At 48.4% G+C, this 72,089-nt stretch overlaps 1 protein-coding gene across 4 annotated transcripts; it reads right to left on the minus strand.

Annotated features, from left to right (window-relative positions):
- Positions 1-3,400: 3,400 nt before the first annotated feature.
- On the minus strand, positions 3,401-52,153 carry LOC140390330 (uncharacterized). Of its 4 annotated transcripts, none has more exons than XM_072475396.1 (10): positions 51,915-52,153; positions 40,160-40,465; positions 38,729-38,992; positions 37,198-37,311; positions 36,910-36,993; positions 21,619-21,738; positions 16,179-16,277; positions 7,101-7,202; positions 5,463-5,539; positions 3,401-5,016 (listed from the first exon to the last, which is right to left on the minus strand). In XM_072475396.1, the coding sequence occupies exons 1-10, from the start codon at positions 52,000-52,002 to the stop codon at positions 4,966-4,968; spliced, it is 1,305 nt and encodes a 434-aa protein (XP_072331497.1). In that variant the 5' UTR covers positions 52,003-52,153; the 3' UTR covers positions 3,401-4,965. The 4 variants fall into 4 exon arrangements, with proteins under 4 accessions (XP_072331497.1, XP_072331496.1, XP_072331500.1 ...); XM_072475395.1 differs by having other exon boundaries at positions 3,401-5,019; XM_072475399.1 differs by lacking the exon at positions 7,101-7,202.
- Positions 52,154-72,089: the final 19,936 nt, after the last annotated feature.

The following is a 72,089-nucleotide window of genomic DNA, read 5'->3' on the forward strand; positions in this document are numbered from 1 at the left end:
CCTTGGGGCTGGGGAGGGGAACTTTTGGCCGTGGCAAACGCCTGCTGAACCCCCCCCCCCCCCCCGCCATCCCACCCACATGTGTCTATTTGCAATCCACTTTTTAGGCCAAATTTACGTATTAGCTTTTTTAAAGAATCTGCATCGCAACCGAATCTTCATGACAAAGGAAATTAGGAAAACAAAGATAAGGCATGAAAACTATGTTCTGATGGAATGTCAGGTTGACCCGAAACGTTCAGCTTCCAGTCTCGGGGTTTACCGGTACTGCCGCAAGTCAATGGACGTTTGGCTGGTTTGCTGCATCCACCATGATTCCCACCCCAGCGAGGTGGGAAAATCCAGGCCAAGGCCTCTGTTACCACACATTCTGCCTGTCGTTCCAGCAGTTTTTACTTTTAGTTCTGATTTCCAGCATCCGCTGTATTTTGCTTTTGTGAACTGGATCCAAAATTGGCTCAGTAAAGGGTAGTGTTTGGCGAATGACTTTGTGACTGGGAGGGTGTTATTAATTAGATTCTCAGCACTCATCACTGCTGTTCATGGTATATCAATCAATGATTTAAACTTCAATGCAAGGGGCACGATAATAAAGTTTACAGATGATACAAAAATTGGCCATGTGGTTGATACAAAGGAAACAATCTCTAAACTACAGGAAGCTAACAATATCAATGTTGTCAGGTGGGCAGAGAAGTATAAAATGGTATTCGATCTGGAGAAGTGAGAGATATCCATTTGGGGGAAATACAGAAGGAAGTGGGTTGAAAGAAGGCAACAGGGAAAGAACCAGAGCTGGCCTAGTCAATAATTACGACTGTGGGAGATGGTGAGGTTGAGGCGATGACCAGGATAAATGGGGTGGATAATTTTTACATGGAAGAGATAATATCGAACAGGAAGGAACATGAATTCACTTGGAGAGAAAGGGAGGAGAGATACAGGATCAAATCAAGAGGACAGGGGCACATCCAATGCAGAGACATAGGGAGCGTATGTACAGAAAAGACTTAGGATGGTGCTTGTGGGTAGCATAAAAGGGTGAGCTCCTTGAAAAGGGAGAAATGTGTTTGAGTGAAAAGGGCTATGCCACTAATGCAACAATTAAAACTACTAAGGGTGGCACGGTGGTTCGCACTGCTGCCTCACAGCGGCAGGAAACCGGGTTCTAATCTGACCTTGGGTGTCTGTGTGAGTTTCCTCCGGGTGCTCCGGTTTCCTCCCACCGTCCAAAGGTGTGGAGGTTAAGTGGATTGGCCATGATATATTGCCTTTAGTGTCCAAAGGTTAGGTGTGGTTGTGGGGATAGGGCAGGGGAGTGGGCATAGGTCGGGTGCAGACTCGATGGGCCGAATGGCCTCCTTCTGAACTGTAGGAATTCTATGATTCTACTCAACTGGTAGAAAGTACAGCCAGATAGGTTTAGGTATTTGGGGATTAAGGTAGCGAGAGAATGGACTGGGCTACATAAGTGAAACTTAGCAAAGCTGGTGGAGGAGGCTAAGGAGGATCTTAAGAGGTGGGAAACTCTGCACTTAATGCTGGCAGGGAGGGTCCAAGTGGCGGAAATGAATATTCTGCCGAGGTTCTTGTTTATCTTTCAAGCTCTCCCGATCTTTATACCAAAGGCCTTTTTTCAGAAAGAGAAAACAATAATTTCTGACTTTGTATGGGCAGGGGAGCTGCCGAGGGTGGGGTGGATTCTGCTACAGAGACAGAGGCAGCAGGGGGTTTGGCGTTGCTGAACTTGCTTCATTATTATTGGGCGGCGAATGTGGGCAATGTGTGGCGGTGGTGGGAAGAAGGGGTAGAGTGGGTTAGGATGGAGGAGGAATCTTGTAAGGGGTCTAGTTTGAGGGCTATGGTGACGGCAGCGTTGCCAATGGCTCCGAGAAGGTATTCAAGGAGCCCGGTGGTGCAGTCCACAGATGTGGAATCAGTTGAGGAGGCATTTTAGGGTGGAAGGGATGTCGGTGCTAACACCGCTGTGCGAGAATCATGAGTTTGAGGTGGGGGGGGGGGTGGATAGTGTATACAGGAGGTGGAGGGAAGTTGGGCTGGTCAAGGTGAGGGATTTGTATTTGGAGGAAGGGTTCGCCAGTCTGGACGAGCTAAGGGAAAGGGTAGAGCTGCCTAGGGGGGAGTGAGTTCAGGTATCTGCAGGTTAGGGACTTTCCACGAAAGGTCTGAAGGGGGTTCCCTAGGTTGCCAGGATACACCCTGCTGGAACGACTGCTGCTTCCACATGTGAAAGGGGAGGGAAGAATTAGGGATATTTACAAGTGGCTGGGGGTGCAGGGAGGCGAGCGGGTGGTGAAGATCAAGGAGAAATGGGAAGCGGAGTTGGGAGGGGAGATCAATTGGGGAGTATGGAGTGAGGCACTGCGTAAGGTAAACGGGACATCCTCTTGTGCAAGGATGAGCCTGATACAGTTTAAGGTGGTACACAGGGTACATATGACTCAGGCGAGAATGAGTGGGTTCTTTCAGGGAGTAGCAGATGAGTGTGAGAGGTGTGGGCGGGGGGCAGTGAATCAAGCGCACATGCTTTGGGGTTACGGAAAGTTGGGAAGATTCTGGGCGGGAGTGTTTGCACTCTTAGCCAGGATAGTGGAGGAGGAGGTGGACCCGGAAACTTTGGTGGTGATATTTGGGGTTTCAGAGAAGCCGGAGCTCATGGAGAGGAGGAAGGCCGATGTCTTGGCCTTCGCCTCTCTGATTGCACGGCGGTGAATTTTGCTGGAATGGCGGTCGGCATCGCCACCGGGGGTAGCGACTTGGTTGGGTGACCTGCACGACTTCCTGCGATTAAAGAAGATAAAGTACGAGTTAAGGGGCTCTTCAGAGGGGTTTGAGGAAAGGTGGGGGATGTTTGTGACCGTATTTGAGGAGCTGTTCGTCGTGGGGGAGGGGAGGGTGAAAAAGGGGAAAAATCTGTACAGACTGTATAGTTGATTGTTGGGAAGTATGTTTCCCGGGGTGTTTGTTCGCTGTAACCTGTTTTGATGCATGTTTGTAATGAAACACATTTTTTAAAAAAGAAAGTACAGCCAGATGGGGAAAGGTCAGGAAAGGGAGAGTTGTTGTCAACTGTGATCTGGTTTCCATCAAAGGTGGAGTGTAGATAGAATCATCCACACGAAACCTGTTCAGAACAAAGGCCTGACATTTTGGAGGGAAACACAATGTGGATTAGAAAGTGTTGATCTTCCAACAGAGTTTGTGGGGGGTTGGCGGGGCACGGTGATTGGATAACAGCACTGGAAAGAGGGTGCTATGAGCTCATGGCAGTAATAATGGCAACCGGTGGATTAGGCAGTGTTATATTATGATATTGTAATATTTATATATTACTCTTTTTGTCTTGCCGAGTTGTTGAAATATAGACGTAGTCTTCCAGTGATGATAAAGTAATTTAATGAGTAATATAAAATAATCTCGTGAGTTCTTTTTACTTCATACTGAACTAGTAAACAAACGACTAACTGTAGATTAAACTATTAAATATGATAATGCTATATACTAATAACTAATAACTTCTTCTCTCTAGCTGTCTCCCTTCTGTTCTCTCTGCAATCCTAACAAACTCTCCTCCAGGAAAGAGCGGGAAAACCTTTATATAGGTCCTGGTCGTGTGGCCATCTAGTGTTCAATTGCCTGTACTTACTTAACACAGTCTGATCATGTATTACTACATGCAGAGATCACTACAGGCACTACAGGCTGCTTGTTCAAAAAACGGCTGCAGTGACAGCTGTTGGAACAGTTCAAAATCTTAAATCCTAGCAGGGAAATGCAGGGGAACAACAATGTGCCAGGTAGAGAAAAAGGCAAAGAAAAGTAGCATGAAAAGAAGCAATTAAACATCATGCTCATCGATGCAAAATGTTAGGCAATGCACTTACTATTTTCTGGTAAGTTATCAGGCCCCACAGATGATGCAAATTCTGAGATAATTCTGCTTCATGAATGGAATGGCATAAAGCACAAACAGTTCCCCCCTTAACCATTGCTTACAATTCCAAAAGACAATAAGAAGCGAACACCTGAGATTGTTACATTCAGCATAAAACTATCAGAGTGAGAGTGTGAGTTTGTGTTTCTGCACTTGACAAAAACACACAAGTGTGACAATCGGAAGATGTTTGAAAAATTGGATTATAAATGTAGTGGGCAATTTAAGGGTTAAAAGCCTGGGGTTAGAATGTGTTTGTTTTAAAATAATTCTGTTCTGCAGGAACTGGGTGGTTTCAGCAGCCAGCAGATGAAATTGACAACAGAATGTGCTTTTCAGTCTGGGTTAATGCATGGGGAATTCCCTGGGGAGTTAATGTGCTTTGCAGCCTGCAGAACTAAGTTGTTTTTCAGCGTGGGGAGATGAAGCCACTTCTGGCTGAAGCCACGGAATGCAAAGAGACATTTTGAAAGCATTGGAGAGGCAGTTAGTGGAAAAACTTTGAAGAGAGGAATTGCTTTCTGATCTGCTTGACGCTGAGTCCGCAATTCTCCTACAGTAAGGTGGATTGAGATCTGCATGTTTCTTTTCTTGCTGTTTAATGGAAAATTGTGAGGTAGTGTTTCAGGTGTAAATTGTCAGCTCTTTTTGTGTGTGAAGTTAAAAAGTTTAATATTGTAGTTATAATAAAGTTTTGTTTAAAAAATAACCAAGCCCTTTTTCTTCATGCAATAACTCCTGGAGTGAATCATTCTTTCCCCACTGACTTCCAAATAAATTAAAATATTGGGGTCTTGGTCCAATATCGTAGTCACTGTCGGGGTTTGGGATCATAATACAAGGGACACTGGATAGTCTTCGTACTTTCACCCTTTAAACTTAAAGGGTGAAAAATAAGGAACAGGGTGCTCACAATTCCAAGGTTTCCAAATGATTGAAGATAGTTCTTCACTAGTAGCAGAGTTCCTTGAATTTAAGCCAGTTCTTCACTAATAGCTGTGCTCCTGGATTTAAGTTAGTGCTTCATTAGTAACTGTGGGTTTCAAGAAGGGTTCCTTCAGCTCCTCAGGAAACAAAAAGATAAAAATGTGAATTCAAATGTCTTCAACAACAGGGAAATGTTCATTTTTATTAAATGTGCAAAAATTAATAAACAAATCAATAACAATTGATCATCTGAATTTTATTTGCCTCTTTTTTGTAAATTTAGAATCCCCAATTAATTTTTTCTAATTAAGGGGCAATTTAGCATGGCCAATCCACGTAGCCTGCACATCTTTGGGATGTGGGGGCGGAACCCACCCAAACACCGTGCATGCATTTTGTTCAGTGGACACTGGAACCTCTCGTTCTCCACAGTAATTACTCTCAAATAGCAAAAAGATACAAAATCTTCAATTTCTGGCGACAATAATGTGTGACAACTCAAGGAATGTTCATTTAGAGCAAGTCTGAGAGCAAAGGCTGTGTTTCTAACATGTCACTTGTATATGGCCCAAATACTTACAAAATGAGGACCATCAGAATATTTTACACTGGGAGCTGTAGGTGGTGTTCCAGTTGTCCCTTGCTTCCATTTTCGATCTGTTGATGTGAATAAAGAATGAATTATATGGAATGAAAAATGAACAGAGCAAAGGGTTCATTGAATAAATGTAAGTATATCCAGTCTGTAACATCTTTCCCAAAAGCATTTTCTCCATCAAATTTTGCCATGCAGACTACCAAGGTTTAGCAGTTCATATGAAACTCCCTTGCCCGTTATATTATTGACTTGCTTATTTTAATTGAAATTATTTGATTGGAAATAGTCCATTTTACAGTGTGGGCAGCACGGTGAGCACAGTGGTTAGCACTGTTGCTTCACAGCACCAGGTTCCCAGGCTCAATTCCCGGCTTGGGTCACTGTCTGTGCGGAATCTGCACGTTCTCCCTGTCTCTGCGTGGGTTTCCTCTGGGGGCTCCAGTTTCCTCCCACAGTCCAATGATGGACTGGCCATGATAAATTGCCTTTAATGTCCAAAAAAGGTTACGTTGGGTTACTGGGCATAGGGTGGCCTTTTTAAAAATAAATTTAGAGTACCCTATTCATTTTTTCCAATTAAGTGGCAATTTAGCACGGCCAATCCACCTAGCCTGGGAGGAACCCACGCAAACACGGGGAGAACGTGCAAACTCCACACGGACAGTGACCCAGAGCCCGGATCGAACCTGGGACCTCGGCGTCTTAAAGCTGCAGGGCTAACCCACTGCGCCACCGTGCTGCCCTGAGGTGTGGGCTTAAGTATGGTGCTCTTTCCAAGAGCCAGTGAAAACTCAATGGACCCAATGGTCTCCTTCTGCACTGTAAATTTTATGATTCTATCATGTTCTATCATAGGGGCTGGTATAGCACAGGGCTAAATCGCTGGCTTTTAAAGCAGACCAAGGCAGGCCAGCAGTACGGTTCAATTCCCGTACCAGCCCCCCTGAACAGGCGCCGGAATGTGGCGACTAGGGGCTTTTCACAGTAACTTAATTTGAAGCCTACTTGTGACAATAAGCGATTTTCATTTACATTATTAAAAAAGTAAATCCTAGTGATCATGGGCTGGTTAGAAAGTCTGTCTCTGTTCCGTGGGACTTCATCCCAGTTACAATAAAACAGTTAAGGAATGTTAGCCCTTCAGGAATGTCAAAGGTATTGCATTAAGAGATCCTACACCAGCAGGCCTGTTAATTAAAGTAATTCAACAAAGGTAATTTTTAAATAGTCACTGACAGCTACAGCCAGGTTCTTAATACAGTTTAAAGAGTGGAGATTTAAAGAAACTTCAGATTATGATAGTTAAACAGACATTCTTGGCCTTAAGGAATGTTTAGGTCTACAACAATTTGTGACTCCCAAAATGGGGTCTGTTTGAACTCAGCACCGAGTTTAAATGGCCCTGCTGGTATTAGGTTTCCCTCCCATGTGAATCATGCCCTGATCTCTTCACCCTATCTGCAAAATGGAATCTGATGGAAATGGAGGAGGGGCTTCTCCATCCGATCCTGCCTACCATTTTTAAAGTCTCGTGGAGTCTTCCCAACTCTACTAAAATCCAGTTCTTTGTAACCATTACAATAGTTTGAAACAAACTCTAACTGCGCCAACATTACTTACATATGAGGTGAAGCGCAACGGATATTAAAACGGAAACTAACAGAATTCCCACAGCAGGAAGTATGGTTCTTTGTGGTTTGAACACAGTCTCCCATCCTCTACCTGCAATAGACAACATCATATAACTACATATGAACTGCAGTTATTAAAATTGTACAAATTCATAGAATCATAGAATTTGTAGTGCAGAAGGAGGCCATTCGACCCATCGAGTCTGCACCTGCCCTTGGAAAGAGCACACTACTTAAGCCCACACCTCCACTCTATCCCCATAACCCCACCCAATCTTTTTGGACAATTTAGCATAGCCAATCCACCTAACCTGCACATCTTTGGACAGTGGGAGGAAACCGGAGCACCCGGAGGGCATCCACGCAGGCACGGGGAGAATGAGCAAACTCCACACAGACAATGACCCGAGGCCGGATTTGAACCAGGGTTCCTGGAACTGTGAGGCAGCAGTGCTACCCACTGTGCTACCATGCTGCCCTTTAACTGAACTCTTGGTTGCGTCGCCACCACTAAAAATCCTTGGTTCCCAACTTTTGCTGCTTGGATTATTATCTCCAACACATTTGGTATGATCAGCATCTCATTCATTATAACAAAATGACTGGCCAGAACATTGTGCTTTAACACTCTAAGCACACCTGGAAGCATGCATCATGAATTCATGCATTTCCTGCCCTTGATCTTCAATTGTCAACTTTGATTATCTAAACAAAATGGGCACCTTTGAGGAATTTCCCAACCTTCACTTCCAAGGTGACAAGAAACACTGAAAATGCCACCGATCAGTGAGCATTTCTTTTTCGTCACATTTTAACAGGTTTTTGCACTTCAAAGAAAAAACCCGCATAAAAACTTTATTTTATCTCATCCTGGATTTTTAATTGCTCACAATCGTTGACCATTCCTTCAGCAGCCAAGGCCCTAAGCTCTGGGCTTCACGACCTAAATCCCTTTTGACTCGCCTTCTTTCTTTATGACACTCCTTAAAATCTACCTCTTTGGTCACCTAATAACTCCGTAGGTGGCTTTGTGACACATCTTCTTTCATAATGTCACTTCTAGAGAGAAAAGTGGAGGGCAGCAGGGAACGATCTAGGTGTCGCTGGATGATGGGCATCACAGAGTTGTTGCAGATGAACTACAGTGAATGTATGAGGACAACACAAGACATATCGTGACACCATCTCCTGGTAGAAGTGGCTACAAGCAGCAGCAGGAACAATGGGCGTGATTCTTTGACCCCCTCCGCCAGGACATTACCAGTGGGACCTGGATCTGCGGGCGGCCTGCAGAGTCCTCGGGGAGGCGTGGGGGGGGGGGGGGGGGGGGGGGGACCTGGCCCCGGGGGGTGCCCCCACGGTGGCCTGACCCGCGATCGGGGCCCACTGATCCGCGGGTGGGCCAGTGCCGTGGGGGCACTCCTTCCCTCCGCATCGGCCGCTGTAACGGTCCGCCATGGCAGGTGCGGAGAAGAACCCCCCTGCACATGCGCTGGGATCACACCAGCACACGCTGGCACTCCCGCGCATGCGCCAACTCGCGCCGGCCGGCGGAGGCCCTTCGACACCGGTAGGCGTGGCGCCAACCCCTCCGCCGCCTGCCTAGCCCCTCTCCATGAAGTGAAGTGCCATGAGATGTTTATTCTATTAAAGGCACTATATAAATATAAGTTGTATGTCGAAGGTGCTCTAGGGAGAAGTGCCAGAGTCAGATTGTCTGCAGCTTCTTTTATGGCTCACCGATTATTTATTTGCCAACGCCGGCATCTCCACATCATGATTATTTATTTGACAGCAATTACGATATCATGATCTCAAAACTTTAACTCGGTGCCGGAATGTGGCGACTAGGGGCTTTTCACAGTAACTTCATTGAAGCCTACTTGTGACAATAAGCGATTATTATAATAATAATAATATATGCTATCCTTCTTTTAAAAAAGCACAAGATCTGACTATACTGTGAGCAAAATAGCCACAGTCCCAGGCGACCATAGACTTCTTTCCACTTGGAGAGGGGAGAGCTGACTGGTGGTAATTTAACCTGAGGATCACCACACCTCAGGTGAGGGGTAAGGTTGAGCCTTCATGAATGACCTCAGCCGGTACAGTGATTGAACCTGCACTGCTGGCCTAGCTCTGCATTACAAAGCAATTGTCCAGCCAACTGAGCTATACTGTGAGCAACAACATGGAAGGAATATCTGCTTCAATTAATATGTATTTGACTCCTGGTGTCTGTGGTGTAACCTTGGAAACGATAGCTGCTAATTATTCAGGACTTTGTCCAAGTATCAATGCCCAAGTATCAATGCTTCACGCAATGGGAATGCCTTTGGTAAATCTAGGCAGATGCTGCCATAATTTACATCCATTAATGTTAACTGATTGAACCATGGACAGCACATATTTTAACTTTCCATTGATACTTTGCAAACCAAGTTTTAATACTCTGGTACTGAGAGAGACAATCTGTATCTTGTTTGCAGAGTATTCAATTTTCTGCTATTTTAATCATGTGGGGATTGTGGAGTGTACAATATAATTAGCTTTGCACAAGATTCCCTAAAGCACTTACAATCCAGACACTACTGATCGGATAAGTTAAAGTGCTCCATTTCCATTATTGGACGAATTTACACACTACATTTAATTAATTGAAATATCCATAATTTAAAAATTGCTAATTATTACTCTATATGGGAACAGAATGCATCATCCAAAACTCACTGCCTCAAAACGTGCACTATTAAACTGGTGCCAAAATAGAAAGTAACTTCATTCTGACAGGAATGAATTTACCTAAACCTTAAACTGCATGCTGGTCTGGTAAAGTAACAAATAAACAGAAACATCAAGCATGTTAAACAAGTTCTTGAACTACATTCAACTATTTTCCCTACTCAATGTCCTCCACACCATACATCAGCCATGACCTAAAACGGTGGTCAACTTCATATCAGGTGTCCACCAACAGAACTGAGCACAAAGAGGGGCCCCATGGTCCTTGCGGAGTACGAACTCCTCTGCCAGGGGCATGGGATCTCTATAAACAGTTGTATAAACTGTTGGCCTGTAAACACCAACCAGAACAGGAACCCGGTAGGGATCTACCAGGCAGTGTATACATCGTACTGTAAATCAATTTCCTTTCTTTATTTTACTCAGTGTAGACTTCCCGTGTCCGTATTAAACTGGCGACGAGAATGTGATTGGGTTCGTCTTCTCTCATCGGATGAGTGATGGCCATGAACGTCCAATAGCCTTTGCCTCTCGGGCACTGGCTGTGGCTGAGAGAAAATATGCTCAAATTGAAAAAGAAGGTCTGGCGGTCATGTTTGGTGTAAAGCGGTTTCACCAGTCTGTCTATGGCCACCATTTCTTTGTCATCAATGATCACAAGCCGTTGCTGGGCCTCTTCCATGAAGACAAGGCGACCAATTGTGTCTACAAGAATTCAGCGCTGGGCCTTGTTATTGGATGCTCATGAACACTCTTTTGAACGCCGCCCAGGGACCCGGACTGCGCATGCTGCTGCATTGAGCCATCTTCCTCTGCAGGACAAATCCGCAAAGTCTCCTATGGCAGACAAAGTGGTCGCTGTCCTAAATTATATGGACTCCTTGCCCGTCACTGCATTGTGTATTCGTGACTGGACCAAAACCATATCTGCCAATGTGCGGCATCTGGTGCTATATGGTGGCCAGCATCGATAGCTACCAGGGGAGTTGAAGACTTTCTCCTCACAGTTGTCAGAGCCGACCGTGGAAGATGGTATCCTCCTGTGGGGCACCAGGGTTATTCTTCTAGTGAGGAGCCAGGCAATAGTGTTGAAGGACCTTCACAACGGGCACCCCAGAGTGTCCAAAATGAAAACGCTGACGAGAAGCTATATTTGGTCGCTGGGTTTGAACATGGATATTGAGATGTTAGCCCAACAATGCTCCATCTGTCAAGAGCACCAGAAGCTCCAAGCGGTGGTATGCCTACACCTTTGAGTGGCCTTCGGCTTGTGTGCACAGCGATTTCGCCAGTCCATTCCTGGGTTTGATGTTTCTCGTCCTGGTGGATGCCCCCTCGAAGTGGCTGGAGGTCTACAAGATGGCGACGATCACCTTCCAGACAACCGTCGAGCGATTGTGCATTTCTTTCTCGACCCATGGAATCTCAGAGGTGCCCGTAACAGATAACGGGGCCTCTTTCCCAAGTGAAGAATTTGCCGCTTTTGTGAAAAGCAACAGGATTCAGCATTTCTGCACTGCCCCATACCATCCGAATTGGCAGAGAGGGCCTTGCAGACAGTTAAATGGGGGCTAATGAAACAGACTTTGGGCTTGACGGACACCAGGCTGGCAAGAGTTTTAGTCTCATGCAGGACCATGCCGCACGCAGTAACTGAGCTGGCCCTCACTGAGCTGTTCATGGGTCGTAGGCTTCTAACCCGACTCAGTTTGATTCTCCCAGACATTGGCCCAAAGGTACGCCGTAACCAAGGGCGTTGCCGCTCGGTTCGACACTGACCTCTTCGACACTTCGCACCTGATGATGTGGTGTTCATTCGTAACTTCAACGTTGGTGCTCGCTGGGATTGTCGCCCGTCGACCAGTCTCTTACCAAGTTCGGGTCTGGTAGCAACTGATGAGACGGCATTTGGATCACATTTGCTGACAGAGGTTGCTCCCTCGTGAAGCGCATTGAAAGAAACCCGTCCTGGATCCCTCAGTTCCATTGCTGGACAGCCTGCTGTACGTCCTATAGTCTCTCTCGATGCCGACACGCCCAACATTGTACCTTCTGACTCTGAACTGGAGGCACAGACATCCGAGGTCTTGGAAGCCGATTCCTGCCTCCCGCCGATCGTCCACCATGACATTCCTGCCGCAGGCGACGTTCACCAGCAAGGTATACGCTAACTGACCGGGCGAAACAGGTACACGGTGATTTATCAGAACCAAAGAGAGTTTGACGTCCTTCACCTGCTCCTCCTTCTCGAACCTCATTGGTCGTCAAGGGGGTCTTTGGAATTTGACGGGAGGAATGTAATATCCCGCACAGGACCTACGGGGTGGAAATGATTATCTTCCCCATAGTTCTTGCGAAGAACAAACCCCTCTGCTAGGGGCAGGGGATCTCTGTTAACCGTTGTATAAAAGGTTGGCCAACAAGGCCACCAACCAGAACAGCAACCCAGTAGAGATTGGCCGCACAGTGTATATGTCATGTTGCAAATAAATCCAAGTTCTTTATTGCACTCAGTGTGGACTCCCCATGTCCTTATTATTTAGCTCAGTTGGCTGGACAGCTGCTTTGTGATGCAGAGTGCAGCCAACAGCGTGGGTTCAATTCCGGTACTGGCTGAGGTTATTTGTGAAGGCCCCGCCTTCTCAACCCTGCCCCTTGCCTGAGCTGCGGTGATCCTCAGGTTAAATCACCACCAGTCAGCTCTCCCCCTCAAGGGGGAAAGCAGCCTATGGTCATCTGGGACTGTGGCGACGTTACCTTTACCTTAAAGGCTCACAATCAACAGCATTCCATGGCTTGGATTTTCATCTGGAGAGTCAGTGGGGAACACGTCCCCGCTGACTTCAGCTGCCCTGATGCCACGTTGTGCTCAATGAGCAGTAAGCGGCACAAGGCGGGACTTCTGCCCCTCACTCAAGAGGAAGCCCCACCTTGGAGAGTTGCAGGCCAACCAGATTGGCACAGCAGTGCAGTGGCTGGAAGTGGCACTGCAGCAATCTGTAGGTACGCGACGGCAAGGCAGGTGGCAGGGGTCACAGGGCAGAGAGGTTGGGGGAGTTGCAAGGGAGGCAAATGGGGTCTCAGGAGCTAGGGCAGTGGGGGAGGTCCAGTGGTTGCTGGGCTTTATGGGGAGGGCATTCCCAGTCAGAAGGAAGCTTCTGAGGGAGGTGAAACGCTCCCCCCCCCCCCCCACCCCCCGACATCCAGCAATCTTTACTTTTATATTTCTCCTGCACTGAATTGATAGCCGCAAGCCAGCCTAAATATGAGGCTGAGTGGCAAACAACCCTGAAGTGGCCACTTAAAGACCTTAATTGGGACAAAGTTAGGCTTCCTGGCCAAGACCCTGCCCACCCCATCCTAAAATCGCTACCGGGTCGGGGTGGGTCCAAAGGGAATCCCGTCCATGCAATCCATGCTCCCTCCCCCTCAAAATCTCCTGGGGGTTAGGGGCAGGGTGGGGGTGCAAAAAATCCTGGCCCATATCTCTTCTCTTATCCTGTGATGGACAGCAGCTCTCAGAATGAGGCATCTGTTCTCTGGTCTTGCTACTCTCAACGTCCTGCTTTCACCAAACCCAAATTATCCAATAATCTGAAGTGCAGCAGCTGAAACCTCAAACCCCAGGCAGCACAAGTGGACAGCACTGTGGCTTCACAGTGCCAGGGTCCCAGGTTCGATTCCCCGCTGGGTCACCATCTGTGCGGAGCCTGCACGCTCTCCCTGTATCTGCGTGGGTTTCCTCCGGGTGATCCGGTTTCCTCCCACAGTCCAAAGACGTGCAGGTTAGGTGGATTGGCCATGATAAATTGCCCTTAAGTGACCAAAAAGGTTAGGAGGGGTTATTGGGTTATGGGGATAGGGTGGAAGTGAGGGCTTAAGTGGGTCGGTGCAGACTCGATGGGCCGTATGGCCTCCTTCTGCTCTGTATGTTCTATGTAATCCCGTCGGAATTTCATTCGGAAAGTCACTAATGTTGATCTCTTTTCCCTTGAGAAGGAATTGTTGACAGGTTAACTAAAAATATATTGAAAATGATCGATTTTGATAGTGTAGACACCAAAATAAGTGCTTCTTCTTGAGGGAAATATTAAACTATAAGCCATCAATATGAGATAGTCACCAAAAAAATCAAACAAGGAACTCAAAAGCATCTTCATTACCTACAGAATGGGAAGAATGTAGGACATACTACTGTATGCTGCTGTTGAAGTATGGATACATTTTAAGCAATGTTAGTTCAACATAAGAGGGAGAAGGTAACAGAGGGTATTGCCAATCAGACATAGATTTTTTAAAATAAATTTAGGATCCAATTCATTTTTTTCCAATTAAGGGGCAATTTAGCGTGGCCAATCCACCTACCCTGCACATCTTTGGGTTGTGGGGGCGAAACCCACGCAGACACGGGGAGAATGTGCAAACTCCACACGGATAGTGACCCAGAGCCAGGCTTGAACCTGGGACCTCGGCGTCGTGAGGCAGCAGTGCTAACCACTGAGCCACCCTGCTGCCACACTAATAAGACTTAGATGAGGAAGAGACTTGAGTCAAGGCTAAACACCAGCATAGACTGCTTGGGCCGAATGGATTGATTCTGCTCAGTAAATTGGGTCATCGCTTTAAAAGTGTCACAAAAGAACATAGAAACAGGAATTAGGAGCAGACGTAGGCAATTCAGCCCTTCGAGCCTGCTCAGCCATTCAATTAGATCATCTTCCTGGTCTCAAATCCACCCTACCTGGTCACAATATCCCTTTGACCCATTTTTTAGCAGCAATATACGGTGGTGCTGTAGTTAGCACTACTGCCTTACGGCGCCGAGGACCCAGGTTTGATCCTGGACCCGGGTCACTGTCCGTATGAAGTTTGCACAATCTCCCCATGCCTGCTTGGTCCTCAACCCCTCCCCCCACCCCCAACCCAAAGATGTGCAGGGTAGGTGGATTGACCAGGCTAAATTGCCCCTTAATTGGGAAAAAATATACATATATATCTCCTTCTTGAAACCATTGAATGATTCAGACTCCAGCGCACTATGGGGCAGTAAGTTCCACAAATTAACTGCCCTCTGCGAGAAGTAGTTCCTCCTCATCTCAGTTTTAAATCTACCGCCTCTCAACTTATATCTGTGACATCTCGTTCCAGATTGTCCCACAAAGAGGAACATTTGAGGAAGTTTACTTTATCAATCCCTTTATGTACCTCAATCAGACCCTCCCCCCCCCCCCTCCCCTCATTCTTCTAGTGAGTATAAGCCACACTGCAAATCTCTCGTCACATGTCCACTCTTTCATCCCTGGAATCAATCTGGTGAACCTCCTCTGAACTGCGTCCAATGCCACCACAAACAAGGAGACCAAAAGTGGACACAATACTCCAGCAGATGTGGTCTGACCAACACCCTATGCAATTGCAACAACATTTCTCTACTTTTCTACTCCAGTCCTTTTGCAATAAACGCTAACATTCTATTATTACATGCTGTACCTGCATACCAACTTTCTGCAATTCGCGAACAAAGGCACCCAGATCCCACTGCCCAAATACATTTTGAATCTAAAGTAATCACGAGTAAAGGGCTATTTCAGGAGTGATTTCTTTGCATGAGAGGTTTTGAAGTATAAAATAGAAAATAGAAGCAGGAGTCGATAATTCGGCCCTTTGAGCCTGCTCCACCATTCATTATGATCATATAGCCTGTTCCCACCTTCCCCCCCATATCCTTTGATCCTTTTGAAGCCAAGTGCTATATTTAACTCCTTCTTAAAAACGTACAATATTTTGGCCTCAACTTCTTTCTGTGGTAACAAAATCCACTCTGCAGGTGAAGAGATTTCTCCTCATCTTAGTCCTAAATGGTCTACGCCGTATTGTCAGACTGTGACCCCTGATTCTATGCTCCCCCGCCATTGGGAACACATTCTTCCTGCATCCTGCCCGTCTCGTCCTGTTGGAATTTTATACATTTCTTTTGAACTCCAGCAAATATAATCCTAACTGACACAATCTCACCGAACCAACTTTACTGCAGGCAATCATTGAGATGAGAACCATTGCGTCTTTCCAGCAAAAAGTGAATAGATATTTGAAAGCGAAGGCAATACAGGGCAATGAGGAGAGCACAGGCAGTGGGATAAGATTTGGATTGGTCGAGCAAGGAGCAAATGGTCTTCTGCACCGTTAATATCAATAAGTCAATACATTGCGATGAAAACATTAGCAAAAATGACTACATAATTAGCTCTCCTGGTCAGACTGTTCATGACAGGATGTGACTTGTGGAATTAGTTTGTTGGCCAAAGTTTTATCATTGAACACTCACCAGCCTGTTTCACAATTTCTGTAATCAAGCGGCTTGACAGACATATCACAATGATTCCGCTCACTGGAGCTCCTGCAGCCACTGGGATCAGACGGCAAGCTGGCAACAAATAAAAACAGAATCACAGAGTGCACACGTACCAAAGACACATCCTGATCCATCTGCTGCACTTTGGAAAATGTAACTGGTCAAGAAAAGCACAGGGTTGATTTTCCTTGGGATTATTGGGACACCTGGCTACAGTGAATGCAGGGCAATTGGAAGAGGATGACGGCAGATCTTTAGCAGTCTGACATCTATACCCTCTATTTAAAATCAACAAATAGAAAATCAAGTAGCCTCGATTATACATGCATGCGCCTTTCTATCTGATTGTCCTGTATTTGCTGATCCCAGGTGTAAACTTCTTGGTGGATGGCCTGATTTATATTGTAGCTAAAGCTATAAATGATTTATTAATATTAACTGTGGGTCAAATATATACAAAACAACAGATGAATAATAGTATGAACTTGCACAAGCAACCTCTGTCATAGCTCCCTGGTCAGTCTGGGGTCACCTGACTCTAACATTCACTTATATACTATTGAGACTCCTAGTGGTCAGTCGGTGAATTACAACACAACCATGATATCACTACACCAGGTGGTCGAATAGCCCCAGGAACAGAAACATTTGTCCAATTATCTTCCTGCTTGTATTCCTTTCTGCTATCCAGATTTCTCTCATGGAGTTGGGGAGCAGGAGTGAGGGGGTCAAATTGTCCGATCCATGTGTTCGTATGCGTGAATGTGTGCGCATGTGTGTCACCCATGGTTCCGCTGACACTACTTCTGCAGAGTCAGAAGCCTGTGGGATAAAACCCATTACAAAGACTTGAACACATAATCTAGTCTAGCACTTCAGTGAGGTAGTGAAGGAGAGTGACGCTGTCAGTAGTGCTGTGCTTCGAATTACATTTTAAACTGAGATCCCTTACTCTCCATCAGCTCGATACAAAGGATCCCACAGCACTATTTTGAAAGAAGATCCAAGAGAGCTCCTGGGGTCCTGGCCAACATTCTTCCTTCAAACATCAAACAAAATTACCTGGTTGTTTATCTTATTGGTGTTTGTGGGACATTATTGTGCCCAAGCTAGCTGTTGCTTCCCACATTACAACTAACCTTTCAAACATTAATTCGTTGGCAGTGAACTGCTTGAGATCCTGAAACGTACAATGAGAATGCAAGTGTTTTTATACAATTTACAGTGCAGAGCATTTTCAGTCTCGTTCAACTTGTATAGAAGAAAATCAATAATACACCCATAACATTCACAAACCATGCTCCGGAGAGTTCCAATCTCCTGCAGTCCCGGCTCCCAGCACCTCGAGATAACTCCATTTAAATTTACAACAATAGGAAATAGCTTGAAAATTTTCGTGTTATTCCTGTCAGCCCTTGCCCCCAGTTTGTTCCTGTTCACTCAGATCGTGAAGTAATAAAAAGTGATTTATGCACTCGCAGAAGGATAAAGGATTCGAGGGCACAGATTTAAAGTGATTCGCCAAAAGGCGCCGACGCGAGGTGAGAAAAATCTTTTTCGCAGAACGAGTGGTTCAGGTCTGGAATGCGCTGTGTGGAAGTGTGGTGGATGCCGGTTCAATCGAGGCGTTCAACGGGGCGTTAAATGAATATTTGAATAGAAACAATGTGCAGGGGTACGGGGAATGGTGCCAAGTCATTGTGCTTGTTTGGAGAGCCAGTGTAGACATGATGGACATACTACTCTGTGGCCAGACCACGGGACCAAACCCAGAGTTGAAGCCATGTGTTACCCACAGACTTGAACTAACCGTATAGGTTAGTTGTCTCCTCTGGGGAATCATTGTTAAGGGAACATGGCCTAAACTAACTTCATGAAGGTCATTGTGGGATAGTAAAGGTGAAGGCAATAGCCAGAAACTTTTTTTGGGGGGTGGGGCCAGGGCTCGATAGCAAAATTGAGTAGAAGGCAGGCATGTGTTCGGCTTGTGCAAAGGTTCAAAACATTGCCTCCCAGAGGAATTGCCAGAAGGACCATGGCAGAGTTCGTGTAGATTATGCCAGGCCATTCGACAGACGAATATTTCTCATTGTGGTAGATGCGCACTTGAAGTGGCCGAAGTCACCATTGTGAAGATTACGCCCTCTGTGAGAGCAACAGAAAGGCTGAGATTTTTCCATTCTTTGGTTCCCCTGAACAATTCGTTATTGACAATGGGTCACAGTTCATTTTGCAAGAATTCACCAATTAGGTAAAAGAGAATAGAATCCAACACATCTTATCCACCCCTGATCATCCTACCAAAAATAGGCTGGCTGAAGGGTTTGCTCTGGCAATGAGGCATTCATTGAAGGTAACTTGTGAATAAGGATCATTGTCTGAACGACGGAACCAAATCCGGGTGACATACAGGAATACAACACATTCGACACGTTGATCAACTTTTAGCAACTTGAACTAGTGTGCCAGAGGCAAAGTCAATCGAGAGTCTGCAATAAACTGCGCCAAGTGAAGACCTAGACATTCCTGGGAACGTGACAACACCAGAAATTATGGTGGGAGACAGTACCCCAGTTAAGGACACTTCGGGCGGGACTCTCTCAGCCCAAGCCGGGCCGAAGAATCACCGGGACGGGCGCGACTCACGCAATGACGCTCGAAAGCCGGTCCGCCGATTCTCCGGAGAGCGGAGAAGCGGCGTCATCGCGGCGCCGGTCGGAGGCCGCTCTACACGGCTCCCCCGCTGATTCTCCGCCCGGGATGGGCCGAGCGGCCGTGCACAAAATCCGAGTCCCACCGGCGCCGTCCACGTGTGCTCTTACCCGGTGGGACTCGGATTTTGTGCACGGCCGCTGGTGTGCATGCATCTGGGGGCGGTCTGGTGGAGGGGGAAAGGGAGGGGGGTCCAACCCTGGGGGGGGGGGGGGGGGGCCTCCGCTGTGAAGGAGCTGGGGGACTCTTTTGTTCCATGCCGGCCCCTGTAGCCCTACGCCATGTTGCGTTGGGCTGGTGCGGAGAAGGGATCCACTGCCCATGCGTGCATTGGCCCCGGTCCCACTGCGCATGCGTGCATTGCCGCCGGTCCCACTGCGCATGCACGCGTTGCCGCCGGTCCCACTGCGCATGTGTGCATTGCCGCCGGTCCCACTGCGCATGCACGCGTTGCCGCCGGTCCCACTGCGCATGTGTGCATTGCCGCCGGTCCCACTGCGCATGCGTGCATTGCCGCCGGTCCCACTGCGCATGCGTGCATTGCCGCCGGTCCCACTGCGCATGCGTGCATTGGCCCCAGTCCCACTGTGCATGCGTGCATTGGTGCCGGTCCCACTGCCCATGCGTGCATTGGCCCCGGTCCCACTGCGCATGCGTGCATTGGCCCCGGTCCCACTGCGCATGCGTGCATTGGTGCCGGTCCCACTGCCCATGAGTGCATTGCCGCCGGTCCCACTGCGCATGCGTGCATTGGCCCCGGTCCCACTGCGCATGCGTGCATTGGTGCCGGTCCCACTGCCCATGCGTGCATTGCCGCCGGTCCCACTGCGCATGCGTGCATTGGTGCCGGTCCCACTGCCCATGCGTGCATTGGTGCCGGTCCCACTGCCCATGCGTGCATTGGCCCCGGTCCCACTGCGCATGCGTGCATTGGCCCCGGTCCCACTGCGCATGCGTGCATTGGTGCCGGTCCCACTGCCCATGCGTGCATTGCCGCCGGTCCCACTGCGCATGCGTGCATTGGCCCCGGTCCCACTGCGCATGCGTGCATTGGTGCCGGTCCCACTGCCCATGCGTGCATTGGCCCCGGTCCCACTGCCCATGTGAGCATTGCCGCCGGTCCCACTGCGCATGCGTGCATTGCCGCCGGTCCCACTGCGCATGCGTGCATTGGTGCCGGTCCCACTGCCCATGCGTGCATTGGCCCCGGTCCCACTGCGCATGCGTGCATTGGCCCCGGTCCCACTGCGCATGCGTGCATTGGTGCCGGTCCCACTGCCCATGCGTGCATTGCCGCCGGTCCCACTGCGCATGCGTGCATTGGCCCCGGTCCCACTGCGCATGCATGCATTGGTGCCGGTCCCACTGCCCATGCGTGCATTGGCCCCGGTCCCACTGCCCATGCGTGCATTGGCCCCGGCCCCACTGCGCATGCGTGCATTGGCCCCGGCCCCACTGCGCATGCGCAGACCCGCGCTACCCATCTGACGCTGGGATCGGCAGCTGGAGCGGCGTGCATCGAGAGAATCCCACCCGAAGTGTCCTTAACTGGGTCGCTCCAGTGCCGTGCTGGGCCCCTAAATGGGTCAGAATCGCTGCTCCTGAGGGCATGTTGACGGCGTTGAGAAACGTGACGGCGTCAACACTTAGCCTCAGGATCAGAGAATCCCACCCTTCGTCTCCGAACACTACATCGACTCCAGTTGAGCAACTAAAGACGACGTCCAAACTAAACCAAAAACACCAGACGTTACAGTCAACATGAAAAGTAAGAAGCCGGAGGTTCACCGACAACCACACAGACGTTGACATCCTCTGAAATGTCTAACTTATTGACTGTTGAGTTTATTCTGTTGTACATATTCTGCAGGGTTCTCTGTGGAATTCACCGGTAGTGCACCCACACCCGGGGGTTTCCCAACAATAGGAAACCCCATTGGCCGGCTGCGGGAAGGGAGAATCCCGCCCATTGTAAATTTTGATTGCAAACGTTATATTGTGTTTCATTACAGGAACCTCAAATGTAAAGGGGGAGGAAAGTGTTGTATATTCATGTTTATTCCACGTTGGAACAAGGTCACTTTCAGAGTCCGATCATGTGACATACTGATGACATCATCAGCGCGGGGAAATGAGCAGTCTATCCGAACAGCCTGTACAGTAAACATCTTTTCAATAAAGCTTTTGTTTGTTCCTTTCATAGAATTTACAGTGCAGAAGGAGGCCATTCGGCCCATCGAGTCTGCACCGGCTCTTGGAAAGAGCACCCGACCCAAGGTCCACACCTCCACTCTATCCCCATAACCCAGTAACCCCACCCAACACTAAGGGCAATTTTGGGCACCAAGGGCAATTTATCGTGGCCAATCCACCTAGCTTGCACATCTTTGGATTGTGGGAAGAAACCGGAGCAAACCCACGCACACTTGGGGAGGATGTGCAGACTCCGCACAGACAGTGACCCAAGCCGGAATCGAACCTGGGACCCTGGAGCTGTGAAGCAATTGTGCCATCCACAATGCTACCGTGCTGCCCAACCTTTGTGGTTGGCCAACCTAGCCTTTAAGTACACCAAACTCACCAATTTCTCCCCCTCATCCCCTTCCATTTTAAAACTAACCTCATCAATTCCCCACCCCACACCTTAACCATAAGGCTTTTGATAGTGTGATCTGAATATATAATCTGCATCTGAACTTACGCTTGGCAATCTCATTTAACTTTTTTGTGTCACAGGCCTTCATACGGCAAATCGAAAATAAGAGTACCATTATCAGGAAACACAAAAACACCAACGTGAACACGGTTACTTCAGAAGTTCCTGTTGAAAAAGCAAAAAAGGAACAGAATTAGATACATTCATGGATTGGAAAGTAAAAGTCACTGCTATTTCATCGACCACTGTGTCTTTTCCAATAGATTCTCTTGTATCGCTGGAGTGAATGGGAGATTTGGCTGAGCACCAAATTCTCCACCCTCGTTAGCAGCAGGACCCGGGTAGAATCGCAACAGAGAATCCTGGCCAATATACTTGATATATTTTGATGACATATTTTTATTTTTAAAATGCCTTTGAAAAGGCTCATGGTCCATGTAAAAGCCTGTGGAGTCAGGGAACAAGTAACAGAATGGTTGGAAAGTTGCTCAGATTTGGTAGGAAGCATAAGAAGGTCACATACTGTTTGGAAAATAGAAGTTAAATGGGACAGAGCAGCAAAGGAAGCCAGGGGTACAAATATAAAAATCACTCAAACTCACGACACTGATTAATAAGGCCTTTAGGGCAGCATGGTGGCGCAGTGGGTTAGCACTGCTGCCTCACGGCGCCGAGGTCCCAGGTTCGATCCCGGCTCTGGGTCACTGTTCGTGTGGGGTTTGCACATTCTCCCAGTGTTTGTGTGGGTTTCGCCCCCACAACCCAAAGATGTGCAGGCTAGGTCAATTGGCCACGCTGAATTGCCCCTTAATTGTAAAAAAATGAATTGGATACTCTAAATTTATTAAAAAAAGAAGGCCTTTAAAATAAAGTGTGCTGAGGGCCATTAGAAGAGGAATACAGTTGAAATGCTGAGACGTTATTTTGAACATGTATTAAATTTTGGGTCGACCATGCTTGGAGTGCTGGTCACCTCATTAAAAAAAAATGACAGAAAGGCTGTGAACGTACAAAATTAATTGGTAAGAATTATAACAGAACTGAAAGGTTTAAGCTGTGAGGAAAGGCTGGGGTTCTTCGATAGAGTAGATGCAATGAATGTTTCCCACTTATGGACAAAGTCTGGGATCATAAATATACAATTTAATAAGAATTCAAGTAAATATGGGTAACTACAAAGACATGAGGGAGGAGCTGGCCAGAGTTGATCAAAAGGAGCCGAGCAGGGAAGGCAGCGGAACAGCAATGGCAGGAGCTTTTTGGGGTTATTCGGGAGGCACAGCAGAAATTCATCCCCAGGAGGAGGAAACATACTAAGGGGAGGACAAGGCATCCATGGCTGATGAGGGAAGTCAAGGACAGCATAAAGCAAAAGAAAAAGCATAAAAAGTGGCGTTGATTAGTGGGAAGCCAGGCTCCATGGGAAGCCAGGCTTAGTGGGAAGCCAGAGGATTGGGAAGCCTTTAAAAGCGAGCAGAGGACAACTATAAATGCAATAAGGGGAGAGAAGAAGAAATATGAATGTAAGCTAGCTAGTAATATAAAAGACGTTAGGAAGAGTTTTTTTTCAAATCTATAAAAGGTAAGAGAGAGGCACAAATAGACACTGGACCACTGAACACGAGGCTGGAGAAGTAATAATAAGAAACAAAAAAATGGCAGAGGAATTGAATAGTTACTTTGCATCAGTCTTCACAGTGGAAGACACCAGTGGGATGCCAGATCTCCAGGAGAATCAGGGGGCAGAGGTGAGTGCTGTGGCCATCACTAAGGAGAAGGTCCTGGCGAAACTGAAAAATCTGAAGGTGGATAAATCATCTGGACCGGTTGGACTACACCCCAGGGTTCTAAAACAGATAGCTGAGGAGATTGTGGACGCTTTCAGGAATCACTGGAGGCAGGGAGGGTCCCAGAGGTCTGGAAAGTGGCTAATGTAGCACCGCTGTTTAAGAAGGAAGGGAGGCAGAAGACAGGAAATTATAGGCCGATTAGCCTGACTTTGGTCATTGATAAGATTTTAGAGTCCATTATGATGAGATTGCGGGGTACTTGGAAGTGCATGATAAAATAGGACTGAGTCAGCACGGCTTCGTCAAGGGGAGGTTATGTCTGACAAATCTGTTAGAATTCTTTGACGAGGTAACAAGGAAGTTTGACAAAGGCGAACCAGTGGACGTGATTTATTTAGATTTCCAGAAGGCTTTTGACAAGGTGCCGCATCGGAGACTGTTAAATAAGTTAAGAGCCCATGGTGTTAAGGGTAAGATCCTGGCATGGATAGAGGATTGGCTGACTGGCAGAAGGCAGAGAGAGGGGATAAAGGGGTCTTTTTCAGGATGGCAGCCGGTGACTAGTGGTGTGCCTCAGGGGTCGGTGCTGGGACCACAACTTTTTACAATATACAGTAACGATCTAGAAGAGGGAACTGAAGGCAATGTTACTAAATTTGCAGATGATACAAAGAGTGCAGATGATACAAAGATCTGTAGAGGGAGCAGGGGGGCTGCAGAAGGATTTGGACAGGTTAGGAAAGTGGGTAAAGAAGTGCAGATGGAATACAATGTGGAAAAGTGTGAGGTTATGCACTTTGGAAGGAGGAATGGAGACATAGACTATTTTTCAATGGTGAAATGCTTAAGAAATCAGTAGCACAAAGGGACTTGGGTGTCCTTTTTCAAGATTCTCTTAAGCTTAACGTGCAGCTTCAGTCGGCAGTTAGGAAGGTAAAGGCAATGTTAGCTTTATGTCGAGAGGGCTAGAATACAAGAGCAGGGATGTACCTCTGAGGCTGTATAAAGCTCTCATCACAATACTCCCCATTTGGAGTATTGTGAGCAGTTTTGGGTCCTGTATCTAAGGAAGGATGTGCTGGCCTCGGAAAGGGTCCAGAGGAAGTTCAAAGAACGATCCCTGGAATGAAGAGCTTGTCGTGTGAGGAACGGTTGAGGACTCTGGGTCTGTACGCATTGGAGTTTAGAAGGATGAGGGGGTAATCTTATTGAAACTTACAGGATATTGCGAGGCCTGAATAGGGTGGACGTGGAGAGGACGCTTCCACTTGTAGGAAAACCTAGAAGCAGAGGACACAATGTCAGACTAAAGAGACGATCCTTTAAAACAGAGATGAGGAGGAATTTCTTCAGCCAGAGGGTGGTGAATCTGTGGAACTCTTTGCCGCAGAAGACTGTGGAGGCCAAATTACTGAGTGTCTTTAAGACAGAGATAGATAGGTTCTTGATTAATAAGGGGATCAGGGATTATATGGGAAAAGGCAGGAGTATGGGGATGAGAAAAATATCAGCCATGATTGAATTAGAAGACAAAGCTGCCATCTACTGGCTGAATGCATGTATGGCACTATCAGTCATTGAGACTTCTGAAATGCGCACAAAATGTTCTGTCCTCCATGTCAGTTTCAGATATTCTGTCAATGCAGGAGTGTGCCGATACCGGCCAATGGCAGTATGGGATCAGTTCATGCAGTTCAGAATAATCTTGTTCAGCTTCCTTCTCGATAAAGAGGGACAGGTCATCCTTGACCAGTCAACAGACCAGGTAATAATAATAATAATCTTCATTGCCACAAGTAGGCTTCCATTAACACTGCAATGAAGTTACTGTGAAAAGCCCCTAGTCGCCACATTCCGGCGCCTGTTCGGGTACACAGAGGGAGAATTCAGAATGTCCAATTCACCTAACAAGCACGTCTTTCGGGACTTGCGGGGCACCCGGAGGAAACCCACGCAGACACGGGGATAATGTGCAGACTCCGCACAGACAGTGGCCCAAGCCAGGAATCAAACCTGGGACCCTGGCGCTGTGAAGCAACAGAGCTAACCACTGTGCGACCTTTCCACCGGCACCTTGCTGTGTTAAAGATGCCATATAAAATAGCTGTTACTGAACCGGGATAACATCTAGCCTTGGGTTGACAAGCAATGGGCAACATTGATGCCACACAGGTGATTAGCAGAGAGCTCAGGAGGGAAAACGCTTTCACCCAGAGGGTGCTGGGCACCTGGAATTCACGGCCTAATTTGTTGGTTGAAGCTGAAACCCTCAACTCATTTCAGAGGTACTTGGATCTGCATCTGAAGTGCTGGAACCTGCAAGGCTATGGACCAGGTGCTGGAAAATGGGATTAAAGTGAGCAGCCCGTTTCTTTGTCCTCTTTTCTCGCTGGTGCAGACACAATGGGCTAAGGGATTTCTTTCTGCACTGAAACTTTTTTATGTTCCATCCTTAATTTCCCACGAGAAGATTGTGGTGTGTCACCTTCTTGACAACTGAATGGCTTGCTGGGAAGTTTTAGAAGGGAATTTAAACAACTTTGTTTGGGCCTGAAGTCTCATCTGGAGCAGACTGGCCAAGGAGCGTGCACTTCATTGACTGAAGGACATTAGTGAACCAGCTGTTTGCAACAATTGATAGTTTCATTGCCACCATTATCGAGACAAGTTTTTTTATTCTTAATTTATTGAATTTAAATTCTAGTTGTCATATTGGGATTCAAACTCATGTCTTAGTCGAACCTTCTAGATTATGAATCCAGAGACAGACTTCCGGGTGCGGCGATGACCAGCTAAGTCGCACGTTTCGGCAGCTCCCGGTGGAACGGACTTTTGGGCTCTTAATAAGAGCCCCAACGGCAATTTTAACGGCTAGAAGCACTGTGCGGTAAACCAGAAGTGAATCCCCCCTGGAAACGGATGGAAAAAGGAGAGGGAAGTGGCCAGATTGCAGTGGATCCTTTGGAGCAGCGGCAAGGAAGGCAAGCAAGAACCAAGATGGCGTCGGAAGGTGGCAGTTTAATATGGGGCCCTGAACAACAAGAGTTTTTGAAATGTTGCGTGGAAGAACTTAAAAAGGAAATGAAGAAGGAGCTGTTGGCCCCGATATTACAGGCGATCGAAGGGCAAAAGGATGAGCAAAAGACCCAGGAGCGGGAGCTTCGGGTCGTGAAGGCAAAGGCTGCCGAGAACGAGGACGATATACAGGGCCTGGTGGTGAAGACGGAGATGCACGAGGCACACCATAAACGATGTGTGGAAACACTGGAGGTGCTGGAGAATAACACGAGGAGGAATAATTTAAGGATTCTTGGCCTTCCTGAAGGTGCGGAGGGAGCGGACGTCGGGGCATATGTGAGCACGATGCTGCACTCGTTAATGGGAGCGGAGGCCCCGGCGGGTCCGCTGGAGGTGGAGGGAGCATATCGAGTGATGGCCGAGAGCAGGAGAAATTCCTAGAGCCATAGTGGTGAGATTCCTCCGTTTTAAGGACAAAGAGATGGTCCTTAGATGGGCAAAGAAAACTCGGAGCAGTAGGTGGGAGAACACGTATCCGCGTATATCAAGACTGGAGTGCGGAGGTGGCGAGAAGGAGGGCGAGCTTTAATCGGGCCAAGGCGGTGCTTCACAAAAAGAAGATAAAATTTGGAATGCTGCAACTGGCAAGACTGTGGGTCACATATCAAGGGAGGCACCACTTCTTTGAGACGGCGGATGAGGCGTGGACTTTTATTGTGGAAGAAAAACTGGAATAAGCGGGTTATTAAAAAAGAACGTTTGAAACAAAGTGGTGGGGCGAGTATGGGGGGCGAAGAGGGGAGAAAAAGGGGGGAAGGATGAGTTTTATGTTATTAACCCTGCGATGCGGTAACTTTTCTCTCTTCCACAGGTGGTGGTGGAGGGAGGAAGGGAGGTGGAGGAGATGGGGCGTTGGCCATGGGGGGCGGGGCCAAAAGGGAAGCGCGGGCTTTGTTCCCACACTATGATAATCATGGCGGGAATAGGGAAGCAGGAAGGAGGGGGCGTCGCACGGTGCGAGCCGAGGTCACGGGGGGGTAGCCGAGGTCGGCCAGAGTTTGCTGACTTCTGGGAGCAACATGGGGGGTGTAACTACGCTAGTGGGGGATCTAGCGGGGGGGGGTGGGAGGGGGGAGTTACTGGATTGCTGCTGCTGGGGAGAGGGGGGAGCCGGAATGGGGTGGGGTAGGCGGGAGGGCACTGCCTGGGGGGGGACACAGCTGCGTGGGAACCGGGTGAGGAGCTGGAAAAAGGGGATGGCTAATCAACAAGGGGGGGGGGTAAAAAGCCCCCCAACCCGGTTGATCACGTGGAATGTGAGAGGGCTGAACGGGCCGATAAAGAGGGCACGAGCACTCGCACACCTTAAGAAACTTAAGGCAGACGTGGTTATGTTACAAGAGATGCACTTGAAACTTATAGACCAGGTTAGACTACGCAAAGGATGGGTGGGGCAGGTGTTTCATTCGGGGCTAGATGCGAAAAACAGGGGGGTGGCTATACTAGTGGGGAAGCGGGTTATGTTTGAGGCAAAGACCATAGTGGCGGATAGCGGGGGCAGATACGTGATGGTGAGTGGCAAATTACAGGGGGAGGCGGTGGTCTTGGTAAACGTATATGCCCCGAACTGGGATGATGCCAATTTTATGAGGCGCATGCTAGGACGCATCCCGGACCTAGAGGTGGGAAAGTTGGTAATGGGGGGAGATTTTAATACGGTGCTGGAGCCAGGGCTGGACAGGTCGAGATCCAGGACTGGAAGGAGGCCGGCTGCAGCCAAGGTGCTTAAAGATTTTATGGAGCAGATGGGAGGAGTAGACCCGTGGAGATTTAGCAGACCTAGGAGTAAGGAGTTTTCATTTTTCTCCTATGTCCACAAAGTTTATTCGCGAATAGACTTTTTTGTTTTGGGAAGGGCGTTGATCCCGAAGGTGAGGGGGATGGAGTATACGACTATAGCCATTTCGGATCACGCTCCACATTGGGTAGACTTGGAGATAGGGGAGGAAACAGAAGGGCGTCCACCCTGGAGAATGGACATGGGACTAATGGCAGATGAAGGGGTGTGTCTAAGGGTGAGGGGGTGCATTGAAAAATACTTGGAACTCAATGATAACGGGGAGGTCCAGGTGGGAGTTGTCTGGGAGGCGCTGAAGGCAGTGGTTAGAGGGGAGCTGATATCAATAAGGGCACATAAAGGAAAGCAGGAGAGTAGGGAAAGTGAGCGGTTGCTGCAAGAACTTCTGAGGGTGGACAGGCAATATGCGGAGGCACCGGAGGAGGGACTGTACAGGGAAAGGCAAAGGTTACACGTAGAATTTGACTTGCTGACAACGGGTGCTGCAGAAGCACAGTGGAGGAAGGCACAGGGTGTACAGTATGAGTATGGGGAGAAGGCGAGCAGGTTGCTGGCCCATCAATTGAGGAAAAGGGGAGCAGCGAGGGAAATAGGGGGAGTGAGGGATGAGGAAGGAGAGATAGAGCGGGGAGCGGAGAGAGTGAATGGAGTGTTCAAGGCATTCTATAAAGCTCGGCCCCCGGATGGGAAGGAGAGAATGATGTGCTTCCTGGACCGGCTGGAATTTCCTAAGGTGGAGGAGCAGGAGAGGGTTGGACTGGGAGCACAGATCGAGATAGAGGAAGTAGTGAAAGGAATTAGGAGTATGCAGGCGGGGAAGGCTCCGGGACCGGATGGATTTCCAGTCGAATTTTATAGGAAATATGTGGACTTGCTTGCCCCGATACTGCTGAGAACCTTTAATGAGGCGAAGGAAAGGGGACAGCTGCCCCCGACTATGTCGGAGGCAACGATATCGCTTCTCCTAAAGAAGGAAAAAGACCCGCTGCAATGCGGGTCCTATAGACCTATTTCCCTCCTAAATGTAGACGCTGAGATTCTGGCCAAGGTAATGGCAATGAGGATAGAGGATTGTGTCCCGGGGGTAGTCCATGAGGACCAAACTGGGTTTGTGAAGGGGAGACAGCTGAATACGAATATACGGAGGCTGCTAGGGGTAATGATGATGCCCCCACCAGAGGGGGAAGCGGAGATAGTGGTGGCGATGGATGCCGAGAAAGCATTTGATAGAGTGGAGTGGGATTATCTGTGGGAGGTGTTGAGGAGATTTGGCTTTGGAGATGAGTATATTAGATGGGTACAGCTGCTGTATAGGGCCCCGATGGCGAGCGTGGTCACGAATGGATGGGGGTCTGCGTATTTTCAGCTCCATAGAGGGACGAGGCAGGGATGTCCTCTGTCCCCATTATTGTTTGCGCTGGCGATTGAGCCCCTGGCAATAGCATTGAGGGGTTCCAGGAAGTGGAGGGGAGTACTCAGGGGAGGAGAGGAACACCGGGTATCTCTTTACGCGGACGATTTATTGGTGTATGTGGCGGACCCGGCGGAGGGGATGCCAGAGATAATGTGGATACTTGGGGAGTTTGGAGAATTATCAGGATATAAGCTGAACATGGGGAAAAGTGAGCTGTTTGTGGTGCATCCAGGGGAGCAGAGCAGAGAAATAGAGGACTTACCGCTGAGGAAGGTAACAAGGGACTTTCGCTACTTGGGGATCCAGATAGCCAAGAATTGGGGTACATTGCATAGGTTAAACTTAACGCGGTTGGTGGAACAGATGGAGGAGGACTTCAAGAGATGGGACATGGTATCCCTGTCACTGGCAGGGAGGGTACAAGCGGTTAAAATGGTGGTCCTCCCGAGATTCCTCTTTGTGTTTCAGTGCCTCCCGGTGGTGATCACGAAGGCTTTTTTCAAAAGGATTGAGAAGAGTATCATGAGTTTTGTGTGGGTCGGGAAGACCCCGAGAGTGAGGAAGGGATTTTTGCAGCGTAGTAGGGATAGGGGGGGGCTGGCGTACTACTGGGCCGCCAACATCTCAATGGTATGTAAGTGGATGGGAGAAGAGGAGGGAGCGGCGTGGAAGAGATTGGAGAAGGCGTCCTGTAGGGGGACTTGCCTACAAGCCATGGTGACGGCGCCGTTGCCGTTCTCACCGAAGAAATACACCACAAGCCCGGTGGTGGTGGCTACTCTGAAAATTTGGGGGCAATGGAGACGGCATAGGGGAAAGACGGGAGCCTCGGTGTGGTCCCCGATAAGAAATAATCATAGGTTTGCTCCGGGGAGAATGGATGGGGGATTTGGAACATGGCAAAGAGCAGGAGTAACACAATTGAGAGATCTGTTTATAGATGGGACTTTTGCAAGTCTGGGAGCGCTGACCGAAAAATATGGGTTGCCCCAAGGGAACGCATTCCGGTATATGCAACTGAGGGCTTTTACGAGGCAACAGGTGAGGGAATTCCCGCAGCTCCCGACGCAGGAGGTGCAGGACAGAGTGATCTCAAAGACATGGGTGGGGGACGGTAAGGTGTCAGACATACATAGGGAGATGAGAGCCGAGGGGGAGATTATGGTAGACGAGCTGAAAGGGAAATGGGAAGAAGAGCTGGGGGAGGAGATTGAGGAGGGGCGGTGGGCTGATGCCCTAAGTAGGGTAAACTCATCGTCCTCGTGTGCCAGGCTAAGCCTGATACAATTTAAGGTGTTACACAGGGCGCATATGACTGGAACACGGCTTAGCAAATTTTTTGGAGTAGAGGATAGGTGTGCGAGATGCTCGAAAAGCCCAGCGAATCACACCCACATGTTCTGGTCATGTCCGGCACTACAGGGGTTTTGGGTGGGGGTGACAAAGGTGCTTTCGAAGGTGGTGGGGGTCCAGGTCGAACCAAGCTGGGGGTTGGCTATATTTGGGGTTGCAGAAGAGTCGGGAGTGCAGGAGGCGAGAGAGGCTGATGTTTTGGCCTTTGTGTCCCTAGTAGCCCGGCGCAGGATACTGTTGATGTGGAAGGAAGCCAAGCCCCCGGGTGTTGAGACCTGGATAAATGACATGGCAGGGTTTATAAAGCTGGAACGGATTAAGTTTGTCCTAAGGGGATCGGCTCAAGGGTCCACCAGGCGGTGGCAACCGTTCGTCGAATACCTCACAGAAAGATAGAGGGAATGGAAAAGAAGAAGACAGCAGCAGCAGCCCAGGGGGGGGGGGGGGGAGGGGGGGGGGAGGAGGAACCAGAGGGATTCTCAGGGATGTTAATATATAAGTATAATATGTATAGGTTGTTGTTATAGATAATTGTATATTGGACTGTTAAAACATATTTTTGGAGAATATTTATCTGGGACAAGGCAGTTGCCATTTAGTTTTGTTTTTGTTTATATATTATTTATTTCTTGTTTATAAAACTGGCCATTGTTATTTATATTGTTATATTACTGTGTAAAGGATACACAATGTACTGTGATGGTTGGCCAAAAATTTTGAATAAAATATTTTTTTTTTTTAATGAATCCAGAGACAAGCAAGCACCTGTTCCTATTCTCTCATTCTCGAGGCTTGTAATGCATGGGACCTTACACTAGCCAACTAGATCCTCAGATCAGAGAAAAGAAAGCCATGTTGACAGTAGGCCTTGTTGGTGATTTATGGATGTGTTTTTGACCAGGTGTCATAAGAACATAAGAACCAGGAGCAGGAGTAGGCCATCTGGCTTTCGAGCCTGCTCCACCATTCAATGAGATCATGGCTGATCTTTTGTGGACTCAGCTCCACTTTCCGGCCCGAACACCATAACCCTTAATCCCTTTATTCTTTAAAAAACTATCTATCTTTAACTTAAAAACATTTAATGAAGGAGCCTCAACTGCTTCACTGGGCAAGGAATTCCATAGATTCACAACCCTTTGGGTGAAGAAGTTCCTCCTAAACTCAGTCCTAAATCTAATTCCCCTTATTTTGAGGCTATGCCCCCTAGTTCTGCTTTCCCCCGCCAGTGGAAACAACCTGCCCACATCTATCCTATCTATTCCCTTCATAATCTTATATGTTTCTATAAGATCCCCCCTCATCCTTCTAAATTCCAACGAGTACAGTCCCAGTCTACTCAACCTCTCCTCGTAATCCAACCCCTTCAGCTCTGGGATTAACCTAGTGAATCTCCTCTACACACCCTCCAGTGCCAGTACGTCCTTTCTCAAGTAAGGAGACCAAAACTGAACACAATACTCCAGGTGTGGCCTCACTAACACCTTATACAATTGCAGCATAACCTCCCTAGTCTTAAACTCCATCCCTCTAGCAATGAAGGACAAAATTCCATTTGCCTTCTTAATCACTTGTTGCACCTGTAAACTAACTTTTTGCGACTCATGCACTAGCACTCCCAGGTCTCTCTGCACAGCAGCATGTTTTAATATTTTATCATTTAAATAATAATCCCTTTTGCTGTTATTCCTACCAAAATGGATAACCTCACATTTGTCAACATTGTATTCCATCTGCCAGACCCTAGCCCATTCACTTAGTCTATCCAAATCCCCCTGCAGACTTCCAGTATCCTCTGCACTTTTTGTTTTACCACTTATCTTAGTGTCGTCTGCAAACTTGGACACATTGCCCTTGGTCCCCAACTCCAAATTACCTATGTAAATTGTGAACAGTTGTGGGCCCAACACTGATCCCTGAGGGACACCACTAGCTACTGATTGCCAACCAGAGAAACACCCATTAATCCCCACTCTTTGCTTTCTATTAATTAACCAATTCTCTATCCATGCTACTACTTTCCCCTTAATGCCATGCATCTTTATCTTATGCAGCACCCTTTTGTGTGGCACCTTGTCAAAGGCTTTCTGGAAATCCAGATATACCACATGCATTGGCTCCCCGTTATCTACCGCACTGTTAATGTCCTCAAAAAATTCCACTAAATTAGTTAGGCACGACCTGCCCATTATGAACCCATGCTGCGTCTGCCCAATGGGACAATTTCCGTCCAGATGCCTCGCTATTTCTTCCTTGATGATAGATTCCAGCATCTTCCCTACTACCGAAGTTAAGCTCACTGGCCTATAATTAACCGCTTTCTGCCTACCTCCTTTTTTAAACAGTGGTGTCACGATTGCTAATTTCCAATCCACCGGGACCACCCCAGAGTCTGGAGAATTTTGGTAAATTATCACTAGTGTATTTGCAATTTCCCTAGCCATCTCTTTAAGCACTCTGGGATGCATTCCATCAGGTCCAGGAGACTTGTCTACCTTTAGCCCCATTAGCTTGCCCATCACTACCTCCTTGGTGATAACAATCCTCTCAAGGTTCTCACCTGTCATCGCCTCATTTCCATCAGTCACTGGCATGTTATTTGTGTCTTCCAGTGTGAAGACCGACCCAAAAAACCTGTTCAGTTCCTCAACCATTTCCTCATCTCCCATTATTAAATCTCCCTTCTCATCCTCTAAAGGACCAATATTTACCTTAGCCACTCTTTTTTGTTTTATATATTTGTAGAAACGTTTACGATCTGTTTTTATATTCTGAGCAAGTTTACTCTCATAATCTATCTTACTCTTCTTTATAGCTTTTTTAGTAGCTTTCTTTGCCCCCTAAAGATTTCCCAGTCCTCTAGTCTCCCACTCATCTTTGCTACTTTGTATGTTTTTTTCCTTCAATTTGATACTCTCCCTTATTTCCTTAGATATCCACGGTCGATTTTCCCTCTTTTTACCGTCCTTCCTTTTTGTTGGTATAAATCTTTGCTGAGCACTGTGAAAAATCACTTGGAAGATTCTCCACAGTTCCTCAACTGTTTCACCATAAAGTCTTTGCTCCCAGTCTACCTTAGCTAGTTCTTCTCTCTCCCATTGTAATCTCCTTTGTTTAAGCACAAAACACTAGTGCTTGATTTTACCGACTCACCCTCCATCTGTATTTTAAATTCCACCATATTGTGATCGCTCCTTTCGAGAGGATCCCTAACTATGAGATCCTGAATCAATCCTGTCTCATTACACAGGACCAGATCTAGGACCGCTTGTTCCCTCATAGATTCCATTACATACTGTTCTAGGAAACTATCGCGGATACATTCTATAAACTCCTCCTCAAGGCTGCCTTAATCGACCTGGTTAAACCAATCGACATGTAGATTAAAATCCCCCATTATAACTGCTGTACCATTTCTACATGCATCAGTTATTTCTTTGTTTATTGCCTGCCCCACCATAATGTTACTATTTGGTGGCCTATAGACTACTCCTATCAGTGACTTTTTCGCCTTACTATTCCTGATTTCTACCCAAATGGATTCAACCTTATCCTCCATAGCACCAATGTCATCCCTTACTGTTGCCCAGATGTCATCCTTAAATAACAGAGCTACACCACCTCCCTTACCATCCACTCTGTCCTTCCGAATAGTTTGATACCCTCGGATATTTAACTCCCAGTCGTGACCATCCTTTAACCATGTTTCAGTAATGGCCACTAAATCATAGTCATTCATGATGATTTGCGCCATCAACTCATTTACCTTATTCCAAATACTACGAGCATTCAGGTAGAGTACACATATGTTGGCTTTTTTACCTCTGTTCTGAATCTTAACACCTCGATCAGTAACCTCTCCTAAGTTATATTTCCTCTTAACCTTTCTCCTAATTTTCCTTGTCGTTGAACCCATATCTTCATGTAACAACCTGCCGCGTGGCTTACCATTAATTTTTTCTCTTCCCGTTTTATTCCTTTTAGTATTCCTGATCCTATTCACTGAGCTCCCCTCAGTCACTGTACCTTGTGCTGTCGCCCTTTTTGATTTTGACTATGGCTTCTCTGCCTTACACTTTCCCCCTTACTGCCTTTGTTTCTGTCCCTGTTTTACTACCTTCCAACTTCCTGCATCGGTTCCCATCCCCCTGCCACATTAGTTTAAACTCTCCCCAACAGCTCCAGCAAACACCCCCCCTAGGACATCGGTTCCAGTCCTGCCCAGGTGCAGACCGTCCGGTTTGTACTGGTCCCACCTCCCCGAGAACCAGTTCCAATTTCCCAGGAATTTGAATCCCTCCCTCTTGCACCATCTCTCGAGCCACGCATTCATCCTCTCTATCCTGACAGTCCTACTCTGACTAGCTTGTGGCACTAGTAGCAATCCTGAGATTGTGAGAGTACCTTTAAGAACTGGGTGTTTATAAATGGGTGTATATATAAGTATCTGTAGTGAGAGTACCTTTAAGAAATGGATGTTTATTACAGCAGTGATGTCAGATAGTGGGTGGAGCTGGGCTGTCTGCCAGCTTTTTACTTTCGTTTTAGGCTGTTTTCTGCAGGGTGTGTTTTAGTTTCGTTTTCAGAGCTGGATAGCTGCAGTCACAGCCAGAAGGTGTATTAGAGTCTCTCTCTGTAATCTAAAGACTGTAAATCGATCCTGGTGATTTAAAACTAATAACAGTAGTGACTTTCTGACATGCTTCTGGTAAAAGGTGTTTTAAGTCTTATGGATGTTAAAAGGAAAGCTTAAAGGATTACTTAGTGTTGTATTCTTTGGGGGTTGTATTTGAATTAATGGTTGTTGAATTGTGCTAAGATGTTCACTGTATGTTTTAAAAAGGTTAACTTGAGTTCATAGAATAAACATTGTTTTGCTTTAAAAAATACTTTTCCATTTCTGCTCTACCACATCTGTAGAGTGGGCCGTGTACTCCCCATATTATTAAATCTATATTATACAATCTATTAAAAGTTGTGGGTCAGGTGAACTCCATGATAAACTTTGGGGTTCTCTAAACCCTGGCCCATAACACTGGTTAAAAGAATCTTGAAGAATAAAGTTTGTACCGATTATCTGTAAAATGGGGCTCATCCATCTCACAGTTGGAATGAGGAACACAGTTACAAGAATACCTGAGCATGGGACCAGCATTGAGGACCTCAGCAAATTGCTGAGAGAGAGAGAAAGAGGTTGTCAAAATTGATGGACAGCTGTATGCTGCACATTAATATGGACTAAGTTTGCAAACTCTGGGTGTCATGAAGACCCAATGAGATGGGGGCACCATGGCTTTGCCACATTTAACAGATGTAACATCCTGGAAACCCAAGTTATTCAGCCAGAGTTTGAACAGAAATGCAGTCGCATTACAAGAAGCGGCAGACATCATTTAATGACGGGGGCAGAAAAGAGCACATGAACATGCTGTCAAAGTGTGCAGAAGTACTAAGATGGTTTCGAAATATCAAGAGTGGTGTGATACTGCTTGGGGGAAATGGTCCAGAGAGACTTGATGCAGCCAGACCAATCAATGGCACATACATTTTGCAGGAACTGCTGTTGGTAGAAGACTGAGGGCAGATGGGCAATATTCATTCCAGTTGATTCCAACGTCTTTGTAAGTGTGATGACGTTTTAAGAATCAATGGGAGCAGCTCGGAGCAAATTCCCAACTTTAGCAAACTGGTCCGTTTATACAGCATGTGGGGTTTTTTTTGGTGCCAGCCCTGAAATTGGCAAATTTATTGAACTTAAATTCACAGTTTGAGAATGCAAATCAGAACTCATCCAAGTTTTCCACCAACTGATGGATCAAACTGGTATTTAATTTGTCATAAGTCTTGTACTGTAGAAATTCAATTACCAACTGGAAACAAAGAAACAAGGGCACATACAGTACCTTCAACCCTTATCCAAAACACAAACGCACCGATAAGGAATAGAAACTGCAAAAATTGTAGAATATATTGAAGAACCGGAAGACCTGGAACAATAAGCAAATTCATATCAACATTACTTGAGCAACAAATATTCTCACATTTTCAAATTAATCACTCCATACAAAGAACCAGACTTTAAAATGATACAGGTGTCACATTGAAATGTTTCACCGAGTCTCTATTACTGAACTTTAATGTCATAAAACTTTCAGCTCTAAATTTGCACATAAAGAAAACTTTTTTCTTACTTATTGTTTTGACCTCAGCCAGGAACGAAATGATTTTACAAATCAAGGCAGCAACAGCAGCGATCAGTGCAGTGATGGAGAATATCTTTGTGTAATAATGCAGCGATACAATGCCTGCAATAAAAAGTTTATTTCAAATGCATGCCACTTTGATATCTGTTTACACATTGCAAAAAGGGTCTTCTTGACCTCAAAAGCGTGGTTATCAAGATCTTGCATGTTAGAAATAGAACACTTCCCACCAAGCATGCTCACCACTTCCAAGGACTTAGGTAGAGTGGAAAGTATTCTCTATTCTTCCCCAACAGCGTACCATGACATGGAAACAGCAAATAGTAGGCCAATTGGACGTTCAAGCCTGCTCCACCATTCAACATGATCATGGCTGATCCTCAATCTCAATACCATGCTCTCCCTGTACCCCTTGATATCTTCAGAGCCCAGAAATTCACCTATTACCTTCTTAAACATATTCAGTGATTTGGCCTCTGCAGCTTTCCAGAGGTTCACCACCCCAAGTGAAGATATTTCTCCTCATCTCAGTGCTAAATGGCCTACCTTGTATCCTGAGACTGTGACCCCTTGTTCTAGACCCTCCAGCCAAAGGAAATAACACCCCTGATCCAGTCTGTTCAGCCCTGTCAGAATCTTATACATTTCAATTAGATCCCCTCTCATTCTTCTAAATTCTAGTGAATCCAGGCCCAGTCGACCCAATCTCTCCTCACATGACAATCCGCCCATCCCAGGAATCAGTCTGGTGAACCTTCGTTCCATTGCATCTATGGCAAGAATAGCCTTTTTTGGATAAGGAGTCCAAAACTGCACACAAATACTGCAGGTGCCATCTCACGAAGATCCTGCCCAGCTGTGGTAAGACATCCTTGTTCCTGTACTCAAGTCCTCTTGCAATGAAGGCCTACGTTCCATTTATAATAATGATCTTTAATAATAATCTTTATTAGTGTCACAAGTAGGCTTACATTAACACGGCAATGAAGTTACTGCGAAAAGCCCCTAGTTGCCACATTCCGCCACCTGTTCAGGTACACAAGAGGGAGAATTCAGAATGTCCAATTCACCTAACTGCACGTCTTTCGGGACTTGTGGGAGGAAACCGGAGCACCCGGAGGAAACCCACGCAGAAACGGGGAGAACGTGCTGACTCCGCACAGACAGTGACCTAAGCCGGGAATCGAACCTGGGACCCTGGAGCTGTGAAGCAAAAGTACTGACCACTGTGCTACCCATTTACCTTCCTAACTGCTTGCTGTACCTGCACGCTTCCTTTCAGTGACACCATGAGTATATCAGGATGCAAAGTTTAATTTCCCATAGTGGACAACCTGTCTGCTCTCAACAAGTGCCGGGAAGGTGCATCAGGGAATTATACATGACCAGTCTACTTCTACTCCTTGAAAATATATAATGTCATTCCCATACTAACATCTTTGGAGAGACTGAGTGCAAGCATATCAATGGAATGTAGATTTTAATTGATGAATGGAATTGATTAATGGGCATGACTCACTGGAAATTGCAAGAGTGTATGATTGGTTCTTCTTGCTGACCGGGTTTTCCACAATGCAAGTGTAGGTCCCGTAGTCTGATTTGCTGGGTTCAGAAATAATCAACTTGCTGTTGTTTTGCACTAACTGATAATGTTGACCATTTTTTATCACTTCAACACCTTTCCTCCACACAACGGAACTCGCCTTCCCCGCAGATACTTGACAGGTCAGTTTAATGGTGGTCTCCACATAGGTAATATTGATCAAAGGCTCAGACAGCGGTTCTGTGGGAGAGAGAGAATGGTCAGATTAACAGCTCTGAGTTCGGGGATAGCATTGCTTCACATTATGTTGGTGCGGTTAACTAAAAAGAATTCTATCCTTCAAGGGTAGATCAATATAACATCACCGCTGTGATGAGCTTCCAAAGGCTTCATCCGATCACAAAGGCTGTCTAACTCCAACATCACCCGACTCTGCCCCTACTTCAGCCCAGTTGTTGCTGACATTCTGAGCCATTCTCACCCCCAGACTCCACTATTCCAATGCTCAATGTGCTGCCTCCCATCCCCCATCCTTCAACTCATCTGAAACTCCGCTGCCTGTTTCACATTCTGTACCGCCCCAGTCACCACTATCTGATGTGTTGGGTGCTCGGGATCCGTGGAACACATACAGGCCACCAACACTTAAAATAGTGCAACACTATTTTATTAAGTTAGAAACTGTTGAACATACTTTCACTGTGGGTCAACACGATGTTAGATTAAACTAAAGACCTACGCCTGTTCGAACCAGTCTATGCACTCAGAACATGGTGAAGATCTGTGCTGCAAGCTGTAAGCTCTGTCCTACTAGGAGGCTGCATCCCGAATGAGCGGGAACTCTGATGCCCCCTGTCTTTATAGTGAGTGTGCTCTAACTGGTGATTGGCTGCGGTGTTGTGTGTGTTGATTGGTCCCGCTGTGTGTCCATCAGTGTGTGTGTCTGCACCATGATATACTGGTGTATATTATGACACTGTCTGCATTAGCTGTTGCCCGTTTCCTATGCTGCACTATGTTCCAGCCAGCAGTCACCCATCAACTCATCGGCCTGCACTGTCTCCTGTACATCAATGTCTGAAAATTAAAATTATTACCTCATGCAAAAAAAACTTTTTTTTTTTTTTACTCTTACATATCTCTGTAAATTCCTCCAACTCTTCAAACCCCCCCACCAAAATCTCAGTTTCTCCCACTCTGGTCTTTTTTGAATTCCACCATTGCCACCAATGCTTTCAGCCGCCAATGCCCCACACTCTGGAATTACTCCCTTGGCATAATAGGTTTGAGGGGCCGAATGGCCAATTCCTATTCCGTGACAGGGTTCTCAAGTCATAAACCATTCATGCGATGAAATGCCCATCATTGTCAAAATGATAAAGAATGATAAATGATAAAGAAACTTACCAATAAGTTTCAAATCTATTCTCCTCCACAATTTATCCTCCACATTGATGGTATAAACTCCTTGGTCACTGAGTTTTAAACTGTCTAATCGCAGTGACCCATTGGATGGATTGAAATGTAAACGAGATTTAAAGTGTTTATTTGGTTCTGCTATTGGGTAGTTTGGCACGTAATCCAAAATAGTAACCAGGTTCCCATCGCTGCCGGTGAATGTCCATAGAATTTCACTGTTTCGGAGATCAGCTTTGTTTTCTGGATCCAGTAAAACGGATAAACCAATCGCAGCAAACACTTCTTTCCTTCCAGCTGATTAACAGAAGATAGAAAAATTATTCCTTTAAAGTGCGACAGTGAAACACTGAAATGCAGCAGCAGTGATGAAGGAAAGATGTACACATTGTGCCAGCAGATATCTAGAGAGCATGAAAGGAAGACTCTCATTTCTATAGTCTTTCACCGCCTCGGAGCATCCAAACCCCACTTGTTTAAATAGTATCATAGCATCCCGACAATGCAGAAAGCTGTATTTAGTCCATCGATTCTACACTGACTCTCTGAAAGAGCATCCTAACCTCGGCCCACCACTGTACATGGCGAAATTTGAATTCCATAAAAATCTTAAATTAAAAGTGCAATTGTGACCATGAAAACATTGTCAATCGTTATTTTTAAAAAGCCCATCTGGGTTCACCAACGAAATCTTCCGTCCTTACCTGGCCTACATGTGGCTCCAGACCCACCGCAATGTGGTTGCCTCTTAAATAGCCTAGCAAGCCATTCAGTTCAAGGACAATTAAGGGTGGGCATTAAATGCTGGCCCAGACAGCAACATCTACATCCTATGACCGTAAAGAAAGAACAAGTCTTAAAGAAAGAGGGAGATGGGGAAGGGGGGACAGGGAAAGAAAGAGAATACTATGTGCAGTTTTGGTCTCCTTATTTAAGGGAGGATGTAAATGCATCAGTGTGGTGGTATGTATTAGGGGTAGTACGGTACCTGTGAAGCCGAGAGGCTATTGGCTGACAGGTCCCGGGTCCTGGTTGGATCTGCCGCCTGCTGGCTCCGCCCAGAAAGGCGGAGTATAAGAGCCCGAGTTCTCCCAGCAGCCGCATTCTGTAACTGAGCTGCTGGGGAACAAGTCTTGCTTAATAAAGCCTCGATTGACTTCATCACTTCTCAACTTGAGTGAGTAATTGTTGCGCTACAATCAGTGGCAATTTCGAGGGGGTTTACTCGATTAATTGTTGTTTACATGGACTTCAGTAAGGCCTTTGACAAGGTGCCTCATGGCAGACTGTTACAAAAGGCGAAGTCACATGGGATCAGAGGTGAGGTGGCAAGGTGGATACAGAACTGGCTCGGTCACAGAAGGCAGAGGGTAGCAGTAGAAGGGTATTTTTCTGAATGGAAGGTTGTGAGTAGTGGTGTTCCCCAAGGATCTGTGGTGGGGCCTCTGTTGTTTGTAGGATACATAAACGATTTGGAGGAAAATGTAGCTGGTTTGATTAGTAAGTTTGTGGATGACACCAAGGTTGGTGGAGTGGCTATTGTGTTGCGGATTGTCAGAGGATACAGCAGGACATAGATAGGGGCAGCACGGTAGCATTGTGGATAGCACAATTGCTTCACAGCTCCAGAGTCCCAGGTTCGATTCCGGCTTGGGTCACTGTCTGTGCGGAGTCTGCACATCCTCCCCGTGTGTGCGTGGGTTTCCTCCGGGTGCTCCGGTTTCCTCCCACAGTCCAAAGATGTGCAGGTTAGGTGGATTGGCCATGGTAAATTGCCCTTAGTGTCCAAAATTGCCCTTAGTGTTGGGTGGGGTTACTGGGTATGGGGATGGGGTGGAGGCGCTGACCTTGGATAGGGTGCTCTTTCCAAGAGCCGGTGCAGACTCGATGGGCCGAATGGCCTCCTTCTGCACTGTAAATTCTATGATAAGTCTATGATAGGGTGGAGACTTAGGCAGAGAAATGGCAAATGGAGTTTAATCTGGACAAATGTGAGGTAATGCATTTTGGTAGGTCTAACATAGAGGGGAAATATACAGCAAATGGGAAAACTCTTCGGAATATCGAAAGTCAGAGAGATCTGAGCGTAGAAGTCCGTAGATCTTTGAAAGTGGCAACACAAGTGGATAAGGTAGTCAAGAAAACAGAAGGAATGCTTGCCTTCATTGGATGGGGCATAGAGTATAAAAACTGGCAAGTCATGCTAGTTGTATAGAACCTTGGTACGGCCGTACTTGGAATATTGCACACGATTCTGGTCGCCACACTACCAGAAGGATGTGGAGGCTTTGGAGAGGGTGCAGAGGAGGTTTACCAGGATGTTGCCTGGTCTGGAGGGTGTTGGTATGCGGAGAGGCTGAATAGACTCAGGTTGTTTTCAATACAGGTTGAGGGGCGACCTGATGGGAGGTCTACAAGATTATGAAAGGCATGGATAGAGTGGATGGGCAGGCACTCTTTCCCAGGGTGGAGGGGTCAGTCACTAGGGGTCATAGGTTTAAGGTCCATGCAGCAAGGTTTAGAGGAGCTTTGCGAGGCAGTGTTTTTACACAGAGGGTGGTGAATGCCTGGAATGGGCTGCCAGGGGAGGTTGTGGAAGAAGATATAGTAATGGTATTCAAAGGGCATCTCAACAAATGGATAGGATGTGTATAGAGGGATACGGCACGAGGTAGTGCTGAGGGTTTTAGCCAAGATTGGACAGACTGTGGGCTTGTTTCCACTGAAGTTTAGAAGAGTTAGGGGTGACTTGACTGGAGTATTTAAGATCCTGGATGGTATTGACAAGGTAGACGTGGAAAGGATGTTTCTTCTTGTGAATGAATCAAGGACTAGGAGGCACTGTTCTAAAATTAAAGGTGGTCCTCTTCGGATAGAGGTGAGAATAATTTGTTTCTCAGAAGGTTGTGCAGCTTTGGAACTCTCTGCCTCAGGAGGCAGTGGATAAGAGATCACTAAATATTCTTAAGGTGGAGGTAGATACTATGGTGAATGTAGAAATTGTTATATATTATATTTGTGGAAGTAATGTTGTTAAATGTTGGATTAAGGTGTATATTTATTGTGGTAATATTATTAAAGAACCTAGGTTAAAGTGTCCAGACTGTGTATCTGCTAAAGCTGTAATTAAGAAGTTGTAAAAGGTTAGGTAAATGATTGATTCTAACCATTTACTGGTTTACGTATAGATGGATTGGATTTGTTTATTGTCACGTGTACCGAGGTACAGTGAAAAGTATTTTTCTGCGAGCAGCTCAACACATCATTAAGTACATGAGAAGAAAAGGGAATAAAAGAAAATACATAATAGGGCAACACAACATATACAATGTAACTGCATAAGCACTGGCATCGGATGAAGCATACAGGGTGTAGTGTTAATGAAATCAGTCCATAAGAGGGTCATTTAGGAGTCTGGTGACAGTGGGGAAGAAGCTGTTTTTGAGTCTGTTCGTGCGTGTTCTCAGACTTCTGTATCTCCTGCCCGATGGAAGAAGTTGGAAGAGTGAGTAAGCCGGGTGGGAGGGATCTTTGATTATACTGCCCACTTTCCCCAGGCAGCGGGAGGTGTAGATGGAGTCAATGGATGGGAGGCAGGTTCGTGTGATGGACTGGGCGGTGTTCACGACTCTCTGAAGTTTCCTGCAGTCCTGGGCCGAGCAGTTGCCATACCAGGCTGTGATGCAGCCTGATAGGATGCTTTCTATGGTGCATCTGTAAAGGTTGGTAAGAGTCAATGTGGACATGCCGAATTTCCTTAGTTTCCTGAGGAAGTATAGGTGCTGTTCTGCTTTCTTGGTGGTAGCATCGACGTGGGTGGACTAGGACAGATTTTTGGAGATGTGCACCCCTAGGAATTTGAAACTGCTAACCATCTCCACCTCGGCCCCGTTGATGCTGACAGGTGTGTGTACAGTACTTTGCTTCCTGAAGTCAATGACCAGCTCTTTAGTTTTGCTGGCATTGAGGGAGAGATTGTTGTTGCTACACCACTCCACTAGGTTCTCTATCTCCCTCCTGTATTCGGACTCATCGTTATTCGAGATCCGGCCCACTATGGTCGTATCGTCAGCAAACTTGTAGATGGAGTTGGAACCAGGTTTTGCCACGCAGTCGTGTGTGTACAGGGAGTAGAGTAGGTGGCTAAGTACGCAGCCTTGCGGGCCGCCGGTGTTGAGGACTATTGTGGAGGAGGTGTTGTTGTTCATTCTTACTGATTGTGGTCTGTTGGTCAGAAAATCGAGGATCCAGCTGCAGAGTGGGGAGCCAAGTCCTAGGTTTTGGAGCTTTGATATGAGCTTGGCTGTGATTATGGTGTTGAAGGCGGAGCTGTAGTCAATAAATAGGAGTCTAATGTAGGAGTCCTTGTTTTCGAGATGCTCTAGGGATGAGTGTAGGGCCAGGGAAATGGTGTCTGATGTGGACCGGTTGCAGTGGTATGCGAATTGCAGTGGATCAAGGCGTTCTGGGAGTATGGAGGTGATGCGCTTCATGATCAACCTCTCGAAGCACTTCATTATGACTGAAGTCAGGGCCACTGGTCGGTAGTCATTGAGGCACGTTGCCTGGTTCTTCTTTGGTACCGGTATGATGGTGGTCTTCTTGAAGCAGGTGGGGACCTCGGAGTGGAGTAGGGACAGGTTAAAGATGTACGTGAATACCTCTGCCAGCTGGTCCCCGCAGGCTCTGAGTGCACGACAAGGGATCCCGTCTGGGCCCGTCGCCTTCCGAGGGTTCACTTTCAGGAAGGCTGATCTGACTTCGGAAGATGTGATGGTGGGTATGGGTGAACTATGGACTGCTGGGGCACTCGCCAGCGGATTGTTGGTTACCTGCTCGAACCGAGCATAAAATGCATCGAGTTCATCGGGGAGGATTGCGCTGCTGCCAGAGATACTGTTTGGCTTCACTTTGTAGCCCGTTATGTTGTTTAGTCCTTGCCACAACCGCCGAGAGTCTGTCTGTGACTCTAGCTTGGTTTGATATTCTCTCTTGGCATTCCGGATGGCTTTGCGGAGGTCGTACCAGGATTTCTTGTATAGGTCAGGGTCGTCTGCCTTGAACGCCTCAGATCTGTCCTTCAGTAGGGAGTCAATCTCGCGATTGAGCCATGGTTTCCAGTTGGGGAACGTACGTACTGCTTTCTTTGGCACGCAGTCGTCCACACATTTGCTGATGAAGTCTGTGACGGTGGTGGCATACTCATTTAAGCTGGTCGCCGAGTTCTTAAATATGGACCAGTCCACTGTCTCTAAGCAGTCACGTAAGAGCTCTTCTGTCTCCTCGGACCAGCACTGCACAACCTTCTTAGCTGGATTCTCCTGCTTGAGTTTCTGCTTGTATGCCGGGAGAAGGAGCACCATCTTATGGTCTGATTTCTCAAAGTGCGGTCGGGGGATGGAACGGTAGGCGTCCTTGATTTTTGAGTAGCAGTGGTCAAGAGTGTTGTCACCCCTGGTGGGACAGGAGATGTGCTGGTGGAATTTTGGCAGTACACTCTTGAGGTTGGCCTTGTTGAAGTCTCCGGCCACGATGAACAAGGCCTCCGGGTGTTCTGTTTCGTAGTTGTTTATTACTGTGTATAGTTCGTCCAGCGCTTTGGCTAATGGAATATTGTTATGATTACTAGAGATTCCCTGGAGAGTAGATCATTTGTAAGGGGTTCTATTTAGTCCTAGCTAAGCAGGTCATGGGACATCTTAGTGGGGTACAGCTGATGTAATCAATGGGAGGAGCCAGGTCTGTCTGTAGTTTTGCAGTTTGCCAGCGGATTTGAGTCTGAGAAGGCAGATGAATTTTAAGTTGAACAACGGTTTTGCTGCTAGGTTGAGCAGAAGCACACTGAACCTATTCTTGAAAGAAATTCCCTCCAAAGGTCTTCACAGCTGAGCAAATAAACCTGTTTTATTAAGTTTATTTATAAGTGGCATTTGAACTGTATTGGGTTGCTTAATTGGAGTTGGTAGCAGGTATAGATAGCAAGTTGAAATCTTTCCTTGTGTTTAAGAAATGTTTAACTGTTCATTGTAAAGCTATTTATTTGATGATAACATGGTTAATTCTGTGTTTAAATTAAAATTTGTTGTAACATAAAATATAATCCATTGGTCACAGTCATCACTCCTCGGTTTCCTCAGTTTTCCAAATTTTAAAAACTTATTTGGTGTTCTTGTCTGGTCTCCGAACAAATGTTGGGGTCTAGTCCGAGATTCTTGTTAGGCAAGGGAATCAAAGGTTATCAGGTTTTATATGTGGAACTTAAAACACAAACAGCTCAGCTATGATCTTACTTTTTTAAAATAAATTTAGAATAGCCAATTCATTTTTTCCAATTAAGGGGCAATTTGTTAGCTGTATTTTTAAATGTATTTATTTACAAACGTGTATTAAAACAGGTTACAGCAAATAAACACCCCGGAAAATATACTTCCCAGCAATCAACTATACAGTCTGTACAAATTATTTCCCTTTTTCAACCTCCCCCCTGTGAAGAACAGCTCCTCAAACACGGTCACCATCATCCCCCACCTTTTCTCAAACCCCCCCCCCCCGCAGAGCCCCTTCACTCATATTTTATGTGGAGAGGCTGGTTTAGCACAGGGCTAAATCGCTGGCTTTAAAAGCAGACCGAGGCAGGCCAGCAGCATGGTTCAATTCCAGTACCAGCCTCCCGGAATGTGGTGACAAGGGGCTTTTCACAGTAACTTCATTTGAAGCCTACTTGTGACGATAAGCGATTTTCATTTCACTTTATCTTCTCCAATCGCAAGAAGTCGTACAGGTCACCCAACCAAGCTGCTACCCCCGGTGGCGATGCCGACCGCCACTCCAGTAAAATTGGCTGCTGTGCAATCAGAGAGGCGAAGGCCACGACATCGGCCTTCCTCCTCTGCATGAGCTTTGGATTCTCTGAAACTCCAAATATCACCACCAAAGGCTCCTCCACTATGCTGGCTCAGACCGCGAACACTCGCGCCCAGAATCTTCCCAATTTTTCACAACCCCAAAATACGTGCACGTGATTCGCTGGCACCCGCCCACACCTCTCACACTCATTTGCTACACCCTGAAAGAACCCACTCATTCTCGCACCAGTCATATGTACCCTGTGCACCATCTTAAACTGTACCAGGCTCATCCTTGTAGAAGAGGAGGTCCCGCCACTACACCCGATCGAATGCCTTCTCCGTGTCCATGGACACCACCACCTCTGGTACCAGAGGCAGTGCCTCACTCCATACTCGCCAATTGATCTCTCCTCCCAACTCCACTTCCCATTTCGCCTTGATTTTCACCACCCGCTCGCCTCCGTGCTCCCCCAGACATTTGTATATATCCCCAATTCTACCCTCCCCTTCCACATCCGGAAGCAGCAGTCGCTCCAGCAGAATGTATCACAGCAATGTAGGGAACCCCCTCCAGACCTTTCTCGCAAAGTCCCTGACCTGCAGATACCTGATCTCACTACCCCTCGTCAGCGCTACCCTCTCCCCTAGCTCCTCCAGACTGGCGAACCCTTCCTCCAAATACAGATCCCTCAACTTGACCAATCCCACTTCCCTCCACCTCCTGTATACACTATCCACACACCCCCCACACCCCAGCTCAAACACATGATTCTCGCACAGTGGCTTTAACATAGACATCGCTTCCACCCAAAAATGCCTCCTCAACTGATTCCATATCTTAACCGTGGACTGCACCACTGAGCTCCTTGAAATCTACTCCGAGCCATTGTCAACGCTGCCATCACCGTAGCCCTCAAAATAGACCCCTTACAAGATTCCTCCATCCTGACCCACTCTACTCCTTCTCCTTCCCACCACAGCCACACTTTGTCCACACAATAATAATGAAGCAGGTTCCCTCACAGCGCCGAGGTCCCAGGTTCAATCCAGGCTCTGGGTCACTATCCGTGTGGAGTTTGCACATTCTCCCGTGTATGCCTGGGTTTCGCCCCCACAACCCAAAGATGTGCAGGCTCGGTGGATTGGCCACACTAAATTGCCCCTTAATTGGAAAAAATTAATTGGGTACTCTAAATTTTTTTTTTTTAAATAATGATAAAGCAGGTTCGGCAATGCCAACCTCCCCTGCTGCCTCTGCCTCTCTAGCAGGGTCCACCCCACCCTCGGCACCTTCCCTGCCCATACAAAGTCTGAAATGATCATGTCCAATTTCTAAAAAGGCCTTTGGTATAAAGATCGGGAGAGCCTGAAAGATAAGCAAAAACCTCGGCAGAATATTCATTTTCACCACTTGGACCCTCCCCGCCAACGTTAAGTGCAGTGTATCCCATCTCTTAAGATCCTCCCTGGTTTCCTCCACCAGCTTTGTTAAGTTCCACTTATGGAGTCCTATCCATTCCCTCACTTCCTGAATGCCCAAATACCGAAACCTGTCCCTTGCTACTGTAAATGGCATCCCCCTAAATTAGCCCGCTGTCCCAGTTCATTCACCAGGAAAACCTTGCTATTCCCTACATTCAGCTTGTACACCGAGAACCCTCTAAACCAAGCAGGCCCATAATCCTTCCCATACTCTCCATCGGATCCGAAACAAAGCTTTGCGAGCTCATATTATTTGTCTTCACACTCGCCCTTGGTGCCATAGCAACCGCATGGGCCACGAATCTCTGCCCAAACCCAAACCTTACCAAAACGTCGAACAAGTACCGCCACTACACCCGATCAAATGCCTTCTTCGCGTCAATGGACACTACCACCTCCAGTACCAGAACCCCCGACGGATTCACCAGCACATTCAACAGCCGTCTTATATTATTCGCGAGCTGCCTGCCCTTCACGAAGCCTGTTTGATCTTCTGCAACCACCCCCGGGACACAACCCTCCATCTTCCCCGCCAACAACTTAGCCAATACTTTCACATCCGTGTTCAATAGTGATATGGGCCTATATGGCCCACATTCCACCGGATCCTTCCCTTTTGTGGGGATTAGTGTCATTACTGCCTGCGTCATTGTCTCTGGCAGCTCTCCCTTCTCCAGTGCTTCATTAAATACCCCCAAAAGATGTGGTACCAGGTCCGTCGCAAATTCCTTATTAAATTCCACCTTGTACATCTGGCCCTGGGACCTTCCCCAACTTCATACCTCTGATACTATCCAGCACCTCCCTCAGCCCCAGGGGCTCCTCCAACGCCTGCCTCTTTGTTTCCTTCACCTGGGGAAATTCCAGCTCATCCAGAAACGCCCCATGTCCCCCTCCTCTCCCCCCGGGTCCGCCTTGTAAAGTCCCTGGTAATACTCCCTAAACATCTCGTTTATCTTCCCTGGCTCCGACACCACATCCCAGCCCCAGTCCGTATCTTCATTACTTCCCTGGATACGGCCTGCCTCCGCAGGTGGTGCACCAGCATGCGGCTCGCCTTCTCCCCATACACATATTGCATTCCTCTTGCCCGACACAGTTGCCCTACCGTCCTCCCCGTTGCCAGCCTGTCAAACTGCCCTTGCAACCTTTTCCTCTTCGCAAATCCCTCCGTGGTGGGCATCCTCGAATATTACCCATCCACCTCCACTATCTCGCTCACTAGACAGTCATGTTCCTCCCTCCTTTCCCCGTCCGCACGAGCCTTAAACAAAATAATTTCCCCACGGACCACCAAAAAATGGCCACCGACACCTCGCCATTCTGATTCAACTCCACATACTCCTTAATCGCCACCCGCACCTTATCACAAAAACCTCCATCCGCCAACAACCCCAAGTGAAACCTCCACCCCAGCCTCTGCTCTCATCTAGATCGAAACTGAATCTCCAGCAGTGGGGTGCATGGTCCGAGATAACTATCCCCGCATACTCTGCCCCCTCCACCCGCCCGACTCACTACAAAGTAATCAATCCTCGAATACACCTTATAGACGTGTGAAAAGGAATACGCCCTTCCCCCTGGGTTCCAAAAACGCTATGGATCCACCATACCCATCCTCTCCATAACCACCCCCCCGCCCCCCCGCCCCCCCCCCCCCCAGCTCTCCCTCGCCATTCGTACCCTACCCATCGACCTGGAGCTCGACCTACCTACCCTTGGCTCTAGGACATGGCTAAAATCTCCTCCCATGATCAACTGGTGGGTGGCCAATTCCGGGATCGCTGCCAGCAACCCCCTCATAAAACCCACATCATCCCAATTTGGGGTATACACATTTACCAACACCACCGGTGCCCCTTCCAATACCCCACTCACAATCACACATCCACCCGGATCTCTCACCTCCTTCGCACTCACAAATCCCATTTTTTTGCTCATTAAAATTACCACTCGCCTCGATTTCGAATGAAACCCCGAGTGAAAAACCTGCCCGACCTTCCTTAACCTATCCTGGTCCTTCACACGGAGGTGCATCTCCTGCAGAAAGACCACCCCCGCTTTCAAGCTCCTGAGGTGCGCGAACACCTGCGACCTTTTAACCGGCCCATTCAGTCCCCTGACGTTCCACGTTACCAGCCTTACCGGAGTGAGTGAAGTGGCTAAGTGAATGGGCTAGGGTCTGGCAGATGGAATACAATGTTGACAAATGTGAGGTTATCCATTTTGGTAAGAATAACGGCAAAAGGGATTATTATTTAAATGATAAAAAATTAAAACATACTGCTGTGCAGAGAGATCTGGGTGTGCTAGTGCATGAGTCGCAGAAAGTTGGTTTTCAGGTGCAACAGGTGATTAAGAAGGCAAATGGAATTTTGTCCTTCATTGCTAGAGGGATGGAGTTTAAGACTAGGGAGGTTATGCTGCAATTGTATAAGGTGTTAGTGAGGCCACACCTGGAGTATTGTGTTCAGTTTTGGTCTCCTTACTTGAGAAAGGACGTACTGGCACTGGAGGGTGTGTAGAGGAGATTCACTAGGTTAATCCCAGAGCTGAAGGGGTTGGATTACGAGGAGAGGTTGAGTAGACTGGGACTGTACTCGTTGGAATTTAGAAGGATGAGGGGGGATCTTATAGAAACATATAAGATTATGAAGGGAATAGATAGGATAGATGCGGGCAGGTTGTTTCCACTGGCGGGTGAAAGCAGAACTAGGGGGCATAGCCTCAAAATAAGGGGAAGTAGATTTAGGACTGAGTTTAGGAGGAACTTCTTCACCCAAAGGGTTACGAATCTATGGAATTCCTTGCCCAGTGAAGCAGTAGAGGCTCCTTCATTAAATGTTTTTAAGATAAAGATAGATAGTTTTTTGAAGAATAAAGGGATTAAGGGTTATGGTGTTCGGGCCGGAAAGTGGAGCTGAGTCCACAAAAGATCAGCCATGATCTCATTGAATGGCGGAGCAGGCTCGAGGGGCCAGGTGGCCTACTCCTGCTCCTAGTTCTTATGTTCTTATGTCTCCAATTCCCTCTACCTGCCGTCCACCATCGTCCCCATTTTACTCCTGCCCCCTTAATTCCACCATGTACCTCGCCCATCCCCCCTTCTCCTCCTTGTGGAGGGTGAACTGGATGCAGGGCAGGCATTCTCCTCGGAATCCTCAGATAGCAGGAAGGGAAACCCGTCACCCTAAAAATCCTGGCTCTCATTGGCAGAGGTGAGGGAATGAAATCTCCCAGATTCTCTGCAGACAACAATTCCCAACCCTGGACCTGTCAGCGATCCCGGTGCTCAGTTCCTCTGACCTTCCTGGGCAAGGGGGGGGTGTGACCCACTGCCAGCAGCCGGCTCACATTCCCCTTTCCCAGCCTGGGCGGGAATTCACTCTCTCCCTCTTCCCAGCTCAGTTCCTCACCTTCTGCCCGGGCCGGCTGCACCAGGAAGAAGCCCGGCTGCACCAGGAAGAAGCCGGGCAGCAACAGGAGCGCGAATCGGTGACACATTCCGCAAATCTACCGTCCACCCAGCAGCCAGAGATCAATGTGGAGCCGCTGCCTCACTCTTCACTGCCGCCGCGACTGCACAGCGACTGGGAAACGCACAACATGTGAAGCAGGAATCTCAGTCAGAACAAACTGTGATCAGGAAGCTCAGTCAGCCTGAACACCTGTAAACAGGGGGAGGAGCTCAGTCAGCCTGACCACCTGTAAACAGGGGGAGGAGCCTGACCACCTGTAAACAGGGGGAGGAGCTCAGTCAGCCTGACCACCTGTAAACAGGGGAGGAGCTCAGTCAGCCTGACCACCTGTAAACAGGGGGAGGAGCTCAGTCAGCCTGACCACCTGTAAACAGGGGAGGAGCTCAGTCAGCCTGATCACCTGTGAAGAGGGGAGGAGCTCAGTCAGACTGACCACCTGTAAACAGGGGGAGGAGCCTGGCCACCTGTAAACAGGGGGAGGAGCTCAGTCAGACTGACCACCTGTAAACAGGGGGAGGAGCCTGACCACCTGTAAACAGGGGGAGGAGCTCAGTCAGCCTGAACACCTGTAAACAGGGGAGGAGCTCAGTCAGACTGACCACCTGTAAACAGGGGCAGGAGCTCAGTCAGACTGACCACCCGTAAACAGGGGAGGAGCTCAGTCAGCCTGACCACCTGTAAACAGGGGGAGGAGCTCAATCAGCCTGACCACCTGTAAACAGGGGAGGAGCTCAGTCAGACTGACCACCTGTAAACAGGGGAGGAGCTCAGTCAGCCTGACCACCTGTGAAGAGGGGGAGGAGCTCAGTCAGACTGACCACCTGTAAACAGGGGGAGGAGCCTGACCACCTGTAAACAGGGGGAGGAGCTCAGTCAGACTGACCACCTGTAAACAGGGGGAGGAGCCTGACCACCTGTAAACAGGGGGAGGAGCTCAGTCAGCCTGAACACCTGTAAACAGGGGAGGAGCTCAGTCAGACTGACCACCTGTAAACAGGGGCAGGAGCTCAGTCAGACTGACCACCCGTAAACAGGGGAGGAGCTCAGTCAGCCTGACCACCCGTAAACAGAGGCAGGAGCTCAGTCAGACTGACCACCTGTAAACAGGGGGAGGAGCTCAGTCAGCCTGACCACCTGTAAACAGGGGAGGAGCTCAGTCAGCCTGACCACCTGTGAAGAGGGGGAGGAGCTCAGTCAGACTGACCACCTGTAAACAGGGGGAGGAGCCTGACCACCTGTAAACAGGGGAGGAGATCAGTCAGACTGACCACCTGTAAACAGGGGGAGGAGCCTGACCACCTGTAAACAGGGGGAGGAGCTCAGTCAGCCTGAACACCTGTAAACAGGGGAGGAGCTCAGTCAGACTGACCACTTGTAAACAGGGGCAGGAGCTCAGTCAGACTGACCACCCGTAAACAGGGGAGGAGCTCAGTCAGCCTGACCACCTGTAAACAGGGGGAGGAGCTCAATCAGCCTGACCACCTGTAAACAGGGGAGGAGCTCAGTCAGACTGACCACCTGTAAACAGGGGAGGAGCTCAGTCAGCCTGACCACCTGTGAAGAGGGGGAGGAGCTCAGTGAGACTGACCACCTGTAAACAGGGGGAGGAGCCTGACCACCTGTAAACAGGGGGAGGAGCTCAGTCAGACTGACCACCTGTAAACAGGGGGAGGAGCCTGACCACCTGTAAACAGGGGGAGGAGCTCAGTCAGCCTGAACACCTGTAAACAGGGGAGGAGCTCAGTCAGACTGACCACCTGTAAACAGGGGCAGGAGCTCAGTCAGACTGACCACCCGTAAACAGGGGAGGAGCTCAGTCAGCCTGACCACCTGTAAACAGGGGGAGGAGCTCAATCAGCCTGACCACCTGTAAACAGGGGAGGAGCTCAGTCAGACTGACCACCTGTAAACAGGGGAGGAGCTCAGTCAGACTGACCATCTGTAAACAGGGGCAGGAGCTCAGTCAGACTGACCACCCGTAAACAGGGGAGGAGCTCAGTCAGCCTGACCACCTGTAAACAGGGGGAGGAGCTCAATCAGCCTGACCACCTGTAAACAGGGGAGGAGCTCAATCGGCCTGACCACCTGTAAACAGGGGGAGGAGCTCAGTCAGCCTGACCACCTGTAAACAGGGGGAGGAGCTCAATCAGCCTGATCACCTGTAAACAGGGGGAGGAGCTCAGTCAGCCTGACCACCTGTAAACAGGGGCAGGAGCTCAGTCAGACTGACCACCCGTAAACAGGGGAGGAGCTCAGTCAGCCTGACCACCTGTAAACAGGGGGAGGAGCTCAATCAGCCTGACCACCTGTAAACAGGGGGAGGAGCTCAGTCAGCCTGACCACCTGTAAACAGGGGAGGAGCTCAATCAGCCTGACCACCTGTAAACAGGGGGAGGAGCTCAGTCAGCCTGACCACCTGTGAACAGGGGGAGGAGCTCAGTCAACCTGACCACCATAAAGAGGGGGAGGAGCCCAGTCAGACTGACCACCTGTAAACAGGGGGAGGAGCCCAGTCAGACTGACCACCTGTGAACAGGGGCAGGAGCTCAGTCAGCCTGACCACCTGTAAACAGGGAGAGGAGCACAGTCACCCTGACCAGCTGTAAATAGGGGGAGGAGCTCTGTCACCCTGACCACCTGTAAACAGGGGGAGGAGCTCAATCAGCCTGACCACCCGTAAACAGGGGAGGAGCTCAATCAGCCTGACCACCTGTAAACAGGGGAGGAGCTCAGTCAGACTGACCACCTGTAAACAGGGGGAGGAGCTCAATCAGCCTGACCACCCGTAAACAGGGGAGGAACTCAATCAGCCTGACCACCTGTAAACAGGGGAGGAGCTCAGTCAGACTGACCACCTGTAAACAGGGGGAGGAGCTCAATCAGCCTGACCACCCGTAAACAGGGGAGGAACTAAATCAGCCTGACCACCTGTAAACAGGGGAGGAGCTCAGTCAGACTGACCACCTGTAAACAGGGGAGGAGCTCAGTCAGACTGACCACCTGTAAACAGGGAAGGAGCTCAGTCAGACTGACCACCTGTAAACAGGGGAGGAGCTCAGTCAGACTGACCACCTGTAAACAGAGGGAGGGGCTCAGTCACTCTGACCACCTGTAAACAGGGGCAGGAGCTCAGTCAGCCTGGCCACCCATAAACAGGGGGAGGAGCTCAGTCAGCCTGACCACCTGTAAACAGGGGGAGGAGCTCAATCAGCCTGAACACCTGAAAACAGGGGCAGGAGCTCAGTCAGCCTGACCACCTGTAAACAGGGGAGGAGCCCAGTCAGCCTGACCACCTGTAAACAGGGGAGGAGCTCAATCAGCCTGACCATCTGTAAACAGGGGAAGGAGCTCAGTCAGCCTGACCACCTGTGAACAGGGGGAGGAGCTCAGTCAGCCTGACCTCCTGTGAACAGGGGGAGGAGCTCAGTCAACCTGACCACCTGTGAACAGGGGGATGAGCTCAGTCAGCCTGACCACCTGTGAACAGGGGGAGGAGCTCAGTCAACCTGACCACCTGTAAACAGGGGGAGGAGCCCAGTCAGACTGACCACCTGTAAACAGGGGGAGGAGCCCAGTCAGACTGAACACCTGTGAACAGGGGCAGGAGCTCAGTCAGCCTGACCAGCTGTAAATAGGGGAGGAGCCCTGTCACCCTGACCACCTGTAAACAGGGGGAGGAGCTCAATCAGCCTGACCACCCGTAAACAGGGGAGGAGCTCAATCAGCCTGACCACCTGTAAACAGGGGGAGGAGCTCAGTCACCCTGACCACCTGTAAACAGGGGGAGGAGCTCAATCAGCCTGACCATGCGTAAACAGGGGAGGAGCTCAATCAGCCTGACCACCTGTAAACAGGGGCAGCAGCTCAGTCAGCCTGACCACCTGTAAACAGGGCGAGGAGCTCAGTCAGAGTGACCACCTGTAAACAGGGGGAGGAGCTCAGTCAGACTGACCACCCGTAAACAGGGGAGGAGCTCACAGCCAGTCTGACCTCACCTGTAAACATTGGGAGGTGGTCAGTCAGTCTGACCTCACCTGTAAACATTGGAAGGAGGTCAGTCTGTCTGACCTCACCTGTAAACAAAAGGAGGAACTCACAGCCAGTCTCGCCACACCTGTAAACATTGGGAGGTGGTCAGTCAGTCTGACCTCGCCTGTAAACATTGGGAGGAGGTCAGTCAGTCTGACCTCACCTGTAAAGAAAAGGAGGAACTCACAGCCAGTCTCACCTCACCTGTAAACATTGGGAGGAGGTCAGTCAGTCTGACCTCACCTGTAAACGAAAGGAGGAACTCACAGCCAGTCTCACCTCACCTGTAAACATTGGGAGGGGGTCAGTCAGTCTGACCTCACCTGTAAACAAAGGGAGGAACTCACAGCCAGTCTCACCTCACCTGTAAACATTGGGAGGTGGTCAGTCAGTCTGACCTCACCTGTAAACAAAAGGAGGAACTCACAGTCAGCCTGACTTTGTCTATAAACAGAGGGAGAAGCTCGGTCAGTCTGACCTCGCCTGTAAACAGAGGGAGGAGCTCAGTCAGTTTGACCTCTCCTGTAAACAGAGGGAGGAGCTCAGTCAGTCTGCCCTCGTCTGTCCACAGAGGGAGGAGCTCAGTCAGTCTGACCTCACCTGTAAATAGAGGGAGGAGCTCAGTCAGTCTGACCTCGCCTGTAAACAGAGGGAGGAGCTCAGTCAGTCTGACCTCTCCTGTAAACAGAGGGAGGAGCTCAGTCAGTCTGACCTTGCCTGTAAACATCGGGAGGAGTTGAGTCAGTCTGACCTCTCCTGTAAACAGAGGGAGGAGCTCAGACAGTTTGACCTCGCCTGTAAACAGAGGGAGGAGCTCAGTCAGTCTGACCTCTCCTGTAAACAGAGGGAGGAGCTCAGACAGTTTGACCTCGCCTGTAAACAGAGGGAGAAGCTCAATCAGCCTGACCACCTGTAAACAGGGGAGGAGCTCAATCAGCCTGACCACCTGTAAACAGGGGGAGGAGCTCAGTCAGCCTGACCACCTGTAAACAGGGGGAGGAGCTCAATCAGCCTGATCACCTGTAAACAGGGGGAGGAGCTCAGTCAGCCTGACCACCTGTAAACAGGGGCAGGAGCTCAGTCAGACTGACCACCCGTAAACAGGGGAGGAGCTCAGTCAGCCTGACCACCTGTAAACAGGGGGAGGAGCTCAATCAGCCTGACCACCTGTAAACAGGGGGAGGAGCTCAGTCAGCCTGACCACCTGTAAACAGGGGAGGAGCTCAATCAGCCTGACCACCTGTAAACAGGGGGAGGAGCTCAGTCAGCCTGACCACCTGTGAACAGGGGGAGGAGCTCAGTCAACCTGACCACCTGTAAAGAGGGGGAGGAGCCCAGTCAGACTGACCACCTGTAAACAGGGGGAGGAGCCCTGTCAGACTGACCACCTGTGAACAGGGGCAGGAGCTCAGTCAACCTGACCACCTGTAAAGAGGGGGAGGAGCCCAGTCAGACTGACCACCTGTAAACAGGGGGAGGAGCTCAGTCAGCCTGACCACCTGTAAACAGGGAGAGGAGCTCAGTCAGACTGACCACCCGTAAACAGGGGAGGAGCTCAGTCAGACTGACCACCTGTAAACAGGGGGAGGAGCTCAATCAGCCTGACCACCCGTAAACAGGGGAGGAACTCAATCAGCCTGACCACCTGTAAACAGGGGAGGAGCTCAGTCAGACTGACCACCTGTAAACAGGTAAGGAGCTCAGTCAGACTGACCACCTGTAAACAGGGCAGGAGCTCAGTCAGCCTGGCCACCCATAAACAGGGGGAGGAGCTCAGTCAGCCTGACCACCTGTAAACAGGGGGAGGAGCTCAATCAGCCTGAACACCTGAAAACAGGGGCAGGAGCTCAGTCAGCCTGACCACCTGTAAACAGGGGAGGAGCCCAGTCAGCCTGACCACCTGTAAACAGGGGAGGAGCTCAATCAGCCTGACCACCTGTAAACAGGGGAAGGAGCTCAGTCAGCCTGACCACCTGTGAACAGGGGGAGGAGCTCAGTCAGCCTGACCTCCTGTGAACAGGGGGAGGAGCTCAGTCAACCTGACCACCTGTGAACAGGGGGAGGAGCTCAGTCAGCCTGACCACCTGTGAACAGGGGGAGGAGCTCAGTCAACCTGACCACCTGTAAACAGGGGGAGGAGCCCAGTCAGACTGACCACCTGTAAACAGGGGCAGGAGCTCAGTCAGCCTGACCAGCTGTAAATAGGGGGAGGAGCCCTGTCACCCTGACCACCTGTAAACAGGGGGAGGAGCTCAATCAGCCTGACCACCCGTAAACAGGGGAAGAGCTCAATCAGCCTGACCACCTGTAAACAGGGGGAGGAGCTCAGTCACCCTGACCACCTGTAATCAGGGGGAGGAGCTCAATCAGCCTGACCATGCGTAAACAGGGGAGGAGCTCAATCAGCCTGACCACCTGTAAACAGGGCGAGGAGCTCAGTCAGACTGACCACCTGTAAACAGGGGGAGGAGCTCAGTCAGACTGACCACCTGTAAACAGGGGGAGGAGCTCAGTCAGACTGACCACCCGTAAACAGGGGAGGAGCTTACAGCCAGTCTGACCTCACCTGTAAACATTGGGAGGTGGTCAGTCAGTCTGACCTCACCTGTAAACATTGGAAGGAGGTCAGTCTGTCTGACCTCACCTGTAAACAAAAGGAGGAACTCACAGCCAGTCTCGCCACACCTGTAAACATTGGGAGGTGGTCAGTCAGTCTGACCTCGCCTGTAAACATTGGGAGGAGGTCAGTCAGTCTGACCTCACCTGTAAAGAAAAGGAGGAACTCACAGCCAGTCTCACCTCACCTGTAAACATTGGGAGGAGGTCAGTCAGTCTGACCTCACCTGTAAACGAAAGGAGGAACTCACAGCCAGTCTCACCTCACCTGTAAACATTGGGAGGGGGTCAGTCAGTCTGACCTCACCTGTAAACAAAGGGAGGAACTCACAGCCAGTCTCACCTCACCTGTAAACATTGGGAGGTGGTCAGTCAGTCTGACCTCACCTGTAAACAAAAGGAGGAACTCACAGTCAGCCTGACTTTGTCTATAAACAGAGGGAGAAGCTCGGTCAGTCTGACCTCGCCTGTAAACAGAGGGAGGAGCTCAGTCAGTTTGACCTCTCCTGTAAACAGAGGGAGGAGCTCAGTCAGTCTGCCCTCGTCTGTCCACAGAGGGAGGAGCTCAGTCAGTCTGACCTCACCTGTAAATAGAGGGAGGAGCTCAGTCAGTCTGACCTCGCCTGTAAACAGAGGGAGGAGCTCAGTCAGTCTGACCTCTCCTGTAAACAGAAGGAGGAGCTCAGTCAGTCTGACCTTGCCTGTAAACATCGGGAGGAGTTGAGTCAGTCTGACCTCTCCTGTAAACAGAGGGAGGAGCTCAGACAGTTTGACCTCGCCTGTAAACAGAGGGAGGAGCTCAGTCAGTCTGACCTCTCCTGTAAACAGAGGGAGGAGCTCAGACAGTTTGACCTCGCCTGTAAACAGAGGGAGAAGCTCAGTCAGTCTGACCTCGCCTGTAAACAGAGGGAGGAGTTGAGTCAGTCTGACCTCTCCTGTAAACAGAGGGAGGAGCTCAGTCAGTCTGACCTCGTCTGTAAACAGAGGGAGGAGCTCAGTCAGTCTGACCTCTCCTGTAAACAGAGGGAGGAGCTCAGTCAGTGTGACCTCACCTGTAAACAGAGGGAGGAGCTCAGTCAGTCTGACCTCGTCTGTAAACAGAGGGAGGAGCTCAGTCAGTCTGACCTCTCCTGTAAACAGAGGGATGAGCTCAGTCAGTTTGACCTCTCCTGTTATCAGAGGGAGGAGCTCAGTCAGTCTGACCTCATGTGTAAACAGGGGGTGGAGCTCAGTCATCTAATCTCACCTGTACAGTCTGTTCACATAGTCTGTATACAGGTGCTGGACCAACTCAGCCTATGCTTCCTTGTGCACTGGTGGCAAGAATTTGCAGTTTAACCATGAATTAGTTCTGAGGCTTCAGGAGCAGTTTTCAGAGTGAGAGCAAGGCAAGGGTGCGCTCACTGCAGAGGCCTCGCTCTCACAGTCGAGTGGGTTTTCTTTTATAGTTCTTACAGATCATGTTGTTTACGCACCTGGATTCGTGGCACTATAAGGTGCCATCCCTTGGTACCGTGCAATTCTCTGTGGAGTGCTGTCTGGCACAATAGACTGAACACTTAATTTGTCTGCATGAGTATTTGGACACCTTAAACCAGGAATGTAACCATTCTGTTGCATCTATACATAGAATCATAGAATTTACAATGCAGAAGGAGGCCATTCGGCCCCTTAGTGTCCAAAATTGCATGTCTACATTGAATTCTGAACAACAGCAACTTGGAGGCATATAGAACCGATAATGTTGTAAAGCTTGTGTTTTCTAAAAATGACACAACTCTACAAAGAAAATGTTCGAGCTGATAATCTGAAACCTGGTTAAAGAGGTGGGTTTAATGGAGCATCTGAAAGCAGGAAAGAGCAGCAGAGAGACAGGCACTTTGTTTAAGTGTGTGATATCCAATATTTTTGAGCGGCATCTTAAAGGAGACAATTTATGTGTGCTAATTTTCAGATTGCAGTGCGATCAAATTACCACATAGCTTCAAGGGAGCAGTGCTCTCTGCCCTGGTGTTCACTTCTCTTGTGTGAAATTACAGTCACTATAGTCATCTTCCCTTTCAAAGCAGCAGTCTGCCTTTAAAGTAGATAGACTCTAAAATCTGGCGCAGGATCACAATGCATAATTACCCTTCATCCTTTCAAATTGATGCAGGCAGATCAAACACTTCCCCTCCCTCCTCAGTCCTCCTGATATTAAGGGGTACTTCCCACGCCTTTCCTGCAGATCCACCACGGTAAAAGACTCAGAGGAGGAGGAAAATGATGATTATAGAAAGATGGGGAAACGGGTTTAAATATCCCCATGCTCACTTCCGGTGGTGGCCATGGAGTCACACATTTGGTGGCTCCTGCTCCAGGTGGATTTTTTCGGACCCTCCCCGCCCGAATGAAATGAATGAATGAAAATGAAAATCGCTTATTGTCACAAGTAGGCTTCAATGAAGTTACTGTGAAAAGCCCCTAGTCGCCACATTCTGGCACCTGTTACGGGAATTGAACCGAGCTACTGGCCTGCCTTGGTCTGCTTTCAAAGCCAGCGATTTAGCCCTGTGCTAAACTGGTGTTTGAGGGCAAAAGGTGTATGAATGCTCTGGGAATGTAATACTCCTCTGGTGGGGTTGGTGCATGGCTCTTTGGACGAGGAGTGCCACAAGGGATGGGGGTGGGGGTTGGGGAGGGGAGGGGTGGAGGCGGCAATATCAGGAGAGTGGGAACATTGCTGCCCTTGCGCACAACCATTATGACATCCCTGTCACTTTCTTCCGCAATGCGGACTGACCTCCGAGCCCTTGGCCCATCTCTCCAGGCATCCCCTCATCCACATGGCACCTACCCACCCTCCGGCTGTGGACATGTCCCTAGAGCTGTGTCCCATCCCCTGGGTGGTCACATGTTGGCTGCTGCGTGTATGGTGTTGCCTCCAGGCACAGGCACAGTGTCCAGGCATCAAGGTGTGATTGGGATGCTAGGCAATGACTCCCACATGTTACACCACCCGTCTACCCAGGGGAGCAATTTGGGATGTATGAAGTGCTCACTTTTTAAAAAAATAAATTTAGAGTACCCAATTCATTGTTTCCAATTAAAGGGCAATTTAGCGTGGCCAATCCACCTAACCTGCACATCTTTTGGGTTGTGGGGGCGAAACCCACGCAGACACGGGGAGAATGTGCAAACTCCACACAGACAGTGACCCAGAGCCAGGATCGAACCTGGGACCTCGGCGCCGTGAGGCAGCAGGGCTAACCCACTGCGCCACCGTGCTGCCCTGAAGTGCTCACTTAACCACGATGGCTATTAGCAGCCTTCAGCCGCACGTCCAGAGGCCACGGCAGTCGGTGGGGGTTATAGGTGGTGGTTGGGGCAGACAGGCAGGGTGGCCGCCAGAATGGGTAAACACGATCCAGGGTTTGGCATGGTGGTGCCACGAGTGGTTGCCCCCTAGTGGTCCCCCCCCAATGCCACCCACCCCCCACCCCTACGGAGGGACCCCCAGCTGAGGGTCCCCCACCCCCCCGTCAAGCACTGGGGTGGCAAGTCCCACTCCCCCAGTGGCTACTCACTTCCTCAGCTCCCCACAGAAGCCCTTCCGCCAGGTTCCCGTTTTTCAAAAGGAGTACTAATTGGCGCCAGCGTAACCACCTGCTGGGAGGCCGCTAAATAACAGGGGCGGGGGGGGGGGTGGGTGGGGGGGGGGGGGGTTGTATATGGTGTGGCTCCTGTTAACTGTATGGAAATAGAGCCTAAGTGGTGATAATTGGTTTCTCGCCACGCAACGGCGAGGTCCCGATTTCGAGCGGGCCAGTTGCATCGCAGTTTGGTGCGTGGCCCGGTTCACGTTTTTAGCCTCTCCCGCAATTCACCGGCCTCGTTTAGTTTGAGCTAGAGACTAACAAGGCCAGAGAATCACGCCCTGTGCAAATCGTGCCGGCCTCCGACGGGATTACCATCGTAATTCTCCCTTATCGCTACCTTATCGCTCTCCCACATTTCTTTTGGAGATGGCGGCGTGTGGGACCTGAAGACGACGGCAAATCTGACCTCACAGAAATCAGGGTGTCGTTTGTAAAGGGCCCCCTGATCTCAAAGTGAAAATAACTCACCAAGGATCATCGGCATCGAAGCCCTCTCAAAGGGTCTCCCTCAAGCCCCGCAGCCATCTGGCTGACATCAAGACCCCCTGCCCTGTTTGTTGGTACACGCGACCTCTCCCACCCCAGATGAGTGACACCCTGTTATGGGGCCGCCAAATGCCCCCCTCATTCATGGCCCCTCCTCAATTCCCCCTTCATGGTCATGCCCCCTTTCAGGCCCACCCCTCGAAAGTGACCCCTGGCAGTGCCTTAGCAACCTGGTGTGGCAACCTGGGTTGCAGGAGTATATCCGCAACCACCTGGGGGCTCCAATGGCCTCCAAGGCTCCCCCCCTCCAGCTTGGTTATCACATCTAATCTCCGGTGATGGGGACGAGCCGTGTATCCCGGCAGTCGCAGCTATGCCGGTAGTGCCAGGGCGCAATGCCGTGAGCTGGCACAATTTGGTTTTAATCTGACAAAGCATGTTTAAATGTTCACTTAAACATGCTAATCTGTCAGGGCGTCGAGGTCCCAGGTTCGACCCCGGCTCTGGGTCACTGTCCATGTGGAGTTTGCACATTCTCCCCGTGTTTGCGCGGGTTTCGTCCCCACAACCCAAAAATGTGCAGGGTAGGTGGATTGGCCACGATAAATTGCCCCCCAATTGTAAAAAGATGAATTGTGTACTCTAAATTTATTTTTTTTAATCATGCTAACCTGGTTCACGCCCAATGAGGTCAGGTGTTACGTGCCAGGATAACCGTGTTCCACCATCGTGGTGCCTGGCGCGAACCCCATTTAGGGGCTCTCCCACCATTCTCCAGGAATAGCGGGATGTGTACCAAGCGCAACGTGGTCAGAGAATTGCCCCCACTTTGTCTCTGCAATAACCTTTTGTTTTGCAAAAATATACTTTATTCGTAAAATATCTGAAAGAACATTCCAAACATTTCAAAATGGCCATCACACAAACTGCAGCAATGTTCAAGTTCTCTACATATATCATATTGCACTCTTGAGGTGCTTCAATACAGTCAAAGAAACATTACACACTCTTCAAAATAATCATTACAAATGGTGCAAAGGTTTGTAAGTTTTCTACACAGATCAAGTTGCATTCTGAGGTGCTTCAATACAATTGCGATACATGTAACATTCACTTTCACTGTGTACATTCAATGTGAGTCATAGAGCCTGAGGGGATTCTATACAATTCCACTCCCCTCGATTCACTATGGCTGAAAGGTGTTTGACAGCGACCTTCCCCATTGGGCCACTGCAGTGGCTGCCCCAAGCTTTAGTGCATTCCTCACTTGAAGACCAATAGGTATTGGGCAGACCAAAGAGCATCTTTCACTGAGTTGATGTTCCTCCAGCAACAGTTGATGTTTGTCTCAGTGTGCAACCCTGGGAACAGCCCGTAGAGTGCACAGTCTTGCGTCTCGGAGCTGCTCAGGATGTGCCTTGGCAAAAACAACCTTATTGCTCTCCTGACTTTCATTTGCAAAGGCACATTCCACAAGGAGGCAGACAATGGTCTCTCCCCACCACAGTCACCTCGAGGGCAGCGTGTACATGGGTGGGGGGTGGGGGGGGCTCCAGGCATGTAGACAGGATCTGACGGGAGGGGCCTTTCTCACCACCAGTCAAGCTAAGTCTTGATGCTTGTTTGAAAGTTCTGGTGATGAGGTAGTCTGTCAAATGACCTTAACAGTCTGCTCAGGGAACCATCTGACAGGATTGACCATCTCCATTTCCTGTAGGGTCTCCAGGACGTTGCATGCAGACCACTATCTGATGGACTTGTGGTCAAAGATGTTTCTTTGCATACATTTTTTCATGAGGGACAAGTGATACAGCACAGTCCAACTACCTGGAGCGTTCAGGGACAGCGTGGCCAGATACATCCTTCACAACCTGGGGACAGGTAGAAGCTCAGTAAGTAGTAGCACTTGCAGTAGGATTCTACATTGGTGGGATCCTCCGCTTCGCCATCAGCGCACCCACGCCCCTGGATTTCCAGACGTTGTGGGGTGCCCACAATGGGAAACTCCATTGGCCGGCTGCAGGAATGGAGGATGCCGCTGCCGGCAGGGACACTCTGCACCAGAAAACGGGTGCAGCGGGACGGAGGATCCGCCCTTGGTGTTTGAGTATCGCGGATCTATGCACAGCTTGATGCGACCACACACAAAGGTGGCCATCAGGATTAGGGGCGATGTTGGGCATGCCTATTTCCCCTTTATCTGAGGTCTATCAATCGCGTCCTTTCGAAAATGGTCCATTTTTGACCCCCAGATGGAGTAGAAAACGGACTTGGGTAATCACCATAGCACATCAGTGAGGATTGGGTCAGACCTGCACATCAACACCAAGAGTGCCTCACACCTGATGGCCAGGGACTTGCCTGCAATGGAGAGGGAGCGTCGCTCCCACGTACCCAGATTTTGTTTCATTATTTCTATTCACTCTTGCCTCTTCCTGACCGCATGCCCTGATTCCCTCCGAACACTTTCACGTTGTCTGATCTGACGGTATAAGGGACAAGGGATCGGTCAGTCTAGATCCCAAAAAAATGGTTTCGCTCTTGCCATCCAAAACCAGTTTGATCAGTCTGCACACCGACAGTGGATCCAAGCAGACGATGGTGATGTCGTCCATGGCTTTAACCTGAGTGCCTCTACTGCCTGGGATCATCACCCCTCATGCCCGAATCCTTCCTGATTGACTCAGCAAAGGGTTCTATACAATAAGGAAACAGGGCAGGAGAGAGGGGATTCCCCTGCCGAACTCCAGGCAAAGCATTGTTTTGTTTTTTTTTAAATATTTTTATTAAGGTTTTTTTAACAACACAATTTTTTCCCCTTACAAACAATAAACCCCCCCCCCCCCGTAACAAAATAACACAAATTCTCCCTGAGCAAAATATATACAAGGCAAGATGGTATATTTACATAGCTTTATACACTGGCTCTTGGCCGCGCGTACCATTTCCCCCCACCCTCCATGCTATCTCCCGCTCGTCCATCCCCTCAGACAGTCTCTCATTCCCCCCTCACCCCCCCCTCACCCCCCCCCCTCCCCCCCCCCCCCCCCAGGGTTGCTACTGCTGCTGATCGACCTTCTTCTAACGCTCCGCGAGATAATCTAGGAACGGTTGCCACCGCCTGTAAAACCCCTGCGCAGACCCTCTCAAAGCAAACTTAATTCTCTCCAATTTTATGAACCCCGCCATGTCATTAATCCAGGCCTCCAGGCTAGGGGGCTTCGCCTCCTTCCACAATAGCAAGACCCTTCGCCGGGCTACTAGGGACGCAAAGGCCAGAATTCCGGCCTCTTTCGCCTCCTGCACTCCCGGCTCATCCACTACTCCAAATATTGCTAGCCCCCAGCTTGGCTTGACCCGGACTTTCACCACCTGGGATATTACTCCCGCCACTCCTCTCCAGAACCCCTCCAATGCCGGGCATGACCAAAACATATGGACATGGTTCGCCGGGCTCCCTGAACATCTTTCACATCTATCCTGTACCCTAAAGAACCTACTCAGCCTCGCCCTCGTCAAATGCGCTCTGTGAACCACCTTAAATTGTATCAGACTGAGCCTGGCACACGAGGAAGAGGTATTAACCCTACCCAGGGCGTCGGCCCATAGCCCTTCCTCAATCTCCTCCCCCAGCTCCTCCTCCCATTTACCTTTCAGTTCTTCTACTAGCGCTTCCAAAGCATTGTTAAATACATTTTGAGCACCAAATTATTTTTTTTTCCAATTAAGGCGCAATTCAGCATGGCCAATCTACCTACCAGATGAGGTTAAGATAGATTTTCACCGTTGCCCAAGCATTACACACGTGTTGTCCAAATATAAACCACCCACTCAAATTTAATTTCTATTGTTTTCATGAGAATATAAGGCATGTTCTATAACAATCTGCACATTAGTTTTACATTTGGGCAACAAATTGAAAAGTCAGTCCCATAATCTTGCCTACTCGACCAAACAAAGCCTTTGTAATCCTATCAAAGCTCCAACCCAGCGTAGAATCGCCGAGCAGAAACTTATAGCCAAGTTCCGCACACGTGAGTGCGGCCTCAACCGGGACCTGGGATTCATGTCGCATTACATTCATCCCCCACCATCTGGCCTGCGAAATCCTACCAACTGTCCTGGCTTGATACAATTCACACCTCTTTAACCTGGGGTTACCCCATCTCTGGATCTGTAAAGATTTAATCACCTGCTAATGCTCGCATTCCTAGCATTGTTTGGCATCTTTGAATTTGTCTATATATGTGTTTCTGGAACAGACCTCTGCATTCACCTGAGGAAGGAGCAGCGCTCCGAAAGCTAGTGACATCGAAACAAACCTGTTGGACTTTAACCTGGTGTTGTAAGACTTCGTTCTATGTATTTACATTGTGCATCTATCGTTATGTCCTATGTTTTCATGTATGGAACAAAGTGTCTGGACTGTAGGCAGAACAATACTTTTCACTGGAACTCGATAGACATGACAATACACCCAAATCCAATCTCATAATCAATTCCTTAATATCTGTATCTGACCATGCTCCGTATCATCATCAGGAGCATACATCTTCCTTCCAATAGTTCCAGTAGATTGAGGTGACTTTGTCTCACTGTATAACACAGCAGGATTGCTGGTTGTTGACTTCTGCGACCAAATAAAAATACATTGAACAACATTATATAAAAGGAAAGTATGACAGATACTGTAAATCTGAAATAAAAACAGTAAGGGCTGGAACTACTCAGCTGGTCTGCATCATTATGAAGGGAGAAACAGAGTAAATATTTCAAGTTGAATATTCTTTTTTTTTAACAAACAATTTTGTTGAGGTATTTTAGGCGTATAGAAAAAGTGACATTGTACCGTACAAAAAAATAGAAGTCAAGACACAAATTAAACATAGTGCAAACCACGGCTCTGTTCACGCACGGACCCACCTCAATATCCCCTACTCTACACTATCCCCCCCCCTCTCCACCCCACTCCCCTGCTGACGCTTACTCCTCTGCGAAGAAGTCAGTAAATGGCTGCCACCTTCGGGCGAACCCTAATAGCGAACCTCTTAGGCGAACTTGTCAAGTTGAATATTCTTGAACATATCTTTGACTCAGAGGTGTGAGTGTTATCTGCTGAGCCATGGATAACATCTCATTACTCGTGGACTCAATATTTAATATGCAAAACACTAAGTGTGTTATTTTAGAGCAGGGACTGAGATAACGATTAAGATATTAATCTGTGTGTCACCATCAATAGAACCGACAAACCTTTAGAGTTACCTTGCGGATGCCACTGTCCAGATCAATACATATATTTATTTTCTAGTAATGTCCTTCCATCTACAAAAGATGAAAGACATGCAGCAAACAATCCATTTCAGATGGAGTGTCTTCATAGGTACACCTTTGCTGATGGTTGAAGAGACCAATCCTTGAAAGGCACATTCCGAATATAAAGCAACCAAGTATCGTTGCGGCTTGTTATTTTTAAAGTTGTCAACTGTTGCAGAGCTGGCTGTTAGTCATCAACATGATGCATACCACACCACAGGAAGTGACTCCATTTTCCTGTCATTAGCTTGTGACACCCAGGCGCAATCATTGACGTTTAGGGACTTCATGTCATGTTTACAAGACCTCTTGATGCTGAGCTTTGGTCGTCCTTTTGGTTGTATGGCTCCACTGATCTCACCATACAGAAAGTCCTTGAATGTGCGACAGTCTTCCATCTGAATGTGCCTGAAACAATGGAGCCATCTTTGTTTGATGAATGCGATCAAATTTGGAAATTGAGAGGACTGCCACATTTGTGATTTTGTTCCAGCAGGATATGCCCAAAATGCACCACAGACAGTGAAGAATAAAATAGTTGAGCTTATTTTTTTGATAGCTGTAGCACAGGCCCTAAACACTATCAGCTTGGTTGTAAGGGTCAACTTGATATCATTTCATGTGCCCCACACTTACTTTTGGCACAATGTTTGGTCACACTTTCACTTCAATATTTGACTTGTAAATGCCTATGTAAACATTTAACTGTGGAAATTCTGTGTGTAAGTCATTGCCTGTAACAACATAGGATACAGATTGGTTCTTGTTTTTGAAATCACTGCTCCAACTCTCAGGCTACCTTGCACTCTGGAGGCAATGTCACGGGGAATGTACATTAGTACATGGGCAGGATAATAATGGGGCCATGTCCCCATGCCAGCGTGAAAAGCGGCGCCAACCACTCCAGCATCAATGGGCCCTGATAATGGGGAATGCTCCCCTTCCTAGGAGCTGCTGATTGGCGGTTGTGGGGGAAATTTGCATATGCCGTTGTGCTCACCCTAACTTGAAGGTGGTTTGTGGAGGAGCTGTTGTCAAGTGACACATAAACCCAAAACACTTCTTCAGTGTTTCCCTCCCTGTAAAGATCAAGAGGAAGGCTCGAGGGCAGGTGGAAGTAGAAAGAAGTTGAACCGTGATGATTGGCTGGAAACTGGTAAGTAGTTTTTCTTTTATTTTCCCTCGGGTGTTATTTTGCGGGGCACAGAGGGATTGCTTGCTGAGAAGGGGAGTGAATAACAGGTAAGCTCTTTTTTTTTTATCTAGAAGGGATGGCAGGGAAGGTAGTGCAATGTTCCTACTGCAGAATGTTTGAGGTGAGGGACGCCGTCAGTGTCCCTGCTGATTTCATCTGTGGGAAGTGCACTCATCTCCAGCTCCTCAGAAACCGCATGAGGGAACTGGAGCTGGAGCTGGATGAACTTCGGATCATTCGGGAGGCAGAGGTAGTCATAGATAGAAGCTTCAGGGATGTAGTTACTCCGAAGAATAAAGATAGATGGGTGATGGTGAGAGGGGCTGGGAGGAAGTAGTCAGTACAGGGATCCCCTTAGTAACAAGTATACCGCTTTGGATACTGTTGGGGGGGGGCTTACCAGGGGTAAGCCATGGGGTACAGGTCTCTGGCACAGAGTCTGTCCCTGTTGCTCAGAAGGGAAGGGGGGAGAGGAGTAGAGCATTAGTCATTGGAGACTCCATAGTTAGGGGGATAGGTAGGATATTCTGTGGGAACGAGAGAGACTCGCGGTTGGTGTGTTGCCTCCCAGGTGCCATGGTGCGTGATGTCTCGGATCGTGTTTTCGGGATCCTTAAGGGGGAGGGGGAGCAGCCCCAAGTCGTGATCCACATAGGTACCAACGACATAGGTAGGAAAAGGGATAGGGATGTAAGGCAGGAATTCAGGGAGCTAGGGTGGAAACTTATATCTAGGACAAACAGAGTTATTATCTCTGGGTTGTTACCCGTGCCATGTGAGACGAGGAATAGGGAGAGGAGTTGAACACGTGGCTACAGGGATGGTGCAGGGTTTCAGATTTCTGGATAATTGGGGCTCATTCTGGGGTCGGTGTGACCTCTACAAACGGGATGGTCTACACCTGGACCAGAGGGGTACCAATATCCTGGGGGGGAAATTTGCTAATGCTCTTCGGGAGGGTTTAAACTAGTTCAGCAGGGGCTTGGGAACCTGAATTGTAGCTCCAGTATGAGAGTAGTGAGGTCATGAGTAAGGTTTTAAAGTTGCAGGAGTGTACCGGCAGGCAGGAAGGTGGTTTAAAGTGTGTCTTCTTCAATGCCAGGAGCATCCGGAATAAGGTGGGTGAACTTGCGGCATGGGTTGGTACCTGTGACTTCGATGTTGTGGCCATTTCGGAGACATGGATAGAGCAGGGACAGGAATGGTTGTTGCAGGTGCCGGGGTTTAGATATTTCAGTAAGCGTAGGGAAGGTGGTAAAAGAGGGGGAGGGGTGGCATTTTTAGTCAAGAACAGTATTACGGTGGCAGAAAGGACGTTTGATGAGGACTCGTCTACTGAGGTAGTATGGGCTGATGTTAGAAACAGGAAAGGAGAGGTCACCCTGTTGGGGGTTTTCTATAGGCCTCCGAAAATTTCCAGAGATGTAGAGGAAAGGATTGCAAAGATGATTCTGGATAGGAGCAAAAGCAACAGGGTAGTTGTTATGGGGGACTTTAACTTTAACTTTCCAAATATTGACTGGAAAACGCTATAGTTCGAGTACTTTAAATGGGTCCGTTTTTGTCCAGTTTGTGCAGGAGGGTCTCCTGACACAGTATGTAGATAGGCCAACGAGAGGCGAGGCCATATTGGATTTGTTACTGGGTAATGAACCAGGACAGGTGTTAGATGTGTTGGTAGGTGAGCACTTTAGTGATAGTGACCACAATTCGATTATGTTTACTTTAGTGATGGAAAGGGAAGGTATATACCGCAGGGCAAGAGTTATATCTGGGGGAAAGGCAATTATGATGCGATGAAGCAAGACTTAGGATGCATCGGATGGAGAGGAAAACTGCAGGGGATGGGCACAATGGAAATGTGGCGCTTGTTCAAGGAACGGCTACTGCGTGTCCTTGATAAGTATGTACCTGTCAGGCAGGGAGGAAGTGGTCGAGCAAGGGAACCGTGGTTTACTAAAGCAGTCAAAACACTTGTTCAAGAGGAAGAAGGAGGCTTATGTAAAGATGAGACATGAAGGTTCAGTTCGGGCGCTCGAGAGTTACAAGTTAGCTAGGAAGGACCTAAAGAGAGAGCTAAGAAGAGCCAGGAAGGGACATGAGAAGTCTTTGGCAGGTAGGATCAAGGATAACCCTAAAGCTTTCTATAGATATGTCAGGAATAAACGAATGACTAGGGTAAGAGTAAGGCCAGTCAAGGACAGTTGTGGGAAGTTGTGGTTGGAGTCCGAGGAGATAGGAGAGGTGCTAAATGAATATTTTTCGTCAGAATTCACACAGGAAAAAGACAATGTTGTTGAGGAGAATACTGAGATTCAGGCTATTAGACTAGAAGGGCTTGAGGTTCATAAGGAGGAGGTGTTAACAATTCTGGAAAGGGTGAAATGAGATAAGTCCCCTGGGCCGGATGGGATTTATCCTAGGATTCTCTGGGAAGCTAGGGAGGAGATTGATGAGCCTTTGGCTTTGATCTTTAAGTCATCTTTGTCAACAGGAATAGTGCCAGAAGACTGGAGGATAGCAAATGTTGTCCCCTTGTTCAAGAAGGTGAGTAGAGACAACCCCGGTAACTATAGACCAGTGAGCCTTACTTCTGTTGTGGGCAAAATCTTGGAAAGGTTTATAAGAGATAGGATGTATAATCATCTGGAAAAGCATAATTTGATTAGAGATAGTCAACATGGTTTTGTGAAGGGTAGGTCGTGCCTCACAAACCTTATTGAGTTCTTTGAGAAGGTGACCAAACAGGTGGATGAGGGTAAAGCAGTTGATGTGGTGTATATGGATTTCAGTAAAGCGTTTGATAAGGTTCCCCATGGAAGGCTACTGCAG

The sequence above is a fragment of the Scyliorhinus torazame genome, chromosome 14 (assembly GCF_047496885.1).
Source record: "Scyliorhinus torazame isolate Kashiwa2021f chromosome 14, sScyTor2.1, whole genome shotgun sequence".
In the NCBI taxonomy this organism is placed as follows: domain Eukaryota; kingdom Metazoa; phylum Chordata; class Chondrichthyes; order Carcharhiniformes; family Scyliorhinidae; genus Scyliorhinus; species Scyliorhinus torazame.

Coding starts and splice junctions, on each gene's coding strand:
- LOC140390330 (XM_072475395.1), bottom strand. CDS start 52,002: ATGTGTCACCGATTCGCGCTCCTGTTGCTGCCCGGCTTCTTCCTGGTG. Junction 36,994..37,197: donor GGCTGAGGTCAAAACAATAA/GTAAGAAAAAAG, acceptor TTATTGTTCCAG/GTCTTCCGGTTCTTCAATAT. Junction 21,739..36,909: donor GTTTTGGATAAGGGTTGAAG/GTACTGTATGTG, acceptor CTTTTTCAACAG/GAACTTCTGAAGTAACCGTG.